Source organism: Arachis hypogaea, chromosome 1 (assembly GCF_003086295.3).
Source record: "Arachis hypogaea cultivar Tifrunner chromosome 1, arahy.Tifrunner.gnm2.J5K5, whole genome shotgun sequence".
Taxonomy (NCBI): Eukaryota; Viridiplantae; Streptophyta; class Magnoliopsida; order Fabales; family Fabaceae; genus Arachis; species Arachis hypogaea.
The window spans coordinates 75,174,199-75,246,287 of record NC_092036.1 but is presented as its reverse complement, the minus strand read 5'-3'; the positions used below and the strand labels follow the sequence as shown (position 1 = coordinate 75,246,287).

At 35.9% G+C, this 72,089-nt stretch overlaps 1 protein-coding gene and 1 non-coding gene across 2 annotated transcripts; one reads left to right on the top strand and one right to left on the bottom strand.

Annotated features, from left to right (window-relative positions):
- Positions 1–17,048: 17,048 nt before the first annotated feature.
- On the top strand, positions 17,049–17,156 carry LOC112717391 (small nucleolar RNA R71). Its single transcript, XR_003160631.1, has one exon. It is a non-coding gene; the product is annotated as a small nucleolar RNA R71 (small nucleolar RNA).
- A 35,489-nt stretch (positions 17,157–52,645) lies between these two features.
- LOC112805858 (cysteine-rich receptor-like protein kinase 1) lies at positions 52,646–56,233 on the bottom strand. The gene is made up of 6 exons (XM_025848187.3): positions 55,550–56,233; positions 54,884–55,441; positions 54,670–54,783; positions 53,959–54,535; positions 53,703–53,847; positions 52,646–53,612 (listed from the first exon to the last, which is right to left on the bottom strand). Exons 1-6 carry the CDS (start codon positions 55,818–55,820, stop codon positions 53,184–53,186), a joined length of 2,094 nt encoding a protein of 697 aa, XP_025703972.1. The 5' UTR covers positions 55,821–56,233; the 3' UTR covers positions 52,646–53,183.
- Positions 56,234–72,089: the final 15,856 nt, after the last annotated feature.

Genomic DNA, 72,089 nt, shown 5'->3' with positions numbered 1-72,089 from the left:
CGTGTGACCTACGCGATCTGCAGAAATTACAGAATACGCTAGAGACAGTTTCGGGCCGCGTTTTAACCCAGAATTCGGCCCAAAAACACATATTAAAGTCAGGAAACATGCAGGGACACTGGAGATCAGACTCATATTTCACTTTTCATAATTTAGATGTAGTTTTTAGAGAGAGAGGCTCTCTCCTCTCTCTTAGGATTAGGATTTAGGATTCTCTTGGTTTTAGGATTAAGATTTCTACTTCTTCATCACAGGTTCAATGTTCATTTAAATTATTAATGCAAAGAGTACTTTTTCATTTAATTTTATTATTTATTTAATTACTTTCAATTTTATTATCATGTCTTCTTTCTACTCCCTTCTCCCAACAATGAAGATGGTATGCATGTTGATAGAGTAGATTCCCAACTTGACATGGGGGTTGATTAAAAGGAGACACTTGAGTTGGAATGCTCAAGTAATTAGTTAAATTGGAAGTTGTTGGCTTATTCTCTATTTACTAACGCTAGTCCTTCCTAAGGGAGAGGATTAGGATTTGTGAATAAGAGTTAGCTTAATCACTCGACTTTCCTTTATTTAGTAAGGGTTAACTAAGTGAAAATAACAACCTTTTGATACTACACTTGAGAAAATTCCAACAAGGATAGAATTTCCAATTAATCATACTCCCTGTCAAGGCTTTTTAATTTAATTACGTAAAATCTCTTTTAATTTTCATTGCTTTAATTTACAATCATATGCTTGTGCCCATTGCCCAAATTCCAAATTTTCTAGAAAACTCATAACCAATAATAAATCATACTTTCCTGCAATGCCTTGAGAAGACGACCCGAGGTTTGACTACTTTGGTTATTTATTTTTATTGGGTTTGCTTAAGTGACAAACAAAACTTTTGTAAGAAAGGAATTCTTGTCGGTCTAGAAGCTATACTTACAACGGGGAATTTATTTGTGAAAATTCTAGATCGCGCAAGAGTTTCGTTCTTCAAAATGGCGCCATTGCCGGGGAATTGCAAACGTGTGCCTTATTATTGGTTATTGTAAATATTTTTCTTTTACTTGTTTATTTGTTTTTGTTTTCCCTTCTTATTTCTAATAGCTACTATGAATTCTCACCCCTCTCGCTTTGAGTTTGGTTCTAAATTTGTTGAAAGGAATGGAAGCTATAATAGGAATATGCATCAAGGTCTAAGCAATCAAGGATGGATGGAGCCAAGAGGATATGATCAACCCTTTAGGCAACAACACCTTCCAAGATGTGATGGACAAAGACCACTCTGCAATGCATACCAGGATGATAGATATGGTGGACCCCGTTGTAGTTACCAGCAAGCCCCATCATATGCCGATGAACCACCTCCTCAATATAGTTTTGAACCACCACACTCGCAAGCCCCTTTCCATTATTCACCTCCAGATGACCCTAATCCTTATCCACCACACCAACCACCATATGAACCATACCCAGAACCACCAACTCAATATTCACCATCTCCATATCCTTATAAAAAAGAACCACCTCCATATTATGGATCTGTTTTCCAAAAAATGAACCCTCCTATCCATCCCAAACCTTCATGGAGAGCACACTTGCCTCTATCACTAGTCTCACCTCTACTCTTCAAGCACTTATATCCCGCATGAACCAACCCTCTACCCCTAATATTCAACCCTCAAGCTCCAATGCACTTCCATCTCAACCACATAATGATTTACCCATCCCATCACCACCATCCATGGAAGAGCACCTACATCCATCAACCCAAGAGCAACATGATCCCAATGATACTATTGACATGGAACAAGAGAGAGAGGATCATCTTCGCGAATCCATACTTCATAAGGAGCTAGAGGAGGCACTAAAGGTGAAGGTAGTAGAGACCTTTGCAGATGAAGGAGTAGTTGAAGGGAGTTATCATAGAAAAGAAGCCATCAAGGAGGAATACGATTTCATACTTAAACACCTGGATCAAGCGATAAATCGATTGCCTTTTTGATGTTCGGACATTCAAGGAACCCCCATGGCTTCATATGCAGAATCTAATGATGAACGTAGCATGAAGGAGACACTAGAAACTCCAGTGGATAATAAGGAGCATGACTTTGTACTCGAACAAGTGGAAGAAGCCGGAATTATTGAAGAAGAAGAAGTGGTTCAAGACTTAGGAGATGCTGAACCTCCATGGGAAGGTCAAGTTATAGAGCCTCCTTCAAAGACGTTTGAAATTGATGTTGAGGAAGGTGTACAACCTCCAAGGCATCTCATGATTGAAGACTTTGAATGGGATGATCAAGAGATGGATTTGATCATTGATGAATTCTTATCTATATTTGAATCCTCTCCTATTGGACCTGACATGGAGATGAAAGAAGAAGAAGCACAGCCTCCCATGCCCTTGGTGAAAATGAAGAAGAGATTAAATTGGAAGAGATCTACCAAGAGGAAGAGGTTGATATTGAAGAAGATTACAAAGAGGTGGACGTTGCCAAAGAAGAGCACAAGGGAGTGGAGCTTGCAAGATCATTAGAAACACCTCTCCCGAAGCCATCACCGTCCAACACAACGTTCAAGTGGGTAAAATTCTTATCTTTGACCTTTACTTTCCCACTTGAATATGGGCTTCTAGAGATGGATAGTCAACTTAGAGCTCTTTGTGGCATTAAGAGCAAGAAGAAGATGGTTATTGGTTGGAGTTGTCAAGCAAGGCTCGACATGGTTGTATGCTCCAAGTTGACATGCAAAGTTTGGTGTAAAGCTCAACTGAATGGGTCTAGGAAGTTGTTTGGCTGCTTTAGTGAGAATTCAGATTGCCTGCCACCCGGTTGGAACACTAATGATCAACAAGAAAACGGGTGCAAAAGCAAGGTTTGGGACCTCAGAATTCAATCTAGAAATCAATACTCTTGGGGCCTTATCACTTGATTTAGCTTGCTTGAAGGCTTTCTGCGCCTAGTTTGGGATCCCAGAGGCTGTGGGAATTCCAAACACTGGTGGAGATTCTTGGATGAATATAAGCACAAGCCGCCATAACAAGAAGCTCACCAGAAAGTCCAACTTAAGGACTTTAACTAAAAGTGCTAAGTGGGAGACAACTCACCATGGTATGATTGTTCCTCTTCCATTTTAGTCTATTTTTGAATTTTGATTGAACCTGAAATTTTTGCATGACATTCATTGCATTTTGCATTCTGCATACTGCATAAAAAAGAGAGAGACGTGATTGATGCGCCCGCATCTACGATGCGCACGCGTCGTTTGTGTAACGAAACTAAACAGAGAGTTGCGCGAGAGACGCGCGGGAGTGGTGCGTGGTGCACAAGCCACACCACGCGTACACGTGCCACGCGCATACGTGCCCGCTGCAAAAAGTCCAACCCACGTGTAAGCGTCACCGACGCGTCCGCGCGGGTGTGTGAATCGGCGTTATTAGGGTTTCGCACAGAAAGTTGTGCGGGAGTGCGGATGGCCTCATGCGTTTCGCACGATCCCTATTCACGTTCACGTGTACGCGTGATGGACGCTCTCACGTCCCTTCCCTATACGCTCACCCACGTGTCCGCGTGTGTGACGCGTTCGTGCCGTGCATCTTTCACACAGCCCGCCGCCGAATCAGTTTCCTTTTCTTCTCTTTTCTAATCCTATCTCTTTCTTCTTTTCCTCCCTCCTCTCTTCTTCATTCTTCTTCTACCTTTTGCACTTTTCTTATTTTTATTTTTTAGCATAATTATTTATGGTCTCTTTTTCTTTCTTCTTCATGCATTTTTTATGTTGGTGTTGGAACTTTATTTAGGTCTTTCACTATTTCTTGTGGATTATTATGGAGTTGTTTGACAATTTATGTTATTTGTTTTCGGAATGCTTGCATGTTCCAAATTCATTCTTCCCTTATCATACTAAACATGCATACTAAGTGTTTGTGAAAAAGCCCGTATGGCATTGTGCATTCTTCATTATTCTATTCTTCTACTCTAATGCTTGTTTTTCACAAAACCCCTTCCACTATTTTATTAATTAAATATAATTGTCAATACAAACATTATTGTTAGTTTCTTATGACTAATAATACATTATGGCTTTTAATGCTTGATTTATGCTACTCATGCCTTTGCCAGTATGCCAATAAACATTTTGCATCTAATTGCCTCAATTTATCATGCCCTGTTTCCATTGTTGTCCTAATTTCATGGAGTCGCGACCATGTGTTAACGATATTCTTCTTTACTTTGGCATGATTATCACTCATACTGCCCTCCTCTCTGCTCTATCCCTTTAACTTCATGTCCCTTTCTCTTATCCCTTTTCAGGATGGCCACCAGGAAGGGTAAAGAGAAAGACTCTACTAAGAGCACCAGCTGAGGAACCACAACCCTCGACCACCTGTACAGCTTTGCATGCACCGAGGACGGTGCACTCTTTAAGTGTGGGGAGGTCGATACCGATCTCCGTGGGTTAGTACCTTCATGTATCAACACCAACGTTTAAATTAGTTGTTGCATTTGCATGTTTGATTGCATACTTTACCACTACTTGGTTGAAGTAATATTTTCTTTTTCAAGAAAATTTTTATATCATTTCACTAATTTGAATTAAAATTTTTGTTAAACTTGTCTGAAGAAATATTATATTGGAACATGGTTTAGAGCTCGAACACACAAAACCAGTGAGATTTTGAGCCTATTTGATTGGTTGCATTTTACCAACCAATATTTTATTTTTGGTGTGTGTTTTTCTCTCTAAAATTGTGATCTTTGTCTTGCTTAATTCTATATTTCCATTATTTGATGTATGCATGCACTTATATGATTGAAGTCTTATTTCACTGAGCTTACATACCCATATGGCCTTACCTTTCATTATCCTTTGCAAACCAATGTTGAGCCATTTTACCCCTTTGTTCTTTACTTTAGCACATCATTAACTCTAAGAAAAAACAATAATGTCCTTAATTTGAATCCTTGATTAGTTTAGACTAATGAAAGCGGTCATAAATTAAGTGTGGGAAAAGTGGATTTAGAAACGTTTGGTTTGAGAATTTAGTATGTTAGACTTTGTGTGAAAATGTGAAAAATTTTAAGAACATGTTTATGCATTCAACACTTTAATCATATGCATTGAAAAAAAAGAGCAGAAAAAAATAAAAAGGGGACAAAATGCCCCAAAGTAAATGGCAATGGCAATACATATGTACTGTACTAAAAACTTGGAATGCATAAATATGTAGTAAACGCAGTTAATGGGTAGTTATTGATTTTATATTACATGGATTATCCTAAGTTAGGTGGAAAGTTTATCTTAATTAAGGATTCAGATTTTAGTCCACTTGGCCAAATACAATCCTACCTTGACCTTAACCCCATTACAACCCTTAAAAGACCTCTTGATTTGTGTGTTGGTGCATTAAATTTTTTGTTGATTGTTAGATGAAAAGCAAGCTATAGAAAGAAGATTAGTAGAGAATTGAGAGAATTGACCCTAGACACACTTGAGAGTTAGAATGATATACACTACCATTAAGGGTTCAATGCTCGATTCCTTGTTCCCTGCTTTCATGAGCTATTCTCTTCTGGCTAGTTATTTGTACCTTATTTTGTGATTTGAATTAGTGAAATCCAATTTATATTTGTTCTTAAAATATTTATTTACTTTTTCACCAAGTAGGTAGAATCATTTTAGCATGTAGTTGCATTCACATTCATAGGTTGCATTGCATGAGTCCTGCTTTTTCCTACTCATTTATTTTGTCTCCATGAAAGTTAAGGATTTTACCCACTTGAAGTCTGTATTGGGTGGTAATGGCCTTGGGATAGGTGTTTCCAGTGGTTCTGCAAGTTGTACTCCCTTGTGGTCTTCAGTGAATTCCTCTACTTCTTTGCAAATTTTTTCAACTTCAACCATGTCTTAATAAAATTCTTTGATATCTTCCTCATCACTTGAGTCATAATTTGGAGGTTGAGAAAAGTCAACCTCTGCATCATCTTTGTATTCACTTGGGGAAGATTCTTCTGTCTTGAAGAATTCACTTGCGGATGCAAGTTCATTGCTAAGAGAAATCAAACTATGATTATCATCATCGAGGAAACTTGCGTCTTAGGTTATTCCGTCCAGTTCTTCATAAGATATCTGCATTGGAGGCTGTGCACTACCCTCCTTAGTATCAATTGTAACATCTTTGATGAGGCCTTCCATGACTCTGTGTTCCTGTGGAGGTTCGGCATCTCCTAAATCTTCAACCAATTCTTTTTCTTCTACAAAGACAGCGTCCTCTACTTGTTCCAATACGAAGTTATGCTCTATGCTGTCCACTGGAGTTTCTAGTGTCTTCTTCATGCTACGTTCTTCATTAGATTCTCCACATGAAACCATGGGAGTCTATTGAGTGTCTGAACGTCTGGAAGATAATTGATTTATTGCTTGCTCCAGTTGATGAAGGGTTGCATGAAATTGGTCTACTGATTCTTTGAAGCGAACCTGTGATTCTTGGCTTGATGGATATGGACATGGTGCATAAGGGAGTGGTGGTTCTTGGGAGTAATTGGATTGGCGTTGGGGCAGATAAGGATCATATGGTGGCGAATGGTGAAAAGAAGCTTGTGAGTATGGTAGGTTGAGGTTATGTTGAAAGGATGGTCTCTGAGCATAGGGTGGGACTTGTTGGTAGCTATAAGGCGGTCCACCATATCTGTCAGCTTGGTATACATTGCAGAATGGTCTCTGTCTATGATATCTAGGAGGGTGTTGTTGCCTAAGGGGGTGATCAGATCCTCTTGGCTCCATCCATCTTTGATTGCTTAGACATTGATGCATAGTCCTGTTATAGCTTCCATTCCTTGCAATAAAAGTAGAACCAAACTCAAAGCGAGAGGGGTGAGAATTCATAGTAGTTATCAGAAATAAGAAGGGAAAACAAAAACAAATAAACAAGTAAAAGAAAAATATTTACAATAACCAATAATAAGGCACACGTTTGCAATTCCCCGGCAACGGCACCATTTTGACGTTAGATTTTCCTATCGGTAAAGAATTTTATAAAATATGATCGCGTTGTAAGTATAGCTTCTAAACCAACAGAAAATCCTTTCGTACAAACGTTTGGTTGTCACAAGTAACAAACCCAATAAAATTTATAAATCGAAGTATTCAAACCTCGGGTCGTCTTCTCAAGAAATTGCAGGGAGGTGTGTTTTACTATTGGTTATGGAAAACGGTATTTTTGGGTTTTGAAAAAGAGAAATGGTTTAAAGAAATTAACAAATTAATAATGAAGAAATCCCTTGGCAAGGTATGAAAACTGGAAGTCCTATCCTAGTTATCCTTATCAATGGTGATGAGAATTATATCTTTGCTCCTACTAAGTCAACCTCTAACTATGAAGGTCAGTTAAGTGGACTAATTAATTTAATACCTAAAGTCCTGGTCAACTCCTTATGGAAAGACTAGATTTATAGGAATCTAAATTAATCAGCAAGAATAATAATTATCAATAACGATGAGTTTGATAACTCAAGAGTTAACAATTAATCAACCAAAGCCAAAAGGGAAAAATCTAAATTAATTATTCAAATAGGAGAAAGCAATCATGAGTCCGAAATACCTCAATTTATATCAAATAAAGAAAATCCTAACATGAATGGTTCATAAGCCAAATAGGCAACGTATATAATCAACAAATAAAAGAAGTCAAAATAAAAAGATATTGAACCTGATAGAAAGATGAGATAAAAATATTCCTAAGTTCTAAAAATCCTAATCCTAATCTTAAGAGAGAGGAGAGAACCCCTCTCTCTAAAAACTACATCTCAATCCTGAAAAGTGAATTATGAATGTGATCTATATCTCCATGTAGCTCCCTTTTCATGAATGGATGGATTCCTTTATTTATAATCCTTTAATCTGTGTTCTCTGAACTTGGATCTGGGCCAAAAGGGGCCCAAAAATCACTGGAAATGAGATCTGCAAATTTTGCAGATTACGCATGTCACGCTTTTGCGTGGGTCACGCGGTCGCGTCATCGGGAGTGTTGCTCTTCCACGTGGTCGCGTCAATCATGCAACCGCGTCAGTTGTATTTCGCAAATCACGCGTTCGCCTCATTCATGCGCTCACGTCGATTCTCTTTTGTGTGAACCACGTGTTCACGTCGTCCATGCAGACGTGTCACTGCCAGTTTCTCCGAAACTCCAATTTATGCTTTCCTTCCATTTTTGTATGTTTTCTTTCCATCCTTTAAGTCATTCCTGCCCTATACAACCTGAAAGTACTCAACACACAAATCATGGCATCGAATGGTAATAAAGGATAATTAAATTTGATAATTTTGAAGCATAGGAAACATGTTTTCTCATACATCATATTCTAAGGAAGGAATTCTAAAACCATGCAAATTCATGTGAATAAATAGGTGAAGAGTTGATAAATCATTCAATTCAAGTACAATATTTATCATAAAATAGTGGTTTATCAACCTCCCCATACTTAAACAATAGCATGCCCTCATGCTAAATCCAAGAGAAAAGAGTAAAGGTAAAATGGTGGAATCATATGCAATGCAATCTACTCTAAGTGCATCTACCTAAATGAGTCATGCAAATCTAGTTATTATTCACCTATATATAAAGTATACATGTAGTTAAATTAATTCATGTCTTCAAGGAATCATGTATGTATAATTAGGGGCAATTCACATTAAAGCACAATCACAATTGAGTTGAGTTTAAGATAGTTCACAACTTGCAAGACAATTAATAATTAAACATGGACATATGAGAATGAGCTATTGAACTCTCACTGGATTTTGTGTTTACTCTCTAATCACTCAGTGTTTATTTGGGTTAGTTACTCTCTTCTTCTTTCTATCCTTACTTTCTATAACTTTGTTCTTCATCTAACCAATCAACAAATATAGAATATAGACATAAAAAATCATGAGGTCTTTTCAAGGTTGTAATGGGGCCGGGGTAAAGGTAAGGGTATATGTATAAGGCTAAGTGAGCTAATAAGTGAATCCTTGATTAGTCTAAGATCTCACCTAACATATACATAATTTTCATAATTTAAAATGCTTTAGCTAGCTACCCAAATTTTTTCCACTTTGTATTGCAAACTCATGCATTTAATTTGACTTTGTCCCATGTGCATTGATTCTTTTTATTTTGTGTTTGGAGAATTTTTGTATTCCCTTATTGAGAATAAATTTTTTTTGTCAATGCACATGGTAATTTAATTATTTTGATTTCACATGAGCATACTTCCCAAATTTTCAAATAATTTATTCAATTTAAATTCCTACTTTTTTCTATCATCCCATGTTCTCATGAAATTTCCCACACTTAAATTTTACACACTATCTATCTTAAGCTAACCAAGGATTCAACTTGGGATTTTTATTTTATTTTTTTGCTTAAGGCTAGTAATGTGGTTATAAAATAGAAGGGGCTTAAAAAGCTCAAGGGGGCTAACAAGGATGGCATAAAAGGTAGGCTTTATTTTGGATAAGTGAGGAAAAATTCAAATGATGGCCTCAATCACTTTCTTAGTATGTATCTATATTCTATAATCGGACATATAAATTAAAACAAAGCAAAGAACATCAGAATGAAGAGAAGGGCGAAGCACACAGGAACGAAATTTGTGGTTTGAATGTAACCATACAATTAAGCTCAAAACTCACAGGCTATGTGTTCTCAAGCTCATAAATCATATATCAGTTATGTATGTCATGCAAGTAGAAATTAAGAGTTTCCATTCAACTCAATGTAAATCTTTTAAGGTGCCCCTTAAAATCCTAGTATTTCTCCTTGAAGAAATGTTGTTAACTAACTAACATGTAATGCTATATATACAAGGTGTGTAGATTGTTTTACTATATTATGGTCCTAGCTTAGTCTTTTTATTTTTTCAATCAAATCAACTATCATATGCTAAAAAGGGTAAACTATAATAATTAATCCACATAATATATAACTAGTAAACTAAGGTGCAAATTAAGCTAAAATATCCAAGATATATACAGCCCAAAGTGCAGAATACAAAAGTACAATAAAAGCAAAAGAGAGAAATGTGCAAAAATATAGAAAATGGACAAAATAAGAGGAGAGTCTGTAGTGGTTCACCAAAAGATATGCCAGAGATGGCAACCTTCCCACACTAAAATAATAGCATCGTCCTTGATGCTTAGTCAAACCGGATGTGAAGAAGTGTCATCTCCAGAAGGATGGGCTGCTGGTGTCTCGATGGTAGGCTGAGGGTCTACAGTCTCAGTGAGGGTAGGAGGAGCGATCTGTTGAAGCGGGAGCTCTGTCCGTAGAGGAACCTCTGGATCAGCGGCCTGTAGCTGGTGGTGCTCCTCATGATGTGGGACAGTGTGGCCGTGACCTCTCTGCTCAGCCTGGGTAGGTGCTTCCTCCTCATGATCGCTCACCTCCTCCTCAGATATGTCAGAGGACGTGTCGGGCTCGAAGGGGATGTTGCCACCAGAGCGGATCATCAGCTTGAGGTGCTTAAAGCGTCGCTTGTGGTAATGCTCAGACCTCTCAAAACGTCGCCTGTTGCGATGTTCAGACCTCTTAAACTGCTGCTGGTGAACGGCGCTCCATCTGATCTAGGCGGTCAAAGAGTTGGTGCAATAGACGGTAGACTGGCTCAGGAGCAAGTGGGGGTGCAGTGGGTGGTGCTGGGCCAATGGAAGCAGAAAGAGCAGCTGAAGAAGTGGCTGCCTCAGTAGTGTCAGTGAGGAATGGAGGGCAGTAGCCGAAAGCCAGAAACTTTCGACTGTGAGGGATGATCTTCCGGCACTCTGTAGCGGGTGGCCTTTCATCAGCAACCTCCCAAGGTACCTCAGCTTGGCGACCCAACTGAGTAATCAGGTAAGGAAAGGAGAGGGTGCCTCTAACATGGACCCTGGCCATGTAATGCCGGATGAAGCGAGGTAGATAAAGGTCCTTACCCGTCATCACACACCAAATGAAGGTACTCATAGCAGCTGGCACCTCCGTCTCATGAATGCTCGGCATCACATAGTTACTCAGAATCTGTTGCCATAGTCGACCCTCATCATTCAGATATATAAGCCTGATTTCCTTGGGTACCAATGTGCTTGTTCCCATGACCCAAGGAACAGTAGGATCAAGAGTGATGTCCCTCTTTACTGCATCCCAATCAAACCTCATGAATCGCATATCCTCCTCAGCTCTCTGGTAACCATCTGGCTTATCAGATTTAGGTGGAAGCTGGAGGATCTCTTCAATTGCTTCCTCAGTAATCAGAATTTGCTTGCCTCTGAGCTGTACTGCATCCAAGGATGATAGAAAATAATTGTAGTAGAATTCTCTGACCCAGGATGAGTTGACCTCAGTCAAATTTCTCTTCAGGAAGAACCAGTCTCTCTGTTTGATCTGATATGAAGTGTACTGCTTGAGTTCTTCTGGAATTTTTAATGTCCTTTCCAGGTATAGGTTCCTGGATGTAGCAAAAACTGGGTACTTCAGCTCACAGTATTTGTTTGCAAACTTAACCGGGTCAGCTGCAGGTACCAACTGATCAGCCTTTTCCTGTAGGGTAAAGTTCTTCTCTCGCCAGGAATCATCATGTAAGATGCCAAGGATGGAACCAGAGAATTCGCTTCTTTTCCTTTTGCCAGTAGTTACTTTACCCTTACCTCTGCCTTGAGAATCAGACATCCTGAAAAATAGAATTTTCAAGATATAATTGAGGAATAAAAGCAGGAAAACAAGTTGGCAAATGACAAGATAAGCACAAAGTGGCAAAGGAGCAGTAGAAAAATGAAATGAGTTAAGTAAATGTATATTTTGGATTGTGTTGGAGTTGAAAAGCTGAGATGAGAAATCACAGTCCAAAATATAGTAGAAGTGGAAAGCCTGTTAATTAGGAAAAATAATAATCATGCCATGAGTGAAATAAATTGAAAGAAGTAGTGAAAAGGCAAGGGGGAAGTTAGAAAGTTAAAAGTTGGTAAAATTGAAAAAGATGTTAGAAAGCGAAAATCAGTGAGTTAGTAAAAAGGAAGCCAGAGTAAGTGGTATGATGATTGGTTTCTAAGTAATAAGAATATCACAATTTTAAACAATAGTTAACTCATATTCAAGCAGGGGAATCAAGTTGTTGATGATGCATATAGATATAGAAATAGCAAAAAGTAAAATCAAATCATCAATAATCTAATTTATTAACCAGGAAAAGTAATAAGAATGCTGGCCCGTGCATTCAAGAATTGGGCTGGTATTTGTGGAATAGTACAAAATTGAGAATTGCCAAAACCAATACTTGAATGTAAAAAGGAAACAATTTGCAGAAAATTGGGCAGCATTCCGGCTAAAATCGGATGCTCCCGAAAAATAAACAGCAAGAAAGACAGTTCATATGAGATTTAACAATTGCTGCAAATAGTCACAAACAGTAGAAAGAGTGAAGAACAGTCTAATAGCAGCATGAAACATTAAAGAACAGCATATGAACAGTATTAACATCACAGCCAAAATAAAATTACAGAACAGATAAAAAAGTAACAAGTACGGTGCAATTATCAGGCCTAAATCCACTAACCACATCCTAGCTACCTAACCACCTAGAATCCACTACAAACATGCATCTCTATCTAGCCTATTCGGAACAAAAATTGGAAAATGAACAAATGAGTCACAAGGAGGAATCACAATATGGAACCTGGTGCGTGTATGAACAAGGGATAGGGCAGAGGGAAGGTAGTGGTGAAGTGGCGGCACCGGGGGAAGCATGGCGGCGCGACGGTGGTACTGGGCTGTGCTGCGGTGGGGTTCCGGTCGTGGTGGGGGCTGGCGGCGGAGGGGGCAGCGGTGGTGGTTGGGTGAGAGAGAGAGCGTTGTAGAGGAGAGGAGGAGGGGGTTTGGGGGACGCGACGGGTAGGGTTCGCGTGACTTGGGGTTAGTGATCGCAAATCCATGCGAACGCGTGAGGGACGCGATCGCGTGAGTAGGGTGAAATAGGGTTGACGCGGATGCGTGGTCGACGCAATCGCGTGGGTTGGGTATAAGATAGGTGACGCAGACGCGTGAAGCACGCGAACACGTCACTGGTGTTTGTGCTAGATGCACGATTCCAGCGTCGTTTCAGCGCAACTCTCTGTTTAATATAGGGGTCATAAGATCCACGCGACGTGATCGCGTCGCTCATGCTTTTCCGTGGGATGGGTGTGGTGTAAGTGACGCGGTCGCGTAAGGGACGCGAACGCGTGGATTGTTTTGTGCTAAATGCACAACAGCTGCACGATTCCAGCCCAAATTTCTGGGCGTTGGATTTTTATGCCGATATCCAGATCACGCGTTCGCGTGGGTGACGCAGATATGTGGGAGGCATTTTCCGCAAATGACGCGATCGCGTGGGGCACGCGGTCGCGTGGAACAATTTTGTGCCAAAGGCACGCCTCCAGCCTTGGTTCAGCATGACTCTCTGTTCACTTTCCTTTTTCTTTTAGTGCACTTGTCACGTGGATGCGTCATCAATGCTGTCGCGTCGCGTGTTTTCTCTTTTTTTTATGCAGTATGCAGAATGCAAAATGCAATGAATGTTATGCAGAAATTCAGGTTCAAACAAAATTCAAAAACAGAGTAGAATGGAGAAGGAACGATCATACCATGGTGGGTTGTCTCCCACCTAGCACTTTTAGCTAAAGTCCTTAAGTTGGACATTTAATGAGCTTCCTGCTATGGTGGCTTATGCTTGAATTCATCCAGAAATCTCCACCAGTATTTAGAATTCCAGCATCCTCCGGGGTCCCATACAAGGCACGTAAAGCCCTTGCACAGTTTCAAACAGGTTTCCAGGCTCCCAGAGTGTTGAATGTTGGAATAGATTCCAGGATCCCAAACTCTACTTTTACACCGATCTTTGTCTTGATCTGCATTTTTCCAGTCGGGTGGTGAGTAATCTGAATTCTCACTGCAGTGACCAAACAGCTTCCGAGATCCTTTCAATTGTGCTTGACACCAACCCTTGCACCTCAATTTGAAGTGTGAAACCTCATTGAATCTTGCGTACCAGCTCTGAGTGTGAGTCATTTCCCTTTTACTCTTAAAGCTGCAGAGAGATCTAAGCTGGCCATCTGTCTCAAATAAACCATATTCAAGTGGAAAGGTAAAGATGAAAGTTAAGGATTTTACCCACTTGAAGTCTGTATTGGGTGGTAATGGCCTTGGAAAGGTGTTTCCAGTGGTTCTGCAAGCTGTACTCCCTTGTGGTCTTCAGTGAATTCCTCCACTTCTTTGCAAATTTCTTCAACTTCAACCATGTCTTGATCAAATTCTTCGATATCTTCCTCATCACTTGAGTCATAATTTGGAGGTTGAGAAAAGTCGACCTCTGCATCATCTTTGTATTCACTTGGGGAAGATTCTTTTGTCTCGAAGATTCACTTGCGGATGCAAGTTCATTGCTAAGAAAAATCGAACTGTGATTATCATCATCGAGGAAACTTGCATCTTGGGTTATTCCGTTCAGTTCTTCATAAGATATTTGCATTGGAGGCTGTGCACTAACCTCCTTAGCATCAATTGTAACATCCTTGACGGGGCCTTCCATGACTCTGTGTTCCTCTGGAGGTTCGGCATCTCCTAAATCTTCAACCAATTCTTCTTCTTCTACAAAGACAGCGTCCTCTACTTGTTCCAGTACGAAGTTATGCTCTATGCTGTCCACTGGAGTTTCTAGTGTCTTCTTCACGCTACGTTCTTCATTAGATTCTCCACATGAAACCATGGGAGTCTGTTGAGTGTCTGAATGTCTGGAAGATAATTGATTTATTGCTTGCTCCAGTTGATGAAGGGTTGCATGAAATTGGTCTACTGATTCTTCGAAGCGAACCTGTGATTCTTGGCTTGATGGATATGGACATGGTGCATAGAGGAGTGGTGGTTCATGGGAGTAATTGGATTGGCGTTGGGGCAGATAAGGATCATATGGTGGCGAATGGTGAAAAGAAGCTTGTGAGTATAGTGGGTTGAGGTTATATTGAAAGGATGGTCTCTGAGCATAGGGTGGGGAGGTGTGTTTTACTATTGGTTATGGAAAATAGTGTTTTTGGGTTTTGAAAAGGTTTTGAACAAGAGAAATGGTTTGCAGAAATTAATAAATTAATAATGAAGAAATCCCTTGGCAAGGTATGAAAACTGGAAGTCCTATCCTAGTTATCCTTATCAATGGTGATGAGAATTATATCTTTGCTCCTACTAAGTCAACCTCTAACTACGAAGGTCAGTTAAGTGGACCAATTAATTTAATACCTAAAGTCCTGGTCAACTCCTTACGGAAAGACTAGATTTATAGGAATCTAAATTAATCAACAAGAATAATAATTATCAATCACGATGAGTTTGATAACTCAAGAGTTACCAATTAATCAACCAAAGCCAAAAGGGAAAAATCTAAATTAATTATTCAAATAGGAGAAAGCAATCATGAGTCCGAAATACCTCAATTTATATCAAATAAAGAAAATCCTAACATGAATGGTTCATAAGCCAAATAGGCAACATATATAATCAACAAATAAGAGAAGTCAAAATAAAAAGATATTGAACCTGATAGAAAGATGAGATAAAAATATTCCTAGGTTCTAAAAATCCTAATCCTAATCCTAAGAGAGAGGAGAGAACCCCTCTCTCTAAAAACTACATCTCAATCCTGAAAAGTGAATTATGAATGTGATCTATATCTCCATGTAGCTCCCTTTTCATGAATGGATGGATTCCTCCATTTATAATCCTTTAATCTGTGTTCTCTAAACTTGGATCTGGGACAAAGGGGGCCAAAAAATTGCTAGAAACGAGATCTGCAAATTCTGCAGATTACGCATGTCACGCGTCTGCAATGGTCACGCAGTCGCGTCATCTAGAGTGTTGCTCTTCCACACGGTCGCATCAATCATGCACCCGCATCAGCTGTATATCGCAAGTCACGCGTTCGCCTCATCCATGCGCGCGCGTCAATTTTCTTTTGTGTGAACCACGCGTTCGCGTCATCCATGCGAACGCGTCACTGTCAGTTTCTCCAAAACTCCAATTTATGCTTTTCTTCCATTTTTGTATATTTTCTTTCCATCCTTTAAGTCATTCCTGTCCTATAAAACCTGAAAGTACTCAACACACAAATCACGACATTGAATGGTCATAAAGGATAATTAAATTTGATAATTTTGAAGCATAGGAAACATGTTTTCTCATACATCATATTCTAAGGAAGGAATTGTAAAATCATGCAAATTCATGTGAATAAGTAGGTGAAGAGTTGATAAATCATTCAATTTAAGTACAATATTTATCATAAAATAGTGGTTTATCATCCTCCCCTTCCTCTTTGGGTTCGGCCATTTTGATTATATCAATGGCCTTGCACTCTCTTTTTGGATTCTCTTCTGTATTGCTTGGGAGAGTACTAGGAAGAGTTTTAGTGATTTTCTTACTCAGCTGACCCACTTGTGCCTCCAAATTTCTGATGGGGGACCTTGTTTCACTCATGAAACTTAAAGTGGCCTTAGACAGATCAGAGACTATATTTGCTAAGCTAGAGGGGCTCTGCTCAGAATTCTCTGTCTGTTGCTGAGAAGATGATGGAAAAGGCTTGTTATTGCTAAGCCTGTTTCTTCCACTATTATTAAAGCCTTGCTGGGGCTTTTGTTGATCTTTCCATGAGAAATTTTGATGATTTCTCAGGATCATAAGCTTCTTCTTCAGCAGATGCCTCTTTAGTACTTTTGGATGTATTTTGCCATCCATTCAGACTTTGAGAAATCATGTTGACTTGCTGAGTCAACATTTTGTTCTGAGCCAATATGGCATTCAGAGCATCAATTTCAAGAACTCCCTTTCTCTGAGGTGTCTCATTACTCACAGAATTCCTCTCAGAAGTGTACATGAATTGGTTATTTACAACCATGTCAATAAGTTCTTGAGCTTCTGCAGGCGTTTTCTTTAGGTGAATAGATCCACCTGCAGAATGGTCCACTGACATCTTAGAGAACTCAGATAGACCATAATAGAATATATCCAAAATGGTCCACTCTGAAAGCATGTCAGAAGGACACCTTTTGGTCATCTGCTTGTACCTTTCCCAAGCTTCATAGAGGGATTCACCATCTTTTTGTTTGAAGGTCTGAACATCCACTCTAAGCTTGCTCAGCTTTTGAGGATGAAAGAACTTAGCCAAGAAGGCCATGACCAGCTTATCCCAAGAGTCCAGGCTATCTTTAGGTTGTGAGTCCAACCATGTTCTAGCTCTGTCTCTTACAGCAAAAGGGAAAAGCATGAGCCTGTAGACTTCATAATATACTCCATTAGTCTTAACAGTCTCACAGATCTGCAGAAACTCAGTTAAAAACTGATAGGGATCTTCTGATGGAAGTCCATGAAACTTGCAGTTCTGTTGCATTAGAGCAACTAGTTGAGGTTTCAGCTCAAAATTGTTTGCTCCAATGGGCAGGGATTGAGATACTTCTTCCATCAAATTTGGAAGTAGGTGTAGTATAGTCACCAAGCATCCTCCTTGCACCTCCACCATTGTTTTTGGGTTCGGCCATGTCTCTCTCTTTTTCGAGATTCTCTGTAAGGTTTTCTCTGGATTGTTGTGCTTTAGCTTCTCTAAGCTTCTTCTTCAAAGTCCTTTCAGGTTCAGGATCTGCTTCAACAAGAATGTTCTTGTCCTTGCTCCTGCTCATATGAAAAAGAAGAGAACAGAAAAGGAAGAAGAATCCTCTATGTCACAGTATAGAGATTCCTTTATGTTAGTAGAAGAAGAAAAGAATAGAAGAAGGAAAAGAGAAAATTTCGAACACAGAAGGAAGAGGGGGTTCGAATTTTAAGATGAAGAGAAGTGTTAGTAAATGAATAAATAAATAGAAAAAGAAGAGAGAGAGAGAGAGAGAGAGAGAGGAAATTTCGAAAATTAGGGAGAGAAAAGTAGTTAGGTGGTTTTGAAAAAGATAAGAAACAAAAAAAAGTCAATTAGTTAGTTGAAAAAGATTTGAAAATCAATTTTGAAAAGATAGGAAGTTAGAAAAGATATTTTGAAATCAAATTTTTGAAAAAGATATGATTGAAAAGATATGGTTGAAAAAGATTTGATTTTTAAAGTTAAAATTGATTACTTGACTAACAAGAAACTAAAAGATATGATTCTAGAATTTAAAGATTGAACCTTTCTTAACAAGAAGGTAACAAACTTCAAATTTTTGAATCAATCACATTAATTGTTAGTAAAGTTTTTGAAAATCATTTTTAAAATTTTCGAAAATAAAAAAAATGAAAAAGATTTGATTTTTGAAAAAGTTTTGAAATGATAAGATTTTTAAAACTGAAATCTTGACTTGACTAACAAGAAACAACTTATTTTAAAATTTTTTGACTAAGTTAACCCAAAGATTTCGAATTTTTATGAGAGAAATAAGGAAAAGGTATTTTTTGATTTTTTATTTTTGAATGATGAGATGGAAAAACACAAAAATGACTCACAACATGAAAAATTAATATCAAAACAAAGGAAACATGCAAGAACACTATGAATGTCAAGATGAACACCAAGAACACTTTGAAGATCAAGATGAACATCAAGACTTATTTTAGAAAAATTTTTAAGAAAAGAAAACATGCAAGACACCAAACTTAGAAATTTTTAATGCTTAGACACTATGAATGCAAAAATGCACATGAAAAACAATAAAAGACACAAAACAAGAAAATATGAAGATCAATCAAAAAGACTTACCAAGAACAACTTGAAGATCATGAAGAACACATGCATGAATTTTCAAAAAATGCAAAAAATTTTAAAACATGCAATTGACACCAAACTTAAAAATTGACTAAAGACTCAAACAAGAAACACAAAAATATTTTTTATTTTAATGATTTTATAATTTTTTTGTACTTTTTTTTCGAAAATTTAATTTTTAGAAAAACAAAAACAAAGAAAAAAATTTTGAAAACTTTTTGAAAAGAAAATTACCTAATCTGAGCAACAAGATGAACCGTCAGTTGTCCAAACTCGAACAATCCCCGGCAACGGCGCCAAAAACTTGGTGCACGAAATTGTGATAATCAACAATGGCGCCAATAGGCTTGGTGCTCTCAAACGTGAATCACACTTTGTCACAACTTCGCACAACTAACTAGCAAGTGCACTGGGTCGTCCAAGTAATACCTTATGTGAGTAAGGGTCGATCCCACGGAGATTGTTGGTATGAAGCAAGCTATGGTCATCTTGTAAATCTCAGTTAGGCAGATTCAAATGGTTATAATGGTTTTCAAAATATAGAGATAAATAAAGCATAAAATAAAGATAGAAATACTTATGTAATTTATTGGTGGGAATTTCAGATAAGTATATTGAGATGCTTTGTTCTTGTTGAATCTCTACTTTCCTACTGCCCTCCTCCAATTCTTCTTACTCCTTTCCATGGCAAGCTGTATGTAGGGCATCACCGTTTCAATGGCTACTTCCCATCCTCTCAGTGAAAATGGTCCTCTACGGTTTCCTGTATGGCTAATCAGTTGTTGGTTCTCGATCATGTCGGAATAGGATCCATTGATCCTTTTGCATCTGTCACTGCACCCAACACTCGTGAGTTTGAAGCTCGTCACAGTCATTCAATCCCTGAATCCTAGTCGGAATACCACAGACAAGGTTTAGACTTTTCGGATTCTCATGAATGTTGCCAATGGATTCTAGCTTATACCACGAAGACTCTGATCTCATGGAATGGAAGGCTCGGTTGTCAGGCGAGGGCAACCATGCGTCGTGCATCAGGAATCCAAGAGATACACACTCTAGCTCTCGCTTGTAGAACAGAGGTGGTTGTCAGGCACGCGTTCATAACGATGGATGGTGATGAGTGTCACGGATCATCACATCCATCAGGTTGAAGTACAAGTGATATCTTAGAACAAGAATAAGCTGAATTGAATAGAAGATAGTAGTAATTGCATTAAAACTCTAGGTACAGCAGAGCTCCACACCCTTAATCTATGGTGTGTAGAAACTCCACCGTTGAAAATACATAAGTGATGGTCCAGGCATGGCCGAGAGCCCAGCCCCCATGAAGGTCTAAAATCGCATACACTGATTAAAGATCAATCCAAAGACTCCGACTACAATAGTAAAAAGTTCCATTTATACTAAACTAGTTACTAGGGTTTACAGAAATAAGTTTAAGTGCAGAAATCCACTTCCGGGGCCCACTTGGTGTGTGCTTGGGCTGAGCTTGAGCTTTACACGTGCAGAGGTTTCTCTTGGAGTTAAAGGCCAAGTTGTAACGTGTTTTTGGCGTTTAACTCTGGTTTGTGACGTATTTCTGGCGTTTTACTCTAGAATGCAGCATGGAATTGGCGTTGAACGCCAGCTTGCGTCATCTAAACTCGAACAAAGTATAGACTATTATATATTGCTGGAAAGCTCTAGAAGTCTACTTTCCAACGCTGTTGAGATCGCGCCATTTGGAGTTATGTAGCTCCATAAAATTCATTTCGAGTGCAGGGAGGTAAGAATCCAACAACATCAGTAGTCCTTTGTCAGCCTGAATCAGATTATTGCTCGGGTCCCTCAATTTCATCCAGAAAATACATGGAATCACAGAAAAACGCACAAACTCATAGTAAAGTCCAGAAATGTTAATTTAGCATAAAAACTAATGAAAATATCCCTAAAAGTAGCTAGATCCTACTAAAAACTACCTAAAAACAATGCCAAAAAGCGTATAAATTATCCGCTCATCAAGTACCTAATTGCTATGTTCTCCCTCATTGGAGAAAGAATATAAAGCGCAAGCATACTTATGTCAAGAATAGTCACGACGTCAGTCGGTCGGATGAGAATCATGTTGCATTCAGGGGATTATGTGCACACTTCTACAACATTGCTCAGGAGTTTGTAAACGACGACAAAGAAATAGCCTTGCTGCAAGTTGCTCTGAAAAAAACAAGAGCAATGCTGACTGCGCACCATGCCAAGTCCAAAAGTGTGGCGGACACCCACACTAACATTGGCTCACAGAATTCGAATGTTGTCGGTGTGATGAACATCCAAGCCCCATCGATGGTCACCACAAAGGGCCAGCCAGAGAGTAAGAGGCTCGGCGCTGCCCTGGAGAAGTCCTTATGGAAATCTGCTCGGAGAAAAAACAAGCATGCCACCCCTGTACATTTTTGTATCAATCTAGACCCTGCATGTTTATTTAGTATAGTACTTATAGTACTGTGCAAGAAATTAACTATTTTCCTTTTGTTTTGTTTAGCAGGTGGGTTGTCCGGAGGCATCTCAAGATGTAAACTTCGGTGCTGTTGTAGGCCGGAATGATCCCGAACAAGTTGGTGGCTTTATATCATTGTTAAGCTCCTTCAGCAAAAGTTAAGATTTGTTAGACATGGGTGCGCGTGCGTTTATTTTTAGTCTCCATGTATATAGGATTTCGATTCGCATTCATTTATTATCAAGATTAGTGGAAGAGGATGGTTTCATGTGATAAATATATAGTTTTTAGGTTTGTATGAAGTTGTTCCGAGAGTCTATACTTGATTAATTTACAAGAACCATTTTAATGTGACCGGAATGAACCATTTTGCTTTATTTATGTCAATGAATTGAATGCATAATGAGTATACATGATGGTTATTCTTTAACTTGGGAGTAAGGTTATTGACTCTGTAACAAATTACTTCATGCTATACTATATAGTCATTTGGTACGTAGTTGGTCGTTTTAGATAGTGACTACAGGGTTATCTTCATCTAGATACGTGGGATGTTCATTTCTATAGGTGATCAGATGTTCCTTTTCCTGTGATCATGGATGGTTATTCTTGGCTACGTAGTTGCATGTGATGATTGCTGTTTATGATTTAATTGACTATCGTGGTTTGAAAAAGGTTTTTTACACGTTCGTTTAGTTGGTATCTTCAACGGGACCCCCTCGAATTCATCAACAAAAAGAGTGGATCCCTGTTGAGTTCTTCTTACACGTTCATTTTGCAAACTCAATTCATCTGATTACTATAGGGATGAACCCTATCCAGAATATGAACCATAAAAGAAAATACCAATTCTACCGATCACAGGAATACCAGTTACAGTACCTATTATCCAAAGAGGAATCCTTCCAGTAGTATCGGCCATTTATCCCACTTTCCTCCACATTTGATCAGGTAGTCATGCTAGTGACATAAACAATTATAGATAATTATGAAATTATATCCTTCCGAATGGGATAAGAGAATTCCGAATACGTATACATATTTATTCCCTTTCTTCTATTAATTAAAGAAATAAATTGAAAATAAAACAGCAAGAAAAACGCTGTTATTTTCACACGGTCAAACTGGATGTTTGTTTCTGTATGATTTTGGATGTTCATTTTCTCATATAGCTTGATGTTCACAATCATAGTACAAGGGGTTGTTAGGTTTCAGATTTATCCCTAAGTTCACTATTGCATCTGTTCAAAAAGAATCACATAAACTTGGCCTAAGGTCAAATTTCGTGAGGGCAATGCTTAACTAATTCAAGTCATTCCACCTTGGAAAACGAAATATATATCCTTGAATAAAGACCTAATTAAACAGATGTTCGTATTAGTAACTATATAGATGGTTACTTTCGCAGACAAAATGGATGTTCACTTTCATTCATTTGTAAGTATTTTATGCATGACAGAATGGAGAACAACACATTCACAACAATTTAACAATAGTAATAGAGGGTCCACGGTTACGTCCCACTAGTTGCACAAAAAAAAAAAATACCAACGGCTATGTCTAGTATATAAGCCAAACAAGCATATCCAAAGATAATCAACACACGCATGAGTATGCTACTATTTTTTGCCCCTAGCCTTTTCCACACTTTGGTAATCCTTCAGCCCGTCGTGTCAACGTCCTCGTGCTTGGTGCCATGAATGGTGATTTCACTTCCTTTCACTTGTATCGTGGTTGATTATAGCGTACGGGGTTAGCTTTGTCCTCCAATATTGTAAGCACCTTATCTACCAATGTATTATGCGGCCCACAGACAATATCTAACATCAACTCCGATCTGCTTTCTCTAAGCATATCCTAGAGGAAGATTTTCATAGCAAGTTAGACAATACAATTGTGACGTTACTTTTTATTCAAAATTAGACAAGGAAAAAACTTAGAAGTATGCTATAGTCACCTCGTCCCACTCATCAAACTTACACCCATCAGTCCAAGTCTCCATGAACTTAATAACGAAGATGCCACAATCATAGCTATATACAACAAAGAAATTGGCACAATCAATACTACAGGAGTGTCACAGCAAGTAGTCTACAATTAAAATAAAAACATGTGCAGTTAATTCAACTCACTTGTTTGGCTGCTTTTGAACAGCGACATATGAATGAGACGGACCATTTGTAGTCCGCACGTATGCCGGGATAGCAACTCTAGCCATGTCCTCGATTAGTCTCCCCTGAAAAATAGCAAATGTAAAGCAGAATAATGTGTAACAGAACTAAGTATCTTAAATCTCAAGTGAGTACAAGAAAGATGTTACGTTACCATATATGCATCGAGTTTATCACGTTCATCTCCCGGCCCAACGGAATATATGCTATCGAGTATCACAATTCTCTTTTCTCTCATATGAAATGCATACACCTAACAATGCTCATTCCAGTAGAAAGGAATCATCCACTGCAACAAACAATATTGAAAATTGAATATGGCTGTAAACAAAGAACTTCACCCAAACCAACAACACAATGCTAGGATCATCATCTCATTTAACCACCTCCCCACCAAACAGCAACCTATATAGACCCATTTTAACTTAAAGCCAATACATGCAAACAGAAGCACCTTATTCAAACAAGGTACCCATATAGAAAAATAAAATATATGGCATTCCGATAAAAACCAACCATCAAAATCTATTCATAAATAACATCCAAGCTCAGAGCAAACCCACCATATTAACAATTCATTCATTACAAGAAGATAAGGTAATTTAAAGCAGTTAAAGAAGATTTTAATTGACCCATGTTCTAGTTGCAGCTTGGACCTTGTCAAAGAACCTATTATCCTCCCCAAAGCTTGGACGAAACCCGACATACATCGGATTTGCACCATCCTTGAATGACTTAAGATTATGCCCTCGTGTGATTGTTTCCTGAAAAGGCAACAGCCGTTACAATCGTAACTCATTTTGAAATGCATTGACAATAATAGAGGATTGACACCCATATTCCCGGGCAAACGCAGTAGAAATCGCATGTGAACCTTGATGACTGGGATTCATTGAAGGTGTAGGACATCTATTGAATTTTCTACAAGATGGTAATGCCAAAAGAGGGAATTTAGTAGCGTTCACGATGTATATAGCTAAAATGCGTGTTTGAGCTCAAATACATACCATGCTGCTGATCCAGGCACGAGTTTTTAGTGTCCATAGGTCCTTCCTGCATAGAACTAGGTGCTTCCGACCTTCAAAGGCTGCCAGATGTTCCTCTTTTTCAAGATACGAGTTTCGTATCCATGCCAGAATTTGTTTCTCCTTTTTCTCGCCTATCTTAAAATTCCTAAGTCTCGGATGAATCGATCGGGCCGGGGATGGGATTGGTGTCTTCTCCCACTGAGTCAACCCTAGTGAGAAACTGGGCTTTCCTGGACTCGGAGTATGGTAGCGTGGCGTCTTCGGCATAACCGTTTGAAGGGGCTCCATGACTACGGGCCTTATGTTTCGCCCTTGTTCAACATTTGCCAACATCTCTTTAAATTCCGGACATTGCATTATGGAGACGTCAAATTCACTGCAAGAGTGGAAACTAACGTTAGCTAAAACAAAAGGCTATGCTTCGTAAGACATCTGTCCAATCCATGGGAAAAAGAAACTACAACAAGAAAGTAAACCACACACAACTTGCCTGTCAAAGTTATACTTAGGAAGTTGGACCAGTGCAGAAGACGGGGTACGTGGAGGTGATTCACTGGGGCCATGATGGTCTTCGATACCCCTTTCATTATTGACATTTTCTTTGGTCTCCGCCTGGAAGTCTTCAAGTGCTGACACCTTTTCATAGAATAATCGGCTCTTTCTTCTGACAAGTGGCTCATTTTCCTCATCATCTGAGTCGGGGACAATTAAGGGTGTTCCCTTTGCTTTGCGGGACAGTCTCTGATGGACTTGTTGTTTTGTTTCCTTTGAAGGATTGGCTTCTGTGAATGTGCAACTTCCTCCTAGTGCCAGGCTTACATTCCTGTGGTGTAAACGATAAATCAGCAGACTAGGGATAATAAAAAAACATAATCTGAAAGGAGATTAGGATAAACAGTTTCTCACACCTGTGCCAAACGTATTAAAACAAAATGCAGCCTATTAAATCGAGAAGTAAATCATAAGGGAGATTACCTTCTCCTCATTTTCATGTGGTTGCAGAAGTACGGCCCTGCTCCTGGTAGATCGCCCTTGTTCTGCGTCCATCTGGGGCCGTTTGTTTGTGCTGCTCGTCTTGCCAACATGCTATAGTGATCAAAGAGATAGCAACTACATAAACATCAAACCAAGCTACCAACCCCACACCGAACAATGGAATACCAATATATTGACCATATTAAAAGTACGGATACCATATCTTAATCCAATGCAAGTATGTATATACGTTGTATGGTTTGGCAGTTTTCCACGTATGCTTGCTGTGTTGTTTTGCGAAAACTGATTGCGCGTGCCTTGCTTGCTTGTTGCTACTTCCTTGGTTTTTTTTTACCTTTTTTGGGATTGTACACGATGCAGCCCTGTATGTTCATTGTGGAACAAAGTAGATACCAAATGGTCGACCTAAATAACTGATACATTTGTAATCAAATTGAGTTTCAATCTGGAGGCATTATGAGTTGTACCTGGGAGATAACTTGGCTAGCCTTGTTATCCAGCTCACTAGCGGTCCATTCAGCAACCCATGGCTCCGGTGTTTGACATTCATCTAACGGGGCATACTTTAGTTGCTGAAAGTATAGAATCTGAATAGAAGTAATCCAAAAGTTAAGAATTTCAAACATAATGCATACATGTAGGACAATTTTAACTAATTGCGATACCAGCAAGATGAACATGCATCTGCCGCAGGTTTCACGTTTCGCATTTTGGAATTTCTGAATTGCATCTTGCAACCACTTTAATATACTATGTGGCCAGTGGAATCTCCTAGGGTTTGAGACATCCAGAATTGGAGGAATGTGCCATGGGGAGATTGTCTGTTGGCTTGTTGGGCATAAAAACATCTTTAACACCACCAAAATGAAATGTCGTCTAAAATCCATCCGTTGTTCCTCGGTATCCATCTGATAGCCATATACAAAGTCATGAAGTTGTGTTGTTATTTTTTTCTGGAATTGCCTTTTAAGTGCCCCATGGGAAGCATTTTCCTTGTTCAGTTCTGTAATGCCATCCCCTAGAATTAACAAAACAGGAAACAATATTAAATTAATTACACCATGGGAATATCGGATTAAAAATAGCAGAAAAATTCTCAAATGATACATGTAAGCCACTGACCTCTTGAAGGTATGCCTAGAACCTTGCCAATAAGCTCGGTAGTAACATGGATGTCACCTGCATCTACTCTCAGAGTGTTTGAATCCACATGATAGGCCCTTACAAGTGGCAGCATGATGCTTTGCTTCACATGCCATAAAGGTATCCGCCTCAGGAAACCAAAGCCAATAGCTTCAATCTCAGCCAATTTTCTATTCTCGTTGTGTTCTTCAAAATGGGAAAACAAGTTGCTAACATAATAAGGTGAGCATCGCCTCTCGACTAGTTTCTGTCGAGCAAAAATAAAAAGGAGAACACATTACAACTAACACCAATTATGTTTGTACGATGTCGTAAACATTATCATACCTTTTTACCCATCTGATTCTTCGTATCAACTGCAGAAGTTTGGATGGTTGTCACGCCGTTGACACCTGCAATCCATTACAATATGTTTTCAATTTAATAACCAAGAAACAAGATAGATAACACGACAAAGTAACATTTAAACAATCCAGCTACTATTTGGTACCCAATCCATATTCCTTACAACAACATGGCAGCCACATAAATCATTGTTTATAGCCAGCAATAGTGATCCAAATAGATATTAAATTAGCCACTAATTTTAGTAAAAATTGGTAATTACTATCTCAGATTAGAACCAGGGTTGTGCATCATACATGGGTGTGTTAACCTGACAAAATCAACCCGGAAAAAAAATACCCATCAAACATCAACCGATTCAATGAAGCCTTCAACCTAATAACATTAAACTGGCAGTCGCGTTCATCAAAATCAATCCTCCAAATGTCCCTATAGTAAGCACATTTAACTAGGAGGAAAACTATATTCAAGAAAGCATACAATCGACTATGAAAACCAACCATTCGATTATTTACTAAAGTAACCATTCAATTAAAGTGGCAAAAAGATCTATCATGAAGACCAACCATCCAATACCCTACTAAATTAACCATCCAATAAGTGTATAATACCCATAATAAGAAAGGATACCCTCAGCAGTAATTTAATTGGTCCAAGAGATCGGGTCATTCAATTACAAACACATATTAGTCATTCAAATCATTCCAGCAACAAATTATTTCAAAATCAAACAAATACCAATATTAAATCTTTTTTCAAAACCAACCAACTCCAATAGCAAATCATTAACAACAGCTAAACCACACATCTTATATCATATACATAATTTATCAATAATTTATTTAGTTTATTCCTATCTTAAGGTCTTCTAGCCTGAGTTTTCACGGGACATTAAACATTAACTACGAGAAACTAAAATCATACCTTGACCGATTTCTCTCTAAGCTCATAACACCTCAAAAACCTCTCTTTTCACAAGCTCCAAGCTTCCAAATGTCAATTCTTCAAACTTAATCACCCAGATTTCGTTTCAAACTGCCTAATTGAACTCCAAATCAACAGGAACACAATCTAGTTCACACAACATCACTATAATTATCATAGGATTCACTAATTCAATATTTTACAAGGGTTCAACAGTTCCATACCTTACTCACGAATCAATTGGACAAAACTCAATGATTATCCACTACTAGAGTTCATATAAACCATTAAAATCATTCAATTCCTCAATACCCAAATCCTAAAATCACATAATTGAGGAGAGGGAGAATTGGAAGAGAAATGATAATTTCTTACCATTTTATTCAAATAGAATTGAAGAAAATTTTGAGACGAACATGTGGTTGCTAACAGCTCGTCAATCGAAGCTTTGGATCGAAAGTTACGTGAAATTAAAATTGGAACGAGGGTTACAGTATTCGAAGCTTTTCTCCTTTGATTCAGCGCATTCTCCTGGGTAAAAATGAAAGAGAGGGCTTCGATGTGTATTTTATGGGTTGGGCTTGGGTCCAGTTCAATTGGTTTGGCCTGTTGGGCCGGTTTTAGGCCAAAATCTTTTAAATTAGTGTCAAAATTCGTATTTTTAATATTTCTACTCCTATAAATTATAAAAATTAATTTTTATATTTTTTAAATAATAATTTATTTATTGGCTAAATATTTATTAATTTCGTGGGGTTTACATCCTATCCACCTAATTAAGAATTTTGCCCCCGAAATTCATATTCAGTTACCTGCAAATAGGTGCGGGTAGTCCTTTTTATATTTTTGACTCAAGTTCCCAAGTGTGTTCCTCAATTCTAACTCGACTCCAAGCAACTTTTACTAATGAGACTTCCTTTCTGCGTAATCGCTTAATACTAGTGTCGTCAATTCGAACCGGGGTTACTTAAAGCGTTAGATCTTCTTTCAATTGAACTGATTCAGGTTCTAAAATGTGGCTAGAATTACAATACTTCTGAAGCTGCGACATGTGAAACACAATGTGCAGGTTCAAAAGATGTGGTGGTAGAGCTATTCGATATGCCACCGGCCCAATTCTCTTCAGGATCTGGAACGGAGCGATATAATGATGATTCAATTTTTTTGCCTTGGTCGCTCTCCCCACTCTTGTTGTTGGAGTAACTTTTAGGAATATGTGATCTCCTTCATCAAATTCTAATAGTTTTCATCTCTGATCGACGTAGCTCTTCTGGCGACTCTGAGCGGTAAGCATTTAGTTTCGGATTTTCTTAATCTGTTCGGCGGTTTCAGCTACTAACTCAGGTTCTAACAAACTTGTTTTTCCAACTTCATACCAGCATAGCGAAGATTGGCACTTTCTCCCATACAGAGCCTCATACGAAGCCATTCCATTGCTCGCATGGTAACTGTTATTTTAAGCAAACTCTACTAACGGCATATACCGATCCCAACTTGCCGATTGGTCTAAAATGCAAGCCTTCAACATATCCTCTAGAGTTTGAATTGTCCTCTGCGATTGACCATCAGTTTGTGGATGGTATGCGGTACTTAAGCTCAATTGAGTTCCAAACGCTTTCTGAAATGCTCCTCAAAATCTTGAAGTGAGACGATGATCTCTATCAAAAACTATAGTTGTAGGCACACCATGCAGTCTTATAATTTCTTTTGATATACAGACGGGCTAAGTCCTCTAAGGTATAACTCATTTGGATAGGCAAAAAGTGTGTAGACTTTGTCAATCGATCCACAACCACCCATACTGCGTCAAATCCTGTCCAAGTACTCAGCAGTCCAGACACAAAGTCTATTGCGATACTTTCCCATTTTCATTGCTGAATTTCTAAAGGTTGTAATGTTTGGGATGGTCCCTGGAGATCAATATTTACTTTTTGACAAGTCAAACATTTTGAAACATGCAACGCCACATCATTCTTCATTCCTGGTCACCAGAACATTACCTTCAGATCAAGGTATATCTTGGTACTTCTTAGGTGAATAGAGAATCCGCTCCTATGTGCCTCCAAGATATCTTCCCGCAAATTTCCAACAATCGGCACACAAATCCTACCCTTATACCTCCATATTCCATCTCCATCCCACAAAACTCCCCATCGTTTTCCTTTCTCTATTGCAAACAACACCTTCTGTAACTCCTGATCATCTTGTTGAGCTTTGAAAATTTCGGATTTGAAGTCACTAGAGATCTGTAGTTAGTTCAACCATACACTACCATTAAATTCTCTGACACCCAGTCTCAAATCTCGAATCTTGCTCACCAATTCCTCTTCCTTAATCATCATCCAAGCGACTATCAACGACTTCCAACTTAAGGTATCCGCTACAATGTTTGCCTTCCCTGGGTGGTAACTTAACTCAAAGTCGTAATCCTCCAGCAACTCCATCCTCCTTCTTTGTTGCATGTTGAGCTCCTTCTGATCAAAGAGATACTTGAGACTCTTGTGATCAGAGAAGACTCGAAATTTCACTCCATACAAGTAACGCCTCTAAATCTTCAATGCAAATACAACTGCAACTAATTCCAAGTCATGAGTTGGCTAATTCATCTCATGAGGTCTCAGCTGACACGATGCATAAGCTACTACATTCCGGTATTGCATCAACACACACCCTAGACCTTTTAAAGAAGTATCGCAATACACCTCAAAAGGCTCATTAGGTTCGTGTAATACAAGAACAGGTGCTATAGTCAGTTTCCACATCAAGGCTTGAAAGCTCTCCTCTCATTCTGATGTCCAGACAAATGGCGCATCCTTTCAAGTTAACTTTGCCAAAGGCAATGCAATTGGTGAAAAGACTTTCATAAACCTCCGATAATATCCTACCAAACCTAAGAAGCTTCTAATCTCTGCTACAGATGTAGGTCGTCCCCAATCCATTACTACCTCAACCTTAGAAGAATCCACCACTACTCCCTACTTACTCACTACGTGACTCAGAAATTTCACCTCATTCTTCCAAAATTCACATTTAGAAAGTTTAGCGTTGATTTAAGGAAAATTGTCGTGTCGGTATAGAATTTCACACAAAATGAATTCTCGTTGCAAGTATAGTTCTACACCAACAAACAATCCTCCCAATAAAAAATTTGGTTGTCACAAGTACAAACCCCAAATAAGAATTAACCGAAGTATTTAAACCTCGGGTCGTTTCACAAGGAATTGCAATGAAGTGATCAACTATTGGCTATGAAGATGCAAGCGGGGTTTGATTTTATATTTTGATAATAAAAGTAAATAACAAGAAAGTGAATGATAAGAACTAATAAAGAAAGGCAAACAACTCTTGGCTAAGCATAGGAATTTGAGATCACCATCCTTGTCAATAACCAAATATTGATAATTATGAGGAACCAAGCTCATTAAGACTACTTCTATACTTGAAGTATATCAAATGGCTTAATCAACATCAACCCATAAGTCCCAACCTATCTACTAATTAGATTAGTAGTGGGTTAGTATCAATGGGTATCAAATTGACCACCAAGGGTTCTCAAATCACCAATTCAATGAGACCCAATGACTCAAGGTCACTCAATTCCCTTAGTCTAGGCCAAGAGTAAAGAAAACTACTCAAAAACTAAAGGAAACATTCTATCAAACACCTAATATACAATAAAAGTAAACATCACAAAATGATAGAATTAATGAAACCCATGACTAACATAAACAAGAAATCAATAATAGAAATCAAGATCAACATAAAAGAGACATGGAAATATAAAATTGCATTAAAAGAAATCTAGATCCAATAATGGTTCATCAACATAAAAGAAAGCAAAATAAGAACTAACAAGAGAAACTAAGAAGATTAAGACAATAGAACACTAAAATATAAAGAGAATTGAAATCAAAACAAGAATTGAAAGAGAAATTTGAGAGTGATCAACCTAACTTTACCCTAATTTCTATCCTAAATCTAGAGAGAGGAGAGAGCGTCTCTCTCTAGAATTCTACTATTAAAACATGATGAAAAACTAAACTATGACTACTTGGTTCATTTTCCCTTTAATCCTTGGGTTCAATAGTATCAGAAATGAGTTGGATTGGGCTCAAAATGCTTCAGAAATTGCCCCCAATGAGTTGCCCAAAATGGACCCACGCTGATCCATCGGCGCATGCACGTCATGTGTGCGTACGCGCCTTTATACGTCAGGTAACTATGGCAAAGTTTATATCATTCTGAAGCCCCGGATGTTAGCTTTCCAAAGCAACTAGAACTGCCTCATTTAGACCTCTGTAGCTCAAGTTATGGTCGATTGAGCGTGAAGAGGTCAGGCTTGATAACTTTACGGTTCCTTCATTTCTTCATGAGTTCTCCCACTTTGCATGCTTTTCTCCTCACTTCTTCCATCCAATACTTGCCTTATGAACCTGAAATCACTCAACAAACATATCAAGGCATTGAATGGAATTAAAGTGAGTTAAAATCACTAATTTAAGGGCCTAAAAAGCATGTTTTCACATTTAAGCACAAATCGAGGGAGAATTGCAAAACCATGATATTTCATTGAATAAATGTGGAAAAAGGTGATAAAATCCCCAAATTAAGCACAAGATAAACCACAAAATTGGGATTTATCAAATCTCCCCACACTTAAACCAAGCATGTCTCATACTAAGAATAAAGAAGAACAAGAAAAGGGGTATGAACATTTATTCAATGCAATTAAGCTATATGCACCTATCTATATGAGTGCAACTAAATGCAAAATGATTCTACCTACTTGGTTAAAAGTAAGTCAATCCCCAAGAACACACATGAACATGTAGGGCTAAGTAGTATGATGATTCATGAATTCTATCAATTTGAATATCAAAATAAAGCACAAATAGACTTACAAGAAGAAAGCTCATGAAAGCCGGGAACAAGGAGTTGAGCATCGAACCCTCACCGGAAGTGTATCCGCTCTAGTCGCTCTAGTGTATAGGGTCGATCACTCAATTCTCTTCTAATCATGCTTTCCATGATTTGTTTTTCATCTAACAATCAACAATTATTCAATGCATACATACATTCATCATGAGGACTTGTTCATAGGTTGTAATGGGGCGAGGGTCAAGGTAGGATGCATATGGTCAAGTGAGCTTGAAATTTGAATCTTTGGTTAACCTAAGTTCTCACCAAACACATACAACAACCTATACAATTCTAATACACAACCTAGCTACCCATGATTCCCACTTTTTCACATACTCAGGCATTCTCTTTAATTCACATTCCATATGCATTGATTTTCATTGAGCTTTACTTTGGACATTTTTGTCCCCTTTTTATTTCATCATTTTTTTATATTTTTATTTCTTTTATATTTTTTTCTATTTCTTTTTCTATATATATATATATATATATATATATATATATATATATATATATATATTTCAAAAGTATATACAAATGTATCAATGCATATGGTTTTACATATTTAATGCATAAGTATGTACCCAATTCCCAAAAATCTTCAACAAAAATACAAAAACACACTTTTCTCTCAACCAATGTCCCAAGTTTTCCATACCCAGATGATACACACTCTCACTAGCCTAAGCTAATCAAAGATCCAAATTAAGGACGTTTATTATTTTTCACTTAAGGGTAGTGATGTGCTAACATTAAGAACAAAAGGGATTAAATAGTCTCAAATTTGACTAACAATGGTTGATGAAAGATAGGCAATTTGGGTAAGTGAGCTAAATGAAATGATGGCCTCAATCATATAAATGCATGTATACATGGAATAATGGACATATAGAATCAAACAAATCAAAGATTATAATCATAGAAAGAGAACAATGCACACATGAATGGAAAATAAGTGGTTATAAGATGTAACCACACAATTTGGCTCAAAACTCACATGCTTGTGTTCTTAGCTCAAAAATCATGTTCCAAAATACATTTTTCAAGAAAGTTCAACACAAATATTTTTTTTCAAATTGGTAGGGTGCCCTAAAAACAATTTTTCTTGGAGAAGAAATCATCACCCTAACCAAGTAGTCCTAACATAAAAAAAAGTGGTAAAATATGTACAATTTCGGACTAACATGCAACCTATCATGCAATGCAAGCAACAAACTAACAAAGGAAATCAAGAATTGGTGTTGGAAAAGGAAATTGTTACCCATGGAGATCGGTCGGAAGACCTCCCCACACATAGAAATTTGCATCGTCCACAGTGCATGCAAAGAAGAGCAATGTGGATAGGTTGCTACAATTGATGAGCTTCTTCAAAAGGTTGTGCGGATGAACTTGTTTGTTGCCCCATTTGAAGCTTATCCTTTCGTTCTTGGTGGCCAACCTAAAAGAAAAGAAAAAGAAAGATAATTAAGCCTACAATAAAGATAGCAAAGCAAGTATAACATAGGCGGGGGATAATGCCAAATAAGAGTAAAGTTCTCAGTTCTCACTACATGTTAGCTACGCATGTAAGTGTGAAAGCAAAATAGGCAAAGGACATATCAATTAATACTTGATGCAAGAGTAAAGTCAAAGCATGAAGAGCACTCAAAAGCATTAAGTTCAACTAGAAAGAGTGGGTAATGAAAGACATGCAAGTTCCTATCAATACACAAAGAATATAAGGGTCATACAAGATTAAGCATTGATTTAAAAGTTTCATCACCCAACAATATCAAACAAGTCAAGAAGCACCAAAATTAACCAAGAATTTCTCAACAATTGAGTAGAAAATGCAACACCATTATTAAAATAAGAAGCTCAAAAAAGAATTTAAAAAATAACAAGCTATAAAAACAAAAATGAAAATGCAAAGAATAAAAGTATGCGAATGCAATGGACAGAAGAAAATGGAAGATGAGAAAAAAAACTCTTTTTTTGCGACGCAGACGCGCCATGCACGCCCACGCGCCGATGCGCAGATTGGCAGAAGGACGCGTACGCGCCATGTGCGCGCACGCGCGGATGCAGCAGGGACAATCCATGCGTACGCGTCATGCGTGCTTACGCGCGGATCGCCTGGCACAAAGTAGGCATAAAGTGGGAACAACTCTCGAGTTTTAGTACTAGGAATTGTGAAACCACGCTAGCGCGCTTGCGCGCCGATGCCCATTTTTTTAAAGATGCTTAGAACAAAAACAGGGTACTCTCCTAATCTACAAGTATTCTAAAATAATCAAAAATCAAATTTAACAACGAATCTTTTTAGTTTTTGAAAAATTTTCAAATACACTAAAAACAAAACTTATACTACAAGTAAAGTGCAATCTAACAACAACTATTCTACCCAAAGCATGAATGCAACAAACAACCTATCAATAAAAGCAAAATGCATAAGAGTATAGAAAATAAGAAAAACTACCTACAATGGCAACTCAATTCACTCATTGATTATATACACAAGAGAATGGAAAGAGTTTACCATGGTGGGGTGTCTCCCACCTAGCATTTTTAGTTTAAGTCCTTAAGTTGGACATTTGGGAAGCTCCTTATCATGGCGGCTTATGCTTGAACTCATCTTGAAACTTCCACCAATGTTTGGACTTTAAGTAAGCTCCAAAATTCAAAATCAATGGCACCAAGCTTTGATGAAGTTCCACACAAGCTAAGGGCTTCCAAAATTTGTCTTCATATATTCCCGGATCCCAAATCTTGTTTCTACACCCATCTTCAAGTTGATCATCTTCCAATGGGGTGAGAAGTGATCCAAATTCTCAAGTAAACACCAAAGCATCTTCCTAGACCCCTTTAGTTGAGAGCTATACCAACCATTGCACTTAGACTTTGAATTTCCAACCATAAAGAACCTTGATTGGCAATTCCACCCATCAACCAATTTTCTCTTGCTCTTAACCCCACAAAGACCTCTAAGTTGCTCATCCGTCTCAAGCAAACCATATTCAAGTGGGAAAGTAAAGATTAGAGATAAGGATTTTACCCACTTGAATGTTATGTTGGATGGTGACTTAGGAAGGGACGTCTCCAATGGTCTTGTAAGTTCCATTCCCTTGTGCTCTTCTTGGACTACCTCCACCTCTTGGCAAGCTTCTTCCATGTCCCTTTCTTGACAAAGTTCTTCATGTTCAACCACTTCTTCACCAACTTTTTCTAGCTCTTCTCCACTTTTCATGTCACAACTTGGAGGTAATGTGGAACTCACCTCAACATCTACCTCAATTTCAATAGGAGAAGATTCCTTAAATACTAAAGGATCATGTGTTGGTGTGGGATCGTCTTCAAGAGGAAGATTTGTTGCTTGCTCACCTTCTTCCAATTCTTCATCATTCATTATATGCTTAGGCGGTTGCGCATTATCCTCTTCAACACCAAATTCAAGCTTATTGGAAGAAGGTTCAACAACCTCCACAAAACCATCAACAATATCACTTGGTGTGGAAGTGTTCTCAAACTTGGAATTCACCTCTTGCTCAACTTCGCCTAGATCTTCAACCACTCCTTCTTTATTAACAATCTTTTCCTCCTCCACTTGATGCAAGACATACCCCATGCTCCGCTCTTCGGCTGATTTCTCACACTCATCCGTGGAGATGTTTTGTCTACGGTGTGAATCCCATGCATCCAAGTTGGCTCTAATTTTGGCAAGGTTAGCCTCGATAGCTTCATTCCTCCTTTGGGCTTCCTCTTGCTCCTTTTGACGGATGATTGCTTGAAGCCGGTCCATTGCTTCTTGAAGCAATCCATTGGCTTTTGTTCCACTTGATTAGCATATGTAGGATCATATTGCTCTTGGATGAATTAATATGGGTGTTCTTCCATGGAGGGTTATGGTAGAAAGGAAATTTATCTTGTGGTTGAAAGTTCTCATACATGGGAGGTGATTCATCTTGGTAAGAATAATAAGGTGGTGGTTCTTGAGGGTATTGGTGATGGAATTGGGGTGGTCCTTCATATGGCTCATAAGGTGGTTGGTATGGTGGATATGGATTAGGGTCATAATGAGGTGTTTGGTGATATGGGGCTTGTGAGTAAGGTGGTTCAAAATCATGTTGAGGAGGTGGTTCATAGGCATGTGGTGGTGGTTGTTGACAATCACAATAAGGGTCACCACATCCATTAGATTGATATGCATAAGGATTAGAATTATACCCATAAGAAACCGGAGGTTGTTGTTGCCAAGAAGGTTGATCAATCCCTTGAGACTCCTCCCATCTTTGATTGTTCCATCCTTGATGCATGTCACCATTGTAGTTCCCATTCCCTATAACATAATTTAAGCCAAACTCATAGCCAAAGTGAGGATGAGAATTCATAATAGGAAAGAGAAAATAAAAACAAAAGTTAACAAAAATAAGAAAGCAAAGTCTACACTTAGCAAAGACTAACAAACAAACAAAAGACACACATATTTACATATGAACAATAGCCAATAATATAACACCATTACAATTCCTCGACAATGGTGCCATTTTGATTTAAAGAAAATTGTCGTGTTGGTATAGAATTTCACACAAAATGAATTCTCGTTGTAAGTATAGTTCTACACCAACAAAGAATACTCCCAATAAAAAATTTGGTTGTCACAAGTACAAACCCCAAATAAGAATTAACCGAAGTATTTAAACCTCGGGTCATCTCACAAGGAATTGCAATGAAGTGATCAATTATTAGCTATGAAGATGCAAGGGGGTTTGATTTTATATTTTGAGAAGAAAAGTAAATAATAAAAAAGTAAATGATAAAAACTAATAAATAAAGGCAAACAACTCTTGGCTAAGCATAGGAATTTAAGATCACCATCCTTGTCAATGACCAAATATTGATAATTATGAGAAACCAAGCTCATTAAGTCTACTTCTATAGTTGAAGTATATCAAATGGCTTAATCAACATCAACCCATAAGTCCCAACCTATCTACTAATTAGATTAGTAGTGGGTTAGTATCAATGGGTATCAAATTGACCACCAAGGATTCTCAAATCACCAATTCAATGAGACCCAATGACTCAAGGTCACTCAATTCCCTTAGTCTAGGCCAAGAGTAAAGAAAACTACTCAAAAACTAAAGGAAACATTCTATCAAACACCTAATGTGCAATAAAAATAAACATCACAAAAGGCTAGAATTAGTGAAACCCAAGACTAACATAAACAATAAATCAATAATAGAAATCAAGATCAACATAAAAGAGACATGGAAACATAAATTTGCATTAAAAGAAATCAAGATCCAACAATGGTTCATCAACATAAAAGAGAGCAAAATAAGAAACTAACAAGAGAAACTAAGAAGATTAAGACAATAGAACACTAAAATATAAAGAGAATTGAAATCAAAACAAGAATTGAAAGAGAAATTTGAGAGTAATCAACCTAACTTTACCCTAATTTCTATCCTAAATCTAGAGAGAGGAGAGAGCCTCTCTCTCTAGAATTCTACTCCTAAAACATGATGAAAAACTAAACTATGACTACTTGGTTCCTTCCCCTTCAATCCTTGGATTCAATAGCATCAGAAATGAGTTGGATTGGGCCCAAAATGCTTCAGAAATCGTCCCCAATGAGTTGCCAAAAATGGACCCACGCTGATCCATCGATGTGTGCGCATCATGTGCACGTACGCGCCTCTATACGTCAGGTAACTATGGCAAATTTTATATCATTCTGAAGCCCTGGATCTCTATAGCTCAAGTTATGGTCGATTGAGTGCGAAGAGGTCAGGCTTGGCAGCTTTACGGTTCTTTCATTTCTTCATGAGTTCTCTCACTTTGCATGCTTTTCTCCTCACTTCTTCCATCAAATACTTGCCTTATGAACCTGAAATCACTCAACAAATATATCAAGGCATCGAATGAAATTAAAGTGTGTAAAAATCACCAATTTAAGGGCCTAAAAATCATGTTTTCACATTTAAGCACAAATCGAGGGAGAATTGCAAAACCATGTTATTTCATTGAATAAATGTGGAAAAAGGTGATAAAATCCCCCAAATTAAGCACAAGATAAACCAAAAAATTGGGGTTTATCAAGCGTACAGCTTCCTCTCTTTCAGAATCCGCAGCACGATCTGCAAGTTTTCCGCGTGCTCTTTCTCAGACTTAGAGTAGATTAGAATATCATCAATGAAGACGATGACGAAGCTATCTAGGAAAGGACAAAATATCCGGTTCATATAGTCCACGAATAAAGCAGGGTCATTAGTTAACCTAAATGACATCACAGTGTATTCATAGTGATCATATCGAGTCCTAAAAGTGATTTTCGGGATATCTTCATATCTCACTCTTATCTAGTGATAACTATACCTCAAGTCGATCTTGGAAAAGACACCAGCTCCTTGCAATTGGTCCATCAGATCATCAATTCTCGACAATGGGTATTTATTCTTTACTTTGTTCAGTTGCCTGTAATCTACGCGTAACCGCATACTTCCATCCTTCTTTTTCACCAACAACACCGGTGCTCCCCATGGAGAAATGTTCAAACGAATGAAGTTCTTACTCATTAACTCCTCTAGATGAGCTTTAAGTTCAGCCAGTTCCAAAGGCGACATTCGGTAAGGCGCAATTGAAATTGGTCCTGCTCCAGGAACCAGCTCAATCGCAAACACGATTTCTCGAGATGGAGGGAATTTAGGAATATTGTTCAAAAACACTTCGGGGAATTCATATACAACCGGAATTTGTTCTAAGCTTTGCTCCTCACCTAACATATTTGCTGCCAATAGAATAATGCCCTTGCATTCATACCCACTACAGTTCACAACTACAGAGTTCAGATAATAATCCTTCACCACCATCGGTCCTTCCGACCCTTCCGACATAAAATATAACGTCCTTTCAGAATAGTTTAATAAGACGCCGTTCTTGGACAACCAATCAAATCTCAAGATGAGATCAAGATCGATCATCGACAAACAAATCAAATCATGGACAAAGTCTCGCTGTTTAACTCGGAACGAAACTTGTGGACAACCTAACCTAGTCACAATGGCCTCATGAGTGGCATTATGCACCTTCAATTTATAACCCAAGACCACTATTCTCAATCCTAATTCATTAGCCTTCTCAAACGCAATGAATGAATGTGTTGCTCCTGAATCAAATAAAGCATTTAAAACTTTACCAGCTACTTCATAGTTACCTCAAATCAATATCTCGGATCCCTCGGCACCCACAGCATATATAGTGAACACTTGCCTTGGCTTCTGTGCTCTTTCAACATCATCCCTTTTCTTATTCAAACAGTTCCAGGATAGATGTCCGGTTCTACCACAGTAGTAGCATACACCCAGTCCAACTCTGCACAGAGTGTTCAGATGATATGCCCTACATCTCTTACATGTCAAGTTATTGGGAGGATTCTGAAAATGCTTTCCTTTATCTCTTCCCTGGTTGTTGTTATTATTATTCAATCTCCGGAAGTTATTCTGATCCAAACGTTGTTGTGGAACATAACCGCCTTGCTTGAAATTCTATCCCCTAGGCGCAAAGTTTCCCCCCTAATCTCTCCTAACAAAAGCTCGGTGATCACCCTTATCCAATGCTGCCTTTCTCACATAATCCTCAGCAACACGACTCTTGTTTATCAGTTTAGAGAAAACTCTGATCTCCATCAGGCCCACTGTACTCAGGATGTCACTCCACAGACCACCTTCATATTTTATGCATTTCCATTCTTCAAAATCTCCTGGAGCACCCTGACAAATCCTAGAGAACTGACATAGTTCCTTAAACTGACTGGTATACTCTACTACTAACATAGGACCCTGCTTCAGCTGTAGCAACTCAAGCTCTTTCGCCGTCCTTACTGAGTTTGGGAAATACTTATTATAAAACTCATATTAGAATACATCCCAAGGGATTGCAACATTATCTCACTGCAGAAGGTGTTAGGTCCCCTACCACCAATACTGAGCTTCACCCATCAGCTGATAAGTAGCAAACTCAACGCATTGATCTTCAGACACTTGTTGCACTCGCAAAGCTCGTTCCATCGCCTGAAACCAATTATTAGCTTCTGTTGGATTTGTCGTTCCTTTAAAAGTTGGTGAGTTTATCTTCAGAAAAGTTGCTAAAGTCATCAGCCTATTTACGCCATTACCCCGGTTTCCATTATTAAATTGTTGACCAATGGCTGCAGTCGTTGCCTGCATAGCAGCCGCCATGTTCTCCAAAGCATTCATAAAGCTCACAGGATTATTCATAGTGGTTTTAGGTTCCACATTGATATTTCGGCCTCTGCCTCGACTGCGTCCATGTCAACGATTCATCATTTGGTTTATGTTCACACTAAACAAGTGATATTAAGGTGATCAGTCTCAATATCTCAAATCTAATGCTTCAAAGTCCCAAATGCATGCTCATAACCAAATATGCCACATATATCAATTAGATATCCTAATTAGCATATATACACACACAGAGTATGTACAAAAGCATAGTCAGTCCGTCCCTCAAGCTCTACAGAAACAGCTCTAAAACTATAATGTAACACCCTACCACACAGAGCATTACGCTTGAGTTGTAAAGCAGAGGTGGTGAGGTATTACGACATCTAAAAGTAAAATACATACATAAGTATAGTAGAAATAATTCATATTTAGGAGCCTTGAAGAATAAGCTAAACAAAAGTGAAAACAAAAAATCATGTCACACTCGCAAGGTCAATCGTAAAACGAATAGGTGAGATCAAAAGAACGCTAAAAACATAATATACAGATCAGAGTTCCAAGCAAAGCTAAGGCCGGCCAAAGTATATAATTATATATATTTATACAATCAAAAATATAACTCAAACTACAGAATAAACACATGTTTCTCCAAGTTAACCTCTAGGAGGAACAAACATAAAATATATACAGAGGAGAATCTATATACATATATACATAGTATAAATACAAAATACAACATCCCAAAATAACCAAACTTCGCTTGCATAGGAAACTCCGAACGCTCAATGAGGTGCCTCTCGACCTGCATCTGAAAAAAAATAACAGAATATATATGGAATGAGAACCGGGGGTTCTCAGTATGGTAAAGGTGCCCACAAAGTTAATATAAAAGGCCCCGGGAAAGCCAGAGGCATTCCTAGAACTCCGACACTCAGATTCAAAAATTATGATATATGCCCATGTGTTTTCATAAAAAAATCTGCATCTAAATTTATTATAATTGCTATATAAGTTGATTATTTAAATATCATTGGAATCCCAAAGAGATTCCAACAATCATAAAAACATTAAAAGAAGAGTTTGAGATGAAAAATCTTGAAAAGACTAAATTTTTTTCTGACTGTAGATCGAACATACAAATATTGGAATCTTTATTTATCAAACAACATACACAGAAAAGATCTTGAAGAGATTTTATATGGATAAATCACATTTATTAAATATCCCAATAATAGTAAGGTCTTTGACGTAGAAAAGGATCAATTCCATTCTAAATAAGAAAATAAAGATATCCATAGTCGTGAAGTACCATATCTCAGTGCCATTGGAGCACTAATATATACTGCTAATAATACACGGCCTGACATATTATTTGTTGTGAATTTACTAGTAAGCTATAATTCCTCTCCAACCAGAAGACATTGAAATGGAATCAAGCAAATCTTTCGATATCTTCATATAACAGTTGATATGGGACTATTTTACCCATATGAATCCAAGTCACAATTAGTTGGCGATCCACATAAAGGAAGATTTCAAACAAGATACCTATTCACATATGGTGATACAACTATATCATGGAGGTCTACAAGACGGACGATAGCAGCAACATCCTCTATTCATACTGAAATACTAGCGATACATGAAGTAAGTCGCAAGTTTTTTGGCTCAGGAGTTTGATAAACTCTATTTTATCGTTATAAATTGTGCTAAAAATCATGGAATTTATCAACCTTTCTTGCGCAATATTGGGCAATTAAATGAGTTTTTCGAATCTTGCTTCTGAAGAAATTGTATGTGAAAATATGCTTTTTTGTTCTCCTAATTATTAATTTTTATGCCGTTCGATCCCATGATTAAATTTGTTTAAGTGTTTCAAGGTCAATGGTTCAAAGGATCTAAAAGAATGGAGCGAAGAAGCGAACTCAAGAAGCGATTCGAGTGATAGTCTGCATGTGCGAAACGGGCCCACGTGTTCTGTTTGATGAAACACATGCATCCTTGTTTTTTGGCCAAAAAAAGGTCCAAAGCCCAAAAGTATTTAAGGAAAAAATACAACGTAGTTAGTAGTAGGTAGTTTTAGTTTTATTAGAATATTTAGTAAATTCTAGAGGGGGAAGCTCCAACTTCTTTCTAGAATTCTTAGAGTTTCTATTTTAATTCTCTTTTATTTTAGTTTCTAATCTTATTTTAGCTTAGTTTTAATTACATTTTCTTGCTCTTCTACTTTAGTTCATTAACACTTTTTTATTAATTTCTTGTTTATATTATTTTAGTTATGAACTCTTGTTGACTTATCATTTTTTTAAATGTAATTTGATTTTTATGTTTCATCGATCCTTATTTGAGTTGTTATTATTGTTTTCTTATATTCGATAACCATAGATTTTACTAATTCTTACAATTTGTGATACTTTAGTTTATACACTCTAGGTGTTTGATAAAATGTTTGAATTAGTTTTAGAGTAAATTTTTACATTCTTGGCTTGTAATTGAAAAATTAGGTGATCTTAAGTCATTAATGTCCAATTTGGATTGATAATATAGAGTTGTTAGTTGATTTTGTATTCACTAACGTTAACCTCTCTTACTATGCTCAATTAGTAAAGTGGTTTTGGATTGTGAATTGAAATCAATTATGCCTATTTGACCTTTTCTCAATGTTGGAATTAATGTAATATTATTACTCATGATAATTATTGTGTATAGATTAATGACAAGGATAGAAAATCTTGATTCTCAATCCTTGCTAAGAGTATCGTTTTAGCATTTATATTCCTATATTTATTAGCTTTACTTTCTTACAATTTATTTTCTTTATCCTTACTTTTGAAAACCCTTGTGCTCATAACCAATAATACGCATACCTCACTACAACTCCTTGGACTATGCTTGCAATGAAATTATTTTGAAAAACTTCAAACCGACGATAATTCATCCATCGGAGCTTAATCCAATCTATTCATCATCATGTGGACTGACTGATAGAAAAATAGCTCCAACTATTTTGTTTGAAAATAATACAACATGCATTGCTTAACTTAAGGGTGGATACATCAAAGGAGATAGAACAAAATATATTCCTCCCAATTTCTTCTTTACTCATGACCTTGAAAATCAAAGAAAATTGATGTCCAACAGATCCACTCAAACGATAATCTGACAGATTTATTTACAAATTCACTTCCAATATTCTCTTTTGAAAGATTAGTACATCAAATTGGGATGCGTCGATTTTGAGATATTAAATAATGTTGATAAGAGGGGGAGACTGTACTCTTTTTTCCTTGGTCAAATTTTTGTCCTTATTGGATTTTTCTTGATAAGATTTCTAACAAGGCAGTTCTCATAAAAAAAAAGATATTGTACTCTTTTTTCTTCACTAAAACTTTTTTCATTGAGTCTTTTTTTTAGTAAAGTTTTAACGAAGAATAATCCTAAATGGACATCCAAAAGAGAGTGTTGTGATATGGATAGATGCTCATTTAGTGACTTGTGACCATCTTCCTTACATGTACAACTCAGTTTTTCAAGAGCAAAAAGTTCAAGTTCTCAAGATGAATTAAACTTTAATGAAATTTCAAATGTGAAATTGGTATGGGTATAAACAGGGGTAAAGTCTCAGACAATATATATAAGACCAATATAAAATATTTCTCTCTTCCTATATATATGTATGCTGTAACATATTTGTGAATATACATATGAATTATCTTAGTTAGAGATAATAATATTATAGAATATTAATACTAAAGTTTTTTATTTATATTTTATTATTTTATTTTTTATTTATTTATTTATTTTATAACACTTTTTATATTAATTATCTCTTTTTTTAATTTTGCACAAATGTTAACAAAATTATTAAGTTTTATTGAAAATTAAAAAAAAGATAAAAATATTTTTAATATTATTATTTATTAATTTTTTAGGATAAAATATAATATTTATTAAAATATATAATGTATAGATGAATTACGATTTTAAATATTGAGTATACAAACCTAAAAAATTATTAAGTCACAAATCGGGATATGATACATTAAAAAAAAGAACACGGTTGCATTGGAATATAGCACTATTGTGTAAGGTGAATTCTATGATATAGAAAGAAAAATTTTTTTACATGTGTATGTTTGTGTTGTCAAAAGGGTAGTGTAATAAATATTCAGAAAGAGAGTAATTGAAGAGACAAGATTTGACATATTAAAGGTGAACTGTAATGCATTTTATCTTATGTAACATGTGAATGATGTATTGATTAAATAGGTTAATTATATTTATGTTAATTAGTTAATAATGATATGTTGGGCCTAGTATAATTTTTTTTTATTTTTTGACTTTTTAAATGTACACTCTCTCTCCCTATATTACAGTAACAACTGAAAAGAAAATTTTTGAACCAATAAATCTAAGCTAAAGTTAATATAAAAAGAATTTTAAGTTAATAATTTTTCTTCCAACTCATGTTAGTTGAAAAAGAAAATTCAATTAATTATTTTTATTTACATAATAAATATCATCTGAAAAATTAATTTTTACACACAAAAATTTATTAATATTTATTTTAAATTAAATTAATGAATGTATAATATATATTAAAAAAATTATCATCCTTCTTTAACACATTTTTATTGTCTCAAAGAGAAACTAATCATATAGTTTTGTTAAATCTGTTTAGACATACTTTTTTCGTTTAATAAAATAACAAATATTAAATATTCACTCAATAAATTAGTTTATTCATCGTAAAAAATTAATAATTTAATTATAAATAATAGGTTGCATCTAAAATGTTCCAATAATAATTTGAAATATTTTTTTTAGACAATTTTTTTTTGAAATTTCAATTATTAAAAGATTTTTCTTTTTTTAGTATTTGAAATTTTATTTTAATTATTTTTTATAAATAACTACAAATAGATATTTTAATACAAACAAAATAACAAGATAGCGTCTACATAATACCAAAAAAATAACCATGTTTTCTTATATTTTTCTTGGTGTCTACCATGTTTTTTTATATACCTGGTATTATACAAATTTTGGGTGCATATATTTTTAGCGAGTTTAATTTTGATGTATTGACAGTGTAAAATATATTTTACACAGTCGTGTAATTATATTTGGTCTTTTGGATGACAATTCACACCGTCAATATAAAAAGTAATTATTTTTGTTAATGTAGTGTTACGTCATTAGATGTAAATATAAAATTATTTTATACTAACACTGCATTAAAATTAAATTTATTTTTAATTTTTCTTTATAACAAAAAGCAAAGTCTCTTGTTACAATTTTCATTCTTAAAAAAAATCAACTCTCCCAAAATATATATTCTCTCTTTCTACACCATAAAAATGGCAGTATTATAAATACTGTTTTGACATCAATATTTTTTAAACAATTAAATATAAATTTTTTTTTGTTTTATTAATTAAAAATTAATTTAAATATATAAATAATTAATAACAAACTATTTTTATAAGATGTTGTAACACCCTACCACACTAAACTTTACGCTTAAGTCGTAAAATAGAGGTGGTGTGGTATTACGATCTTTAAAATAAAATGAGTTTATATAATGACAGAAGAATTATAATATGCTAGGAGCCTTGAAGAATAGAGGAAATAAAAATCACGAAATAAAAGCGCAACGCTCAAGGAACAAGTTAACTTGCGTGCTAAGAAAACCTTAACTTATTAAACATAAGATAACAGAAGTAGGGATAGAGTGCCAAAGATACAAAATAACAAGCTCCTAACTCAGCCCGCGAAGTCAAGACTAGCCGGAGAATATTTACGTATATATACATACATATCCAAAATCCAAAAGTTTATATATACAGTCCTACCTCTCCATAAACCTCTAAGAGAATAAAAAAGAATAAGTTATGCGGAGAGAAAACTAAGTACACATATATACATCACTGTACAGCAAAACTACCCAGTAACCACTCCGCTTCAAGAGTCCAAACGCCTAACGAGATGTCTTTCGACCTGCATCTGAAAAATAACAACATAGTATGAAATGAGAACCGGAGGTTCTTAGTATGGTAAAGGTGTCACACACATAATATATAAGGTCCTGGAAATGCCAGAGGCAATCCTAGAATGCCGACACTTAGATTGTAAAGCTTAAAGTATTAAATAGAAGCCATAAGAGGTGGTTTTCTAAGAATATTTAAACCTAACTTAACTTAACCTTAAAATCTAAGTCCTATACTGCCATTCCTCCATACTTCCAACTCCATCATGCATTTTCACAGACAAATAAACAGATAAAGGCAAGTACAAAAAGGTTACAATTACTGCAAGTAACAAATACACATTTAACATGACAAGTATATATAGGCATACCCAATTAAAGCACAAGCAAGTAATTCAAGTATTATGTATATGATGCATGCCTGTCCTATGGCTGATGAGGCTCATCTGTCGGTTATTCAGCCAACCCGACAAGTCTGAATTGTACTTAGACTGTCCCCTGACGTGCATCCCCAAGAGTCTATGCATAGCTTTATCTCAAATAATCAATATTGCTCAATGGGGTTAACATTCCTGGGAATTTATATAGCATCTGGTCATACTTACGTCGTAGGGTCAATAGAGTATCGAGTTTTCAACCTGGTACACGTGGTGGCAAGCCACGGCACTTAATCCAGAGAATCTTGTATCTCAGATCATTCAAATTCATAAGCCATATAAATCATTCAATTATAATTCATCAATATCCACATCGTTCTCAATCGCATCTCATTCATCATCATACATCAATCATATTCAATCCTTATCCTTCATTATCACACCTCATATTCCGTCCATCAATAGTTCCAATTCAAAACATAATTCATTCTTTTCTAAATGAATCAAACTTAAAGCATACTCATTTTCTTAATAACTCATAATCAAACCATATAACCTTTGAATCTAAATCTTTTTAAATAATCATATAAACAAAATCTCTAATTTTATAAAATTTCGCCAACATCTCCTCTAAAACTCGGACTTTGCCACCCTTTTCGGGTCCAAACCTGCATTCTTTTTAATTCAACATACCATTCCTCATCATCATAATAATCACCACAATAAATCTACCTCAAATCAACAATTATACTCATACAATATTCAAATCCAACAACTAAAATTCAACTAAGAATCATAGTTCACAAATCCTAGGCTTTTAACGCAAAATATCTCATTTTTCATTCGAAATTTCCATTCCAATTATTTTCAAACCTATTACCACCAATCCAAATTTTCAACAATAATCCTCAACAAACTCCATATCTTTTCATCAATCATCATTCAACTAAACCAAAATATAGCCAGATAATCAACAATTCAATCACATATCCTTTCAAAAATCCAACTAGCAACTAATATCATCTTACAAACAAATCACCAAACCAAACCAAGCATATTCATCAACCCATTACTAAACATTAAATATACACCTGCATTCTAACTTATTCTATAGTCATCTAGCCTAAGTTTTCATAGAACATTATATATTAAAAGCAAGAAACCTAAACCATATTTTAACCAATTTTCACGTAACGACCAAAGCAATTTATTCAAAATCAAGGCATTCCCTCAAAATTCAACAAACTTTAAGCTCAACTTCCTCCAAGTTCTAATATTCACAATTGCAAGCTCCAATTATTTATTTTCAACCTAATGCACATCTATAACACATATATATCCAATTTAATACTCAAAGCTCAAATTCAATGAAATTAAAATAGAATTATCGTATTCTCACCTTACCCAAGCTTCACATAAGTAAGAGTGAACGTTTTTCTCAAGCTAATTGGATCCTAAAACATCAGAAATAAAAAAATCAACCTTCCCATTCAAAATTTGAAAATTGGGAGAAATAAAAGGCTGGGGTGAAATAGCAAGTTACCTATGAAATTTTTTCTATAGAAACGTAGAGCTCGACGCAATGAACGCGTGGCCGCAAACGATGCGGCGATCGGAGTTCGGATGGAGAAGTTACGGGAGTTCAAAATTTACGTGAGGGTTAGGGGAGTGTTTCGTTCTTCTTCTCCCTGGGACGCTTTCAGATCCGTGTTGCTGAAATGATGGAGAAGGCAATGCTTGGGTTCATTTAATAGGCTGGTCCGGTTTGACCGACGGTCTGGTTTGGGTCCGGTTTGGCCTATTCGGTCCAATTTTAGACTGTTTTTTTGAAATTAGTGTCAAAATTCTCATTTTGATGAGCTCTATCCTAATTTGATATAATATTCGCGTTTCTAATCTTTTTTATTAAAAGCTAATTTATTGACTAATTATCTACTAATTTAACGGGGTTTACAAATGTCAAGAATATGTGGTGTTTGAATAATATTTTTATATAAATATCTATATGAACCCAGAGCAATATTAACAGATATATTGATATAATATTTAAATTAAATATATAAATATTACTGTTAATTTAAATGTATGTAAATACGCAAAGTTATGTATTTTTTTGTTGGTTACAATATGTAGATACTTTTTTATATTTGTGAAGCTGAATATATCTAAGTCATCAAAAAAGAAAAATGGTATATATTAAAATAAATAAATATTAGTAAATTTTTGTGTGTAAAGTTAATATTTTTGGAGAGAGAGAGTGTACATTCAAAAAGTCCAAAGATAAAAAAATCATACAAGACCCAATATTATCTTTAATAATTAATTAACATAAATATAATTAACCTATATAATCAATACATCATTTACATGTTACATAAGACAAAATGCACTATATTTTACTTGCAATATGTCAAATCTTATCTCTTCAATTACTCTCTTTTTAAATACTTGTCATACTACCCTTTTGACAACATAAACATACATATATAGAAAAATCTTTTTTTCTACATCATAGAATTTAGGGCAATTTACTTATTTAAATAAAATGACAGAATCCTTTACCCAAATGTGCAAAACGGATTTTTGTTACGTGTATGTGCAAAAACTCTATTCTATGTAATCCGTGGCAACCCACCACGGTTTTTGAATTGTGCATAAACTGTGGCAGGCTGGGACGGTTTATGAGAAAACTTAGTTGCTTGTAAACCGTGAGAGGTTCCAGCGGTTTATGAAGGTGGCGTGAAAGGCATAAACCGTGGTAGGTTACCACGGTTTATAAAGAAGGTGAACTGGTCATAAACCCTTGTGGGTTACAACAGTTTATGTAGGTTCAATTATGGCCAGAAAACACACCGTTTATAGATCTACAAATAGTATATAGGAGTACACAAAAAAATACACAGACAGCAAGCATAGCTTCTTCAAAGATTTTTTTAATTATGAATTAAAAAAAGTCATATTTAATAATGGCAACCATTATTATCGTCTCCAAAAATACATAGGTACATCGGAATAAGTCATATTTAACAAGAATTTTTTTAATTATAAATTAAAAAATAACTATTTTCTAAAAATAATCCACTTCAAATATGTCAGATTGAAAAGTTAACAATAGTAACTATTATCATAGTCTCCAGAGTACATAAAAGTACCAGGAATAAGTTGTATTTTATTTTTGGGAAATAGTTATTTTTTTAATTTATAATTAAAAAAATCCTTGTTAAATATTTATTTCGGTGTACCTGTATATTTTTTTGAGACTATAATAATAGTTGCCATTGTTAAATATGGCTTGTTTTTTTTAATTTATAATTAAAAAAAATACTTGAAGAAACCATGCTTATTGTCTGTGTATTTTTTGTGTACTCTTATACACTATTTGTAGATCTATATACTATTTTGGAGACGATGATATGCATTTTAAAAATTTTGAGTGAAGCTTGCCGAGAATTAAAGTGAACTTGCTTATTTTTATAGAGTTCGCCGAACTCCAAATACACAAAAAAAGATAAATCGAAAAAATTAAAGTTGAAAAATCGTTTTTTAGAATTAATTAAAATTATAGAAAAAAATGGTGAGGCGCTTGTGTGATTTTTGTCATCATTCCTAGAAGCCACCTTTAATTCTCTACTGTTATAAAATTAAAATAAGTGCATATAAAATTAAAATAAGGCACTTATTAACCCATAATGCGTTCTTTTCTTCACAAAAGGATTATTGTCATTTTCTGTGGGATTTTATTAGAATCATTGTCACCTAATCCATTGTTAGGAATAGTGAGGCATTTTTGGTTTTAAAATCAAAATTGTTATATTTATTTTTTTTGTATTTTTTATATACCTTTTTTATTTTAAAAATAATTGGTAGAAATATTTGTTTTTTCTTTTCTAATACTTCATTGTAACACAGTCATGCCTAAACCGTTGTAACCCACAAGGGCTTATGACCAGTTCACCTTTTTCATAAACCGTGGTAACCTACCACGGTTTATGCCTTCTACGCCATCTTCATAAAATGCTGGAACTTCTCACGGTTTACAAGCAACTCAGTTTTTCCATAAACCGTCCCAGCCTGCCACGGTTTATGCACAATTCAAAAATCGTGGTGGGTTGCCACGGATTACATAGAATAGGATTTTTGCACATGCACGTAACAACAATCCGTTTTGTATATTTAGGTAAAGGTTTCGACCATTTTATTTAAATAAGTAAATTGTCCTAGAATTTACCATTGTGTAATTGTATATAAATTGAGTGTTAAAATACTCTCAATATTCTCCTATGAAAATATTGGTTAGTGCATTCAGAATATGTATAATAATGAGTACTTTTATTTGTATTGAATTAAATTAAATTGTTAATTTAAATTATATTTGTTTAAATTTTAAATTAAAAATCTTATATTTTTAAAATTTTAAATTATTTGAATAAAATTGGATGAAATAAAAAAATATAAATCAAATCAATATAACACTATCCAAAATATTATATGGCCATATCAAATCCTGAATTTATTTTGCAGATATCTTGGATGTATTTAAAATTTTAAATGGTTTAACTTTTTAATTTAAAAAAATTATATTGCTATTTTTTTAAAATTAAATATATAAACATAATTAACCACATTTGTATTTGATTAAATTAAGTCGTTAGTTTAAATTACATTTATCTAAATTTTAAACTAAAATTTTTATAATTTTAAATTAAAAATTTTATAATTTTAAAATTTTAAATTATTTGAAAAGAATTGAATGACATTAAAAAATAAAAATAAACTATTCAAAATATTATATCAGTTTTGAAATAAATGTGCTCATATTATATAATATTTTGGATAGTGTTGTATTAATTTAGTTTTTTTGTTTTATATAATTTTATTTAAATAATTAAAAATTTTAAAAAATTTTAATTTAAAATTTGACGAAAATAATTTAAATTAACAGTTTAATTCAATCTAATACCATTAACGTAAATTGGCCAAAATTTCTATGATATTCAATTTGTTTACTTAAATAATTTTTTTTCCCGGAATGTCTAATGGGTATTTAAAATTGTAATCCATCTACGCTTATATATTTAATTATTTATACATTTAAGTAAATATTATATTTTATTAATTTAAATAAAAAATTATAATTTTTAAACTCTTTTACTTTTTCTTTTTATTTAATAATGAAAAACATAATAAATAAAAACTAATTAATGACTTTTTAAAATTTAAATTAAACATTTAATTTGTAAAAAAAAAAATATAACGAGGCACTTAATATAAAATAAAAGGGAATAGTTAAGATTTGAGAATATTAAGAAAAAAGAAATATTAATAAATGAGAATCCCTATCTCTATTCCATAACAAATTTAAATGTATTAAATAATTGTAAGGACTAAGTCCAAAATAAATAAATAGTTTATTTCTCTCTACCCCTGCTTTACAATCAAAAGAATAAGCCTGCATGCACTTTCATGATCTTCACTGCTTGTGGCCTCGCCTCTTATCATCCATTAATCCTTGAATTTGTTTGTCAGCCTTCTACTCATGCCTCGTTATAGGAAGAATTTCAGATAACTGAAAGCTAATTTAATAGCCCAAAAAAATGAATGATTTAGGTACTTATTTTTTCTTTTATTGAGTCAACATACTAAATTAAGGTTCATATGAGATGAATAAGAATATGTGTCAGAATTATTGTATAAGACAAAATATACAAATAACACATTCTTAATATCATTGACTCGGCCAGCTCCACGTTTGAAGGATAACATCATTGACTAGAATTGTAATAACCAAAGCATGCCAATCTGAATCATCCGGAAAAAATTTCATCAAGCACCAATATTAATTATTTATTATTATTATTATCGTTATTATTATTCTCCCTTGGATCAGAAGGTACTGCAATATTAATTGCATGTGTATTTGAACTAAATGAATCTGTGGTGGTATGGAAAGAGGATCTTGCACTAGTGGTGGCGGGGCCATTTGGTGAAGTTTCAGGAGTCAGGGTGAAGGTGGAGGTAGCTTGTGTTCGGTCATCTAGGCTCAGCATAGTGCAATTTAGGAATGGCCGTTGCCTTGGGGAGGGAACAACAAAGTCTTTATCGGTTAGGATCTGAAGCACTTGAGACATGGATGGTCTAAGAGAAACAGAGGACTGTGTGCAAAGAAGGGCAGCTTTGAGGGCATTTGATGCCTCTTCTTCTACAAATTGACCATTCAGTGCAGGATCAACTGATGCCGTGATGTTCTGTGCCTTGTAATTCTTCCAAATCTGATGATAATGACAATCATGTTACTGGTTTATAATGAATGACAAGCAGAAGTCCACAATATGAGTAAAAAAGAAAGACTTAAATCTTACACAATGGAGTACTGAAGTTGAGCCCTGGGTATAAACACTGTTTTTCTTGCCACATACAACTTCAGCAACAACCACACCAAAGGCATAGACATCTGCTTTTTCTGTTAGTTGTCCTTGAAGAAGATATTCAGGAGCCATATATCCCCTGTCACGAACAATCTCAGTTTTAATCATCAAAGGATCGGAATAAGAACTTTTATTCGGAGTAATTTCAAGTGAAAAACTGTTTGTCTAAAATTTATTATTTGTTACTTACAATGTTCCAGCAATTCCTGTGGTAACATGACTTCTATTTTCCGTAACAAAGCGAGCAAGACCAAAATCAGCAATTTTCGGATCAAGATTCTCATCAAGCAGAATGTTCCCGGACTTAATGTCTCTGTGAATAATCTTTGATTCAGTACCTCCATGAAGGTATGCTAGGGCCTCAGCTACACCACATATGATATTAAAACGTTGCTTCCAGGTCAAAAAAGTTGTTGAGTCTCTACCAAAAAGTATTTGCTCAAGACTCCCATTTGGCACAAATTCATAAACCAAGAGGCTTTCCGGGCCTTCAATACTGCACCCTAAAAGTTTCACCACATTCTTGTGGGTAATCCCTGTTATTGAATTAACCTCATTGAAGAACCCATCCGTCCACTGTCGCGTCGTGAAAAACAGTCGTTTCACGGCCACAGTCTTTCCTTGAGGTAGCGTTCCTTTGAACACAGAACCAGCTCCACCCTGCCCTAGTTTGCATGCAGGATCAAAATAATTGGTCGCCTTTTCAAGCAACTCATATTTAAAAGTGTATCCAGCCACGTACTCAAACCTCTTGCTACGGTCCATTCCTAAAGACAACAAAACCCATAATTAACCAAGAATGTTTAATCATTTGAAGATTATCACCTATCATTTTGACACGAATACATGTGCACCAAATTGATAACAGCATTAAGGCTTTGGATAGATAAAAAAGTATTACCTACTGTACAAATCGGTGCTTTCTTTTTCTTAACCATCACACCTGTGATAATAATCAAAGTCACAGCAACCGCTGATGATAGAGACACAATGATCACCTTGTTATAAGAATTGTCTGGAAACAACATTCAGCAGACACACAGAGACGGTTAAATTTCAATTGCAAAGAAAATAAAAGAATACGAATGTTACGTTTTTTTAATTCATTTACTGACCGTAGTTGTTCTTGACTCCGTTCTCATCGAATTCTTCACCGTAGAATTTGCGAGTGGAATACTTCAAGAAACAACCGGCAAGCATGCTCTTACCTTCATCATTAACAATAATGCACTCACTCAATTTCCTCTCTGCTCTTTTCAAGCACCTCTCACACCCTTCTCTGTCCAAGGTGTGCCAACACTGCGCCAGCGCAAACACGTCCTTGTTATCCCCATTCACTGCGAATTTATGAACAGACGTGGCTGCCGTCTCCGTCACGTTCGTTACAGCCTTCCCAACCTTTTCCCTGAACCCAGCGGGGTCCGTTGCATTGCTATTATTACTATCGGTGCTATTATACTCCATCTTCTCCATCCAGGAAGACTTTATGCAAACACTATGGTCGTACTTCTTGTCTAATACCTCGTTGAAGAAACCATAGTTATCATAGCGAAGGAAGCAACCGTCCATGTAAACTCTCCCCGCTACCTTTGGCAAGCACTGCGACAAATATTCCCTGGCGTGGTTGAAGCATTTGTAGCAATTGCTATTGTTGAGGTCGTTGCGGCATTCCGCTGTATCATAAAAATAAGAATCCAACAAATCATGTAATATATGGCTAGTGGCTGATTTGGTAACTAATTTTTAGTGTGCACTTAGCATTGTTGTCAAACAAAACTCACCTAGTGCGAAAATCGGGGCAACTGGGTTGATAATCGATTCAGCGCTCCAGCCTTGCTCTTTGATCTTAACTGAAACCGTGTCCATAAGAGCCATGAACGTACGGGTGAACTTGGTGGGGCCCAAGTCTGCGTATTCGTCGGTCCCACACTGGATAAAGACTTCATCCGCTGAGTTATTCTCATCGGAGGAAGAAGCCACATTTGGGGATAATAATAATAGCGAGGACACGATCAAGAACAAGCATGTGATGCAGGGTTTAAATTCTGGCATTTGTTTCTGCTTTCTTAATAATAATAATAATAATAATAATAATAATAATTATAATAATTATAATAATAATAATGCAATATGCATTTTCCGAGTCTGGCCTGTAGCTAGGTAATTTAGAGGGAAAGAAAAGAAAGAAAAATTATATATGATTGCGTTGCTTAATTATTGGTATAATTTTTCTTCCTTCTTTTCTTTCTGGCTATCTTTGGTTTTTTAATGCGAGCAATGAAGAGATGAAATGGAGTAACATGCATGCTATTTGGCATTAGAGATGAAAGACTCAAATGTCAAAACCACTACTCCTCCCTGTTGGCTTGTTTCTTTCATGGGATTGGACCACAGGGGAGAGGCTATTATTCCTAACCCTCCTCAGGTGGAAGATTTTGTCGTTGAATAATGGCATGGTTTTATTTGTTCTTGTTTCGCAAACAAGATAAGAGTTATTTGAGAGGGCTCAAAAAAGAAGTAAGAAAGAGAAAAAGCTAAAGATATCGTTATCGCTATGAATAAAAAAGCAGGAATGAACTGGCTTGGGATTTTAGCTTTTTCTTTATTTGGGGTAACCGTTACAATGCAGAAAATTGTTGCATGCCTTTGTGTAATAATGTAGTGGCACTATGAGACACCAAAAAAAAAAAAAGTGGCACTACGACAAATAGATAAAGTTGCTACCTCTAATTGGCTCTTTCTTGCTGTCTCACGTCCAGTGACTTACATTTGGGGAATTTTTTTTCCGAAATAAATTTAAAAAAGCTTTTAATTAAAAAAAAATTAATCTAATTTTATTTTTCAGGATCTATTTTTTTTTTTTTTTTTGAGGTCTGAGAAAAATTCACCCAAGCTCTAGGCAAATTTTAGCAAATTTTAACAAATTTAACGAAATTCGACCCTAAGCAAGTTGCATGAAATTTGGTTATAGTTTGCATTAACCTTAGGTGAACTTTATCAAATTATTAGCTTATTATTATATGGTTATTTTAATGATTATGTTAGGTTTTTATTATACATTATGTTAGTTTCATATTTTTATTATAAATAAGTCTAAGAGATCAGCGCTTTATTAAAATTTGGTTAGCACTTAATCAACAAAAAAAAAACGAGTAATTCTATACTATTAGATAAAATATCACACTATTAAAAATACCAATAATGACTAATTGATGATTATAAATTATAAAACTTGTTGGCACCTAACACTCCTCTTTTATTATTATATGATTATGTTAGACTTTAAATGCTTATATATAATAAGTTTAATTATTTTGTAGGTTCTTATAATTTTACCAAATTGTCAATTAAGTTCTTATATTTTTTATTTTTAATTGGATTCCTAGACGTTAATTTTTGTTTCAATTTAGTCATTTCCATAATAAAACCATTTGAGATAACAGAATATTCTATTCAAAAATCGAATATTTTTAAGATTAAATTAGAATAGTTAATTTAAGCTACGTCCATTTTTTCAAAATTTCAAAACAATCCTTGACATTTTATCCCAAAATTAAATAACCCTAGCCAGCGCTTGTTCTCTGAAGTCAGTGGTGTTCCTCCTCTGTTAGCTACTATTGTTGTCCATCTGCATTGTCGTCGTCCGTTGTCCTTGGTTTGCGCTGCACTGCTTTGCACTATTAGTGGCAACTCTATAACACGACATCACTATGGAAGTCTTGGTTACCTCCATAGCTTTGGAAGAAACTCTTCAATTTCTCTTAAACTGAATTCACTGAGCTGAAGAATTCAAGAAAGAAAGAAGAACAAAATCGAAAATGGATAATCAAAAGTAGAAATGGACGCAAGACAAAGAAGAGGCGCTCATCGTCTGCGTGGAAAAATACGGCGAAAGTGGAAGAACGTTCTCAAAGATCTCCAATTCCCACCCTTTCTCACTTCACGTTCCAACATCTACCTCAAGGTGCAAAGTTCCCTAATTAGCCTTTTCAATTTCGCATCTTATCTCAATTTAGGGTTTTAAATTTCACAGTAATTAGCCTAATTTTCCTTTCGTGTATTCTGTTTTCTGGATAAATGGTGAAAGTTGAGTGTGAGAAAACTGAGTCAAAATTTAGGGTTTTTAATTTTTGTTCTTTTGTGGTAATTCAGAATAAGTGGCAAAATTTGAGCGTTAGCAATGACACTCAAGGGTCCAAAGAAAAATCTAGGGTTCCTAGAATCAAGGCTGCCGCCCCTGCTGCTACTACCCTAGTTGCTACTGTGATGCCATTGTTATTGTTGAGGAAGATGCTACTCCTATCATCACTATGATTCATCAACTTGATCCTTCTGTTGCTGTGGGTGAATAAGAACTGTTATTATCTAATAAAGATAATGCTATAGAAGCATGAACATCCAACAACTTCTGATTTCCTAATATTTCCTCTCCAAACTATAGGAAATTATAACCATTGAATTGCATGCCTGAGAAAATGAAGAAAAATTTTCTTTTATTAAAAGTTTGCTATAAAACAACATAACATATCATGAGGTATAGTGTTAATCCAGGAATGTGCAGAGAAAATTCTGAATTATTGCTTTATATGTCTTGTCTTTTATTGATACTTGAGAAAATATGTATTGCTTGTTCTAGCCTGAACATAGAAAAAAATCATGCCTTCAATATACTTGCTTTTGGATTTTTGCCAGTCAAATTGTTTCTCTTGGTTGAAAAACTATATAGAAATCAATTTTTGTAAACAATTTTAGTTATTTCTACATCAATGGTCTTTGTTACTATATGCCATATGCAAGTTCTTTCATTATGTCGATATGATCATCTATGGTTGCATATATTTGTTTTTATATGCAATAAATTGCTCTTTTAGAATAGAGGTGTATATGGAGGTGATCGGAGAACTCAAGTTTGCTCTTTTAAAATCTTTCTCGGCTAAAAAATCGGCCGTTATCTATGTTATTGTTGATCCCTATGCTAGCTCAGAGAGTAGGAGGATGCAACACAAGAACTAATTTTGAAACTACATTTTCTATGATTTTCGTTTTTAGATTTTAAATTTCAATAACACAAATTACATAGTCTTGTGATTTTCTATGGTGTACCATGATATGATAAAGACACAAACTATATTCCATGAATCCATACAATGTAAAATGTTACATGATCATAATGAATACTTGAATGATAGAAATTGAATTTTATATATACTTATTACTACTATTTTTGTTTTATTTTATTTATTACTTGTTTTTTTATGTTCTTAAGATAAGGTATTTTGAAAGTAAAAAAAAAAAAGAAAGTATTTTTGGTACAATTTGTATATAAATATGCAAAAGAATGATAGTGACAAAATAAAAGGGATTATAGGGATTATAGGAATATGGTTTATTGAATATTTATAGTTTTACCGAATTTTTAATTAGGTCCCTATACTTTTTTCTTTTCAATTAATTCTCTATCTATTATTTTTCTTTTCAGGGGTATACAAGTAATTTCACAATTCACTAACATTTTTATGATTTTTAACGTTAATAGGGACTAAATTGAAAAAAAAATCATGTATACAGACCCAATTGAAATGAAAAAAATATAGGGATCTAATTAAAATTCGGTGAAACTATAGAAACCTACAAAGTAATTAAACCTATACAATATCATCTGTTTTGAAAAGACAAATATAACATGAATGTTTTTTAGCATACTAAGTTGAAACACAACTAGTAAAATTCAAACATGGTTCTTAGTAGCATAAGTAATACAAGTTGTAGTATGTAATTCTTACTAGTAATACAAGTAATAACTCTATCTAGCACCCCCGATGTGGAAGCACCACATCATGGACAATACATGTCCACTGTATGTGGCCAATTTGATGACACAATCCACACTTTGATATTTTCGATAGTCTCTTCTATGTCATCCATGTTGTTATGAATCCTAGTGCAAACAGATTGACATCTCTTGACTCGCATTAGTCGAGGATTGAGCCGAATACAGGCCCCATCATATGCTGGCTAGTCATCCTCGTTACCAATTGGTCTGAATTTTGTTTTGTAAACTTTGAAAATAGTGTCCATGCAATACACAAGGTGCAAATAAGTCCTCCAATCAAGTCATACATTTGAGCAGGCTGCTAGAACATGATGATAGGAAATGTGAAGAGTTTAGAAGTACCACAGTCGCACTTACCTTCATCAAGCAATACTTGGTAATTCTGTTGCTTGGACCATAGTACTGCTGCTAATTCCTCAACAATGAAGGTTTATCTTAAACGATCAAACTGGTAAATATTCATGATGTTCACGTGTTTGGATTTGAATTCAATAGCCTTTATCATTGTCTATGAGAATTCAACACCCACTTGAAGTTGTGCTTGATCCTCTACACTTTGTAATACCCTATAACCCCAAACCTTATCTCTAGCCATAAAGTAAAGGATAATAAAATGTCACGACAGTTCTAAAGCTCATACAGTAATATATATAGAAGAAATAGTAATACGAGAAGCCCGATGAATAAAATAAAACTCAAAGACGTGGAAAACAGAGGTATAAAAGCGCAAATCGTCACACACGATAACTAAAGCATAGAGATACTAGTTCATGACATAATACAGACAATACAAAGTATTTGATTTAAAACAGCATATACATTCTATCTCTCAAGTTTGGCCTCTAAGACAACAAAGTTATACTTATACAAAAGATGAGAGAATAACTGTAATAAAAGTAAAACAGATACAAAATAAAGTGAAGCCATCCTCCACTCTGTCACCAATCTACAACTCACATAGGTAGGTTGCGACCTGCATCTGAAAAACAACAACAATATATGGCATGGGAACTGGAGATTCTCAGTATGGTAACACTGCCAAATATGTAAGATATAAGGTCCTAGGACACCAAAGGCAATCCTAGAACTTCACATCAAACTTAAGATTCAAACTTAAAGCAATGCTAAATTTAAAACCATAACCTAAAACCATAATGAAACAGGGGTAATCTAACTTAGGAAATTTCTAACTAAACCAACGCTGCTGTCCCACAGCCTTCACCAGCCTAACCTCCATACGATCCTATCGCCATCGCCTACTGAACCTCCTCAACCCCAGTGACAAGCACAAATAGATACAAACAAGTAATACACAAGTAATATGACATATACAGCAAGAAATTTAGGAAGCATATAAACATGTTATACAATTAGGCAAAATAATACAAGTTGGTAAAGCAAGCAAACGTATAGAAAATGCACATGATGAATGCTTGTCCTATTGGCTATGATATCATATTGTCGGTTCAACTGCCAGTTTGACACATTCCCATGGGAATGTCGCTTTTGGTCATGAATATAAATGGGTATCCTCCCTAGGGATATAGTGCCCGACTGACGGATGAAAAATTGCCAGTTAAGAATTTCTAGTAAAATAACGTTGTGAGTACAGTTCTTAACTGACTAAAATTCCACTATCAATTTAAAAAGTTTTGTCACAATTAAGTTTAAAATAGCTGGGAGTAGAATTCCCAGGTCGTTTCCCAACGAGTTAACACAGGGTGTAATTTATTGGTCAGGAATTTTATGAGAAAGTTTAGAAATTCGAAATGAAAAATTAATTAACCAGAAATTAGGCAAGAAGCAATTAACAAGAGATGTTGTTTATTTAAAAAGCCTTGGCTAGGAGAAGATTAATTGGAGTTTCTATCCTTGTTGAATTTCTCAAGTGTAATAGTAAGAAGTTATTGCTTCTACTAATTATCCTTTAATTAATAAAGAAAAGTCAAGTAGGTAATACCAACTTCAATTTACAAGTCCTAATTACCTCCCAAGGAGGGATTAGAGTTAGTAGAAAAAAATCCAATTGGCAGCAATTTTCAATTACTTATTGACATTTGAGTATTCCAACTCAAGAGTTTTCCATTAATCAACTCCAAAGTCAAGTTGGAAACCTACTCCATAGCCATTTCTGCAAACATGTAAAGGGAGTAGATAGAAAACATGGTAATTGAAACTAAATTAATAAAATTAAAATTGACTATGATGATTAAAGTGAGGAAGCTTGGAATTAAACAAAGTAAGAATAAGTCATTGCATTAATAAACTCAGAATTCAATGAAATACAAATATGAGTACCAATAACTGAATGGAAAAATAAAAGAGAAGAGTAATAGAGAAGCAAACTAAAGTGATGACTTCAACCAAAGGTAGTAGAAGCTCTCTCAAAAATCCAATCCAAAAAGCAAAAGCTAAGCAAAAATTAAGAACCCTATGAGAAGTAGTGTTTTTTTCTAGAATTCCAAAACTAAACTAAAACTTAAGTGAGAATGAAAAGTATATAAGTCTCAGCTACACCCCTGCCTCTAATCTGAACTTTTGGGCCTGAAATTGGGTCAAAACAGGGCCCAGAAATCACTCCCAGCGAATTTAGATATGCAGCACGTGATGGCCTGTCATGCGTACGCGTCGTCCACGCCTACGCATCGATGCTCATTCCTCTAGTCACGCGTGCACGTCGTTGCTCGCCCATGAAATCTTTGATTCCTTGTGTTCATTTCTCTTTTGCATGCTTCTTTTTCATCCTCTAAGTCATTCCTGCCCTGTAATCCCTGAAAACACTTAACACACATATCACGGCATCAAATAAAAATAAGAGAGGATTAAAAATAACGAATTAGAGGTCAAATAAGCATGTTTTCAATCATAGCATCAATTTAGGAAGGAAAATGTAAAACCATGCATTTCATATGAATAAGTGTATAAAAGATTGATAAAATCCACTCTATTTAGCACAAGATAAACCATTAAATAGTGATTTATCACCGACCACTTTCCCAGAGATATAGTGCTCGATCACTCTTATGACTCGAAAGAATGTGAGTGGGATACTAAGCCACAAACCTCACATTACCCAGGGATATGGTGCCCGACCACTTTCCCAGGGTGCCTGACCACTCTTGTGAATTATAGATCGCCTTTCAATCATAACCAAACTCAAGTTATCAGTTTCATTAACCATACTCATTCCTTCCCGAGTTCCAGGCTCATCATAATCATCATTAGTCCTTAATTACACAAGTTAATCATTAGTTCTCAAGTTTCCAAAGTCATCACCCATATAACACTTCACCTGTTTACCCACAACTTCAGAAACTTAAGTCTTCGTCTTCTAAACTCATATAGAAATTTACCATTTAATTCACTAAGTCATCTCTATCAGTCTTATGGCCTAATTACTAGTTAGCGATCTTATACAGTAGATAAAGAAGTTTGGAAGGCTAGAGAACCCATGAAAACTGAAAAAACTATTTTAGCAAAACAGGGGTCTCGCGTACGCAAACCCTTGTCCCGGGAACACATGCCTTGAAATTTGGGCATCCACAGCACCCTGCTTGTGTGTGCAAGTATCAAAAACTGAATGGAATATTCACATCGCGTGTGGAAAATTTGCGTATGCATGGGTAAAATTTTGAACTTCCACATACCCATGCAATGCCCGCTTACGCAAGACACCCAGGCAGTGGGGAATGTCCGCGTCGCGTGCACTGTGTCGCGTACGCAAGCCTTACCAAACTTAGAAAAATTTTAAAGCTGCAGAATTTTAAATTTTTGCACTGAACTTCAAATGCCAATAACTTTCTCATTTTGAAACATTTTCCGTTTGTTCTTCAAACGTCTTAAAGCTCTCAAACCCAACTTTCATAAAAATCTAGTTTCATAAAAAATGAAGGTTTGGAGGCCAAGTTATGTCTCGCTAAAGTTCGTCAAAAATCAAGTTTTATACAAAACATGAAAGTTCTCTAGTTTCCAAATTCAAAACCAAAATGGTGCGTGAAAATTAAACTCGCACAATTGAACCGGCAAGTGCACCGGGTCGTCTAAGTAATACCTCAGGTGAGTAAGTGTCGATCCCACGAGGATTGTTGGATTAAGCAAGCAATAGTTATCTTGCTAGACTTAGTTAGGCAAAAAGTAAATAGAGTAGTTGTTGAAAGCGCATAAAACACAATAATAAAGAAAAGCAATTAAAGGTTAGTGAAAATCAATATAAGAAAACAGTTAAGGTCTCGGAGATGTTTATCTTTCCAGATTAGTACTTCTTACTAACTATTTTAACAATGAATGATTCATTCCATGGCAAACTATAAGTGATTAACCCTAATCCCTTAGTGATTAATCTCCTCTGGTCTTACTAAAATGCCACAGACAAGGTTAGTTAAGTCGAATTAGAGAGTGAAGTTTAGTATTCTAGTTTATACCACAAAGACCCTAATCACCCCAGATTCCTATTGAACAGATGTTTTCATGTCCCCGAGTTGTGGATTAGCCGTCTAGGAGGTGTGTTCTCAAGTTGTAGTTCAAGTGACCTTGGCCAAGTATCACAAGAACTCATGTAGAAAAAAAAGCTATACTTCCGTTCCACCCAATCTCATTAGATTAAGAACGTGTCACACCTTAGAATGGAATCAAATATATATTAAAATAGAAAAATAATAATATTAATCCATAGAAATAAATAGAGCTCCTAACCGTAACCAAGAGGTTTAGTTGCTCATGACTTACAGAGAAAATAGAGTTCTTAGAATTGTGAAAGAGGAAGATCTGGTGTTCATAAACCTAAGTGATCTCTTCTTTAAATACTAACCTAATAATAAATGTTAAACCTAAAAGATATTATTTTAAATTAAAAATTACAAAGATAAAATAAGATAAGCATAAGAAGTGTTAAAATCCACTTGGAGGCCCAATTGATGTGAAACAAATAGCAAGCTGGCGTTCGACGCTAGGATTGAGCATTGAATGCCCAGAAGGGAGTTGCGCTTCTGACTTCATGCCCCCTGCTGGCGTTGAACACCAGGTTGGGCATTCAGCGCCCAGGGAGAGCTGACAGCATTCATTCTTTTTCCAGGCTTCTCCAAACTACTATGAATTTCTCCTACAACCATAAAAACACAAGAAAAACTCAAAGCAGCATTCAAAGGTGAATTTTCCACTAAAACATAATAAAACTTAATAAAATCTAACTAAAAATAATATAAAAACAACTGGAAAAAGGGTATAAGATGCTCACGCATCACAACACCAAACTTAAATTGTTACTTGTCCTAAGCATCCAAAAACAAAATAGGACCAATGAAGAGAAAACACACAAGATTAGAGTTGTTAATCAAGCTCAAGTCTAATTACCGATTGGAGCTAATGACACTCTATCTGAATAGCTTTGACATCTCACTTTCCTTTGAAGATAAAAAATATTGGCATCCTTTAGAACTAGAATCCAGATGATATTATTGATTCTCTTCTTTAGGTTCTTGGTGATTCTTGAACACAGCTTTTATTTCCTTTCGGTGCTTTTCACCTTTGAGCCTAGCCGTGACTCTAAGTGTTTTGTTTTCAAGCTTTAACTTGATACATAAACACCACAAGAACTTAACTGGGGGAATCCTTTGGATTCGACTTTTACTTTGCTTTTATTCCCAGACAGTGATGCTTAAAGCCTTAAGCGTACTCTTTACAGCATTGGATCACGACTTTAAGTGTTCAGTCTCAAGGATTACTTGACACTTTCACACCACAAGCATATAGTTAAGGAAAACCACTCTTTTGAGCGTTTAGATCAATTTTGACCCTCCTAACTATTGATACTCAAAGCCTTGGACCTTTTTCCTTTGTTTTTTCTTTTTTTTTTGCTGTTTCTTTTACTTCAAGAATTAATCTGTTTATTATTTCACAGAATCAATAGTACTTTTCTAAATTTCTATTCCTCAAGAACCAATATACTCAACTTCAATATCAAATATGCATAGTTGATTTATACATTCAGAAAATAGAGATAAGGCTACCACATCAAAGTGAATAGAACAACTCATAATATAACTCAAGACCTTATGCATCTTACTACTTCTTTTTCAATAGATTTTTCTTTTTAAGCTTGGTGAGGATTACATAAGACATCTTTAAATGAAACGAAAAAGAATTACTGCTAGAAAAGAAAAAAAATCCTAAGAGTGATCATGCAACTAGAATAGAAAATAGATAAAAAATGAAATACTAGGAAAACAGAAATAAAATAGAAATAAGGAGAATGGAACTAGACCACCTCAGTGATGGTGGCTACTGCTCCTTATATGAATCCTCTGGAGCATTTAAGATATTCAATGTCACACCACTGCCTCCTCTGCTCCTCTGTCAATCTCCTTTGATCTTCCATCATCTGATGGAGGATAGCAGACTAGTCCTGATGCTCCAGGCTCAGCTGATCAACTAATGTTGTTAGCTCCCCTAAAGATGTGGTCAACTGATCCCAATAGTCACGGGGAAGGAAGTACATCCCTTGAGGCATCTCCGGAACATCCTGTGGAGTTGGTGGAACTGGCTCTTGCTACGATCCCTGTGCAGGCTCCCTAGTGTGTTCCATACCCTTCCTTATGATGGGTCTCTCCTTGTCAATCAGGGTATCTCCCTCTATGTGAGCTCCAGCTGCTGCACATAAGCGGTGAATGAGATGAGGAAATTTCATCCTTGCTTGAATGGAGGGCTTTTCAGCTACTCTGTAAATCTCTTGAGAGATTATCTCATGTACCTCCACCTTACTGCCGAGCATAATATAGTGAATCATCACTACTCTCTCGACCGTAACCTTAGAGCAGTTACTCGTAGGGATGATCGAATGTTGGATGAACTCCAACCATCCCCTAGCCATTGGCTTAAGATCAAGCCTGCCCAATTGGTATGGCTAACCTTGAGCGTCCCTCCTCCACTGAGCTCCAGGCATGAAGATATCAGCAAGAACTTGCTCCAGCCTTTGGTCAGTGTTGATCCTTTGAGTGTATGACTAAGGGTTGTTTCGTGGCTTTGGCAACTGTAACACCACCCTCACACTCTCAGGGCTGAAGTCTATGATGTGCCCTCTAACTATGGTGTGCCAGTTCTTTGGCTCCGGATTCACGCTTGTATCATGCTTCTTTCTGACCCAAGTGTTGGCGTAGAATTCTTGCATCGTCAGCACTCCAACTTCGGTAATAGGGTTGGCCAGAATTTCCCAATCCCGCCGTCTCAGAACTTGGTACAAGATTTCTGAGTACTCATTGTCCTCCAACTTGAAGGGGACATTGGGAATCACTCTCTTCTTCCTCACCACGTCATAAAAATGGTCTTGATGGGCCTTCGTGAGGAATCTTTGGGTTTCCCATGGCTCGGATGCAGAAGCAGGGGCTTTTTCTTTTCTTTTTCTTGAGAACTCTGATTTTTAGTGTCATGGTGGTAAGATATAAGAAGCAAAAAGTGAAGCTTCCAACACCAAACTTAAAAGTTTTGCTCTAAGGGATACAAGAAAAGGGAAACTAAAGAAAATAGAAGAGGTAGAGAGAGGGGATAGGGTATAGGCTTCGGTCTTTGGGAGAGAAGAAAAGAAAAATAAAGAAAAGGAATGTGTGAGGTAAAGAATATGTAAGAGGGAGAAAGTAGTGAAGGTGTGTTGAAGGTGGATGAAGTGAGGGGTATTTATAGGAGTGGGGAGGGTGTGGGTTCGGTCATTGGGGAGGAAAAAATAGGGGGGATGAACAGAGTTTGAATTTGAATGGGGTAGATGGGAAGAGAAATTGATGGGATTGATGAGAGCTTATTAGGTAGAGAAAAAGGTGGGGTGAGGGAATTAAGGGAATAAATGGGTGATGTGATAGATGGATGTGGATGGAAAAGTGGGTAAAGGGGGAGAGAGAAGGGATAAGTGTGAGTAAATGGTAAAGTGGTTGGTGGTTGGGAAGTATCCTTTAGCCAAAGACTTTGAATTTCAGCATGCTGCCTCCCCCTAGGCGTTGAACGCCAGAGGGGATCCCTTTTTTGGGGCGTTCAATGCCAAGGATTGGCATTGAACGCCCTAGGGGGACCAAAATTTGGTCCTGGACTGCTTTTGTATGGATGTTAAACGCCCAAGCTTCCATCCCCCCTTCTGGCGTTCAACGCCAGCAAAGGGAAACATTCAGGGTGTTCTGTTTTCCTGCTATGCGTTTCTATTTCTATTCTAAGTGTTACACATGATCACAAATGTTAGAAAAAAGAGGAAAACTATGAAATTCAATAGAAAATAAAATGATATGAAATCAAATTCAAATAAAATAAAATAACATAAAAGAAAGCAAAAGTGAACTATAGGATACATATGGTTGGTTGCCTCCCAACAAGCACTTTTTTACTGTCATTAGCTTGACGGACAGCTCCTTTTATGGAGGTTCATAGGGGATTAGATCTTCACCCCTCATGGTGAACTTCTTTCCTGTACTCTCATGAATTAGTTTAACGTGCTCCAGAGACAGGATCCGGTTCACAGTGATTGAAACTTGCTTGAAAAATATTGTGAAACATGTTTTTGAGCTAAGAACATTCAAGCATGTGAGTTTTTAGCCTCATTGTGTGGTTACTTCATAGAACCACTCTTTTCATTCTTGTGTGTGTTATTCTCTTTTTATGATTTCAATCTTTAATTTGTTTGACTCTTTATGTCCATTGTTTGATGTATATATGTCTTTATATGATTGAGGTCATCTTTTCATTAAACTCACTTACCCAAATAGCCTACCCTTTTATCTTCCTTTGTTAACCAACTTTGAGCCTATTTCAATCCCCTTTTTCTCTTAAAGTTAGCATATTACTAGCCTCAAAGAGGAAAACAATAAATGTCCTTCATTTAGATCTTTGATTAGCTTAGGTTAGTGAGTGTGTGAATCATCTAAGTATGGGGAAGTTTGGGAACTTTGGTTGAGGTAAAAGAGGATGTTTGCACTTTTGTTAAAAATCTTGGAAATTGGGTACATGCTCATGCATTAAATACTTAAACCATATATATTGACACTCTTGTATATATTTTGTATTGAAAAAAAAAAGTAATAAAAAGGGGACAAAATGCCCCAAAATTTGAGAAATAAAAGAACAATGCATATGTAACATGAATTGAAAGAATGCATGAGTGTGTGAAAAAGTGAAGAATGGGTAGTTAGGCTTGCTTTGAATTATATAGGTTGTTATGTAGGTTAGGTGAAAGCTTAAGTTAGTCAAAGATTCAAATTTCAGGCTCACTTAACCATATATAACCTTACCTTTACCCTAGCCCCTTACAACCATGAAAAGTCGTCATGATGCTTGCATGCATACATTGAATAATTGTTGATTGTTAGATGAAAAACAAATCTTAAAAAGCTTGAGTAGAAGAGAATTGAGTGAATTAACCCTAAACACTTGAGTGATTAGAGTGTATACACATACGGTGAGGGGTTCGATTGTTCAAATTCTATGTTTCCACTTAGTATTATTGCCTTTCTTGCAAGTTGTTAATTCTTTTCAATAACTCTAATCAATTATGGATTTGAGTTGGTTATGATTGCTTTAGCCCTTATGTTTATATATGCCTTCTTGAAAATTGATTTATTTTGACTAAGTAGTTGCATTCATTTAGATAGATTGCATGTAGGTAGTTTACTTGTATTGAATAAATTTAATACCCCTTGCTTCTTTCTTGAGTATAGCATGAGGACATGCTATTGTTTAAGTGTGGGGATGTGATAAATCCATATTTCATGGTATTTATTTGCTCTAATTGGGTGGATTTCATCAACTTTCCTTGTATTTATTTAATGGAATAGCTTGGTTTTGTAAAGTCTACATGAAATGCACATAAAAGTGAAAACATGCTTTTTAGGCCCTTTTAATTGCTAAATTTTATTCACTTTAATCCCATTTGATGCCTTGATGAAATGCAAAAGTGGAGAAACCATGAAGAAATGGAGTTTGGAGCTTTTCAGTAGTGTGCGCGCACACAAGTAGGCATGTGTACGCACAAGTGAGAGTCAGCCAGGCGACGCGTACGCGTGGAAGTGAATTTCGCCAAGTGACGCGTACGCGTGACCTTATTAATGCAATTCGCTGGCTGTGAATTTTGGGCCCCAAAACCCAATCCAACTCATTTCTGAAGTTATTTCAACCCTAATTCAAGTGGAGGCAAGGGGGAGCCTTTAGTTTTAGGTTTTGTTATGTTGTTGCTTTAGTTTTCTAGAGAGAGAAGCTCCCCCTTCTCTCTAGAATTTAGGTTTTCTTAGTTTAATTCTCTATAATTTCAACTTTTAATTCTTGTTCTAGTGTAGTTTTCTTTATGTTTTCATGCTCTTTTGTCTTTATCTTCGTCATTTCTCTTGTTATTTTCTTTATTTTGCCACTTTTATGTTATGAACACTTTTGTTGAATTTAATTCCATTTAATGCAAATTTATGTTTCCATGTTATTATTGCTCTCTTTAGTTGTTATTATTACTTCCTTGCATTTGATAGTTTTAGATTTTATCATTATTACAATTTAATATTATTTTATTCTCAGCATACCAAGTGTTTGATAAAAATATTTGGCTTAGTTTTTACCTAGTTTTTCTTCACTCTTGACTTGGAATTGAGATTTTGGTGACCCTTGAGTCATTGATGTCCATTCTTGTTTGATACATTAGAGTAGTTAGTTGATTTGGTTTCCATTGACTCTAAGCCTCCTATTAATAGAGTTGGTTAGGACTTATGGATTGGAATCAACTATGCCTATTTGACTTATCCTCGATGTAGGATTGACTGAGTAGGATTAACTCTCCATAATCATCATGTGTTTATGGTCAATGGCTAGGATAGGTAACCTTAGCTCTCAATCCATGCCAAGAGGTTTCTTGCATTTTAATTTCCCTTTCATTTTGATTAATTGCCTCGCATTTCACTGTTTTGACTTTAATTTCTTGCATGTTCATTTAATTCTTTGCTATTTACATTACTTCGCTTCTCTTGCAATCAACCCCCATTTTTCCCTTATATCCAATAATTGATCACATTAATTGCAATTCCTAGGGAAGACGACCCGGGGATTGAAAACTCCCGGCTAATAATTGGATTTTGAAATTAAGCTTTGATGTTGGTCAATTATTGGGTTAGGACAATACTTGCAACACCAATTCTAATTTGAGAAAAATTCCTAACCCACTTTGGGCTTACATCAGCAGATTGCAAGTAGCCTTCATGACAGCATCGATGCAATCAGAGATGTTTGTCATCATGTGCCCAAATTTGTGACCCTCATCTGCATATTGCGTCCATGGTGAACGTGGCATTTCTTCTAGCTAGTTTGTGATTACCACATTCTCCCCTTTCCCAACCGACCAAAGTAATGAGCGAGCTCCCTACGTGACTTGAAATATGCTGTGTTAATAAGTACCTTCTTTAAGTCCTTATTCTTGAAGTGCATCGTGAAATTGGCAAGGTTGTGAGAACCGGACCGGTCAATGAACCGGTAAGGTAACTGGTTCATTGGTTTATTAGTTCAATCGGAGTTCAATCGGAATTCAACCGATTTAATTAAATATTAAATAAATATATTAAAATTTAATATACAATTTTAAATATTTAAATTCAATAATTTCTAACTAAATAAAATTTAAAATTTCACAATTTCGCATGTAAATTATCCATAATTTATCAATAGAAATTCATAAACAACTTCAAATATCAAAGTATACAACTAAAATAGATCAAAATACATGTAAATGACAAATACATAATGTTCTACCACCAAAAGAAATAACATTAACAAACAAATTTTCAACTAAAATTAACTCACAAAATCAGAAAACAACAATATTATTTCAGAAAAATAGATACTGTCCATAAAACAGATCATGCTTGATTCGGCCATGTCTACCTCAATGGCAGAACCTATTTTGTGGATCATTTTCAATCAAATGCAGTCAGCTTCCTATTATTTCTTTAATCTCATCTTTCGGTTTCAACGTAGTCAGAGAACTCTATTTCAGAGTTCTATACTTCTATTCTAGGAAAAATAAGGTACTGTCAATCAATATTAGTACCAAAAGGTTTAAAGGGAAAACCCAATAATTCTCAAAATTTATTGCTTGCTTTGCTTAAATCTTGGTTTGGCACATCTTGAAGTTCTTTAGAGGCAACTATATAAAAATATAAAATGCTCTTCTATCAAAATTTTCACCTATATTTTACCTCAATCAAATCACCATATGTGCACAATGATGCCTAATGAATATCGGCGACAAGGTAATAATATATACAGAGACACTGATGTAAGGATTGACACACACTTAAATCTCAAGCAACGTTCTCAAACATAATCGAAATTACTTACACAGTAATTAGATTCTTACAGTGTTGACAAAGAAGGCCTATGACATGCATGATTGCAAAAATAGGAACGAAAAAAATTTTAAATTTGACCATAATTCCCAATTTAAATTTGAAATTTCAATAGAAATTGTTCTTAATTGAGATTTGATTACA

What these genes read in the sequence shown, in the direction of transcription:
- LOC112805858 (XM_025848187.3), bottom strand. Translation starts at nt 55,820, where the DNA reads ATGCCAGAATTTAAACCCTGCATCACATGCTTGTTCTTGATCGTGTCC. An exon ending in TGCCCCGATTTTCGCACTAG is followed by an intron (nt 55,442 to 55,549) that starts GTGAGTTTTGTT and finishes TTTATGATACAG; the next exon opens with CGGAATGCCGCAACGACCTC. An exon ending in AGCACCGATTTGTACAGTAG is followed by an intron (nt 54,536 to 54,669) that starts GTAATACTTTTT and finishes TGTTGTCTTTAG; the next exon opens with GAATGGACCGTAGCAAGAGG.